Source organism: Haliotis rufescens, unplaced genomic scaffold (assembly GCF_023055435.1).
Source record: "Haliotis rufescens isolate VD_foot unplaced genomic scaffold, xgHalRufe1.0.p SCAF_17, whole genome shotgun sequence".
Taxonomy (NCBI): domain Eukaryota; kingdom Metazoa; phylum Mollusca; class Gastropoda; order Lepetellida; family Haliotidae; genus Haliotis; species Haliotis rufescens.
The window spans coordinates 29,047,146-29,099,585 of NW_025963857.1; the positions used below are offsets into that span (position 1 = coordinate 29,047,146).

The 52,440-nt window shown below is 38.1% G+C and overlaps 3 protein-coding genes across 6 annotated transcripts in view; all 3 read right to left on the minus strand.

Annotated features, from left to right (window-relative positions):
• Positions 1-439: 439 nt before the first annotated feature.
• Positions 440-30,159, minus strand: LOC124119667 (protein wech-like). 3 transcript variants are annotated; one of them, XM_048397831.1, is made up of 3 exons: positions 29,988-30,159; positions 2,661-2,951; positions 440-2,431 (listed from the first exon to the last, which is right to left on the minus strand). In XM_048397831.1, exons 2-3 carry the CDS (start codon positions 2,947-2,949, stop codon positions 765-767), a joined length of 1,956 nt encoding a protein of 651 aa, XP_048253788.1. In that variant the 5' UTR covers positions 2,950-2,951; positions 29,988-30,159; the 3' UTR covers positions 440-764. The 3 variants fall into 3 exon arrangements, with proteins under 3 accessions (XP_048253788.1, XP_048253790.1, XP_046338214.2); XM_048397833.1 differs by lacking the exon at positions 29,988-30,159 and adding an exon at positions 7,742-7,869; XM_046482258.2 differs by lacking the exon at positions 29,988-30,159 and adding an exon at positions 3,761-3,887.
• LOC124119675 (transcription intermediary factor 1-beta-like) lies at positions 13,425-40,825 on the minus strand. Of its 2 annotated transcripts, none has more exons than XM_048397845.1 (3): positions 40,758-40,825; positions 17,757-18,050; positions 13,425-17,584 (listed from the first exon to the last, which is right to left on the minus strand). In XM_048397845.1, the coding sequence occupies exons 2-3, from the start codon at positions 18,046-18,048 to the stop codon at positions 16,737-16,739; spliced, it is 1,140 nt and encodes a 379-aa protein (XP_048253802.1). In that variant the 5' UTR covers positions 18,049-18,050; positions 40,758-40,825; the 3' UTR covers positions 13,425-16,736. The 2 variants fall into 2 exon arrangements, with proteins under 2 accessions (XP_048253802.1, XP_046338222.2); XM_046482266.2 differs by lacking the exon at positions 40,758-40,825 and adding an exon at positions 22,209-22,266.
• An 8,905-nt stretch (positions 40,826-49,730) lies between these two features.
• LOC124119654 (E3 ubiquitin-protein ligase TRIM56-like) overlaps positions 49,731-52,440 on the minus strand; it is a 4,428-nt gene continuing 1,718 nt past the window's right edge. Inside the window, exons 2-3 of the mRNA XM_048397847.1 lie at positions 50,784-51,077; positions 49,731-50,611 (exon numbers count right to left, since the gene is read on the minus strand). Coding sequence (XP_048253804.1) covers positions 49,764-50,611; positions 50,784-51,075 — 1,140 coding nt within the window. The 5' untranslated portion in view covers positions 51,076-51,077 and the 3' untranslated portion in view covers positions 49,731-49,763. The remainder of the gene's footprint in view (positions 50,612-50,783; positions 51,078-52,440) is intronic.

The following is a 52,440-nucleotide window of genomic DNA, read 5'->3' on the forward strand; positions in this document are numbered from 1 at the left end:
TTCAATTACAAAAAAAAACGATCGGTTTACCTTCTTTTGTCCCTCTGATTATTATTCATCCCAGCTAAGCGTACACCAAAGTATACAGCGTTGACGCTTTTTACTCTCAATTCTTCAAAATAACATATCATTAAAACCATTTCATCACTTTCAAGTGTGATTTTGTCTTCCAAATGCGAACCTCTGGACAGATTGAATAACTATCGCAGGCAATATGGCAACTTACATGCACGTATGTGTGTGTCTGCTTGTACTAGTCCGGACTGATGCCGATTTATAGTGATAGCTCACTGAGATACCATTCCGCAGTTAAACATGAATACTCCACTCAGACACAGTATACTGACTCAGAGCCGATCAGTCCTTGTTGTATATTTCGCCCCTTAATGTCGAGCGCCAGACAGGGTAACAAGAAGTACTATCTTATGACGTCCTTTGGTATAACGCGGCCGGGGATCAAATCCCGGACCTTCCGCTCTCCGGGCGGTCATTCTACCACTAGACCACGGATGCGGTCCTATCACAGGAGTCATATGTGGGAATCGGGTGAAGCGATGTTGAAACAATCAGATGCAAGTGTACCTGTCCACCACTCCCTGTGTGTTCTCAACCCATCTAAAAACACACGTCAAACACAACAGTCGTTGTCCCCAAAAGTATGTCACTCCCATGTCCGGTTCATTCAGCACAGTTTTACAAGCAGTTTGGCGATTTGCAATCAGTTAGGTCTTGTATACAGCGTATGTGTGGCTCACAGCTAGCTACTACGTGACAGAGTAATGTCTATCTATTTCAGTCAATCCTTCGCAAAAGGTGAATACTTTCACATCATTATAGTTGGTAACGTAAAGCAAGCCATCATCATCCAGACAGATACCACGAGGACACTCAAGGCCATCATGTTGTGTGAGAACATCTCTGACAAACTGCCCCGACTCTGTCAACTGAATCACCCTGTGGGAGTAACTGTCTACAAGCAGGATGTCTCCTGTGCTGGTTGTTGTGACACCCCGAGGATATTTCAGAGCTTTTTCTCCTGTAGGGGTGTAGGTGAAAACAACTTCGCCATCGCAGGTCGCAGATACCAGGGATTTTACTGCAGCATTACTGAATATCAAGTTGTTATTTCTCGTGACATGAATATAGGATGGGTTCTTTATCACACCTGTGTTGATAGATTTAAGTACATTTCCTTTCATATCCAGCACATCAACAGAGGCACGACTGTCCTTACCACCTGCTACCAGTTGTGAAGAGTTCAGACAGGCTAAACCATTATACTGCCTCTTTGTCTTCACAGTTGAGAGTAATGTAGGCTCAGGGTCAAAGTTGATGAAAGCTATTTGTTGTGTGTCTGGCAGAGTAACAGCTACCCGAGCTCCACCCACCTTAGCTACTTGACTTGGACCAGTGGGAAGATCGAGACATTTCTGGATGTGTCTTTTGTTTGAAGTATAACATGCATGAAGTCTACTATTAAAACTATCTATCACAACCATTACCTTGATACCATCAACAACTAATACTGCAACATCAAATAAACTACCGAGAAAGGCCAAGATGTCTCCCTGTCTGCGACAGTCTATTGTTTGCAGGAGAACAGGAGAAGACGTCCGGTCACTCACATCCTGAACAACCTTGACCTCCCCCAGCTGCACCTCATCCACATATCTCCTCAGTTTATCTGTGTCATGTGTGAAGACGATGGTGGATGGTATTGGTCTCTTGTCCTCACTTGTGTCCTCATCTCTGGATGCTACAGACACAGTCTCATATATATCATACATGTCTCCTACACAGTTTGACGTCACGGCTTTGTCTATGAACTCATACCGCTGCTGATGCATCTGGAGGTCAATCTCCTGGGACTTTCTGTGGGCTTTCCATTCTTCAATACGTATCTTAGTGAGTTGGTCGATACGCTCCAGCAGTTTCTTTTCTTTTTTCAGAAGAACGTCTACAGCTGCCATGCATACTTTCTGAACTTGGTCTTTCATCTCCTGTGCATTCGTCGATAGCTTTTCAATTTTCGAATTTGTTGAAGAAATATTATCAGTGTAAATTTTTTTTTTTTTCTCTTGGTTTCTAGTTTCAGTTATCAGACTTTCTTTTACAAGAGGCGTCATCGTATCTATGGTTTCAACATCATCACACTTCCTGTGTTTGATACTGCAGCATACAGTACAAATTGCCATCCTGCAATCTTTACAAAACAATTTTATCTTCTCATCCTTGTGAATTCTGCACATAAAGCGTTGTGCCTTTGGTTTCTCGTTACTATGGATACGTAAGTCAATCACTTCATGGTCACGTAACCGTGGCATCTTCTTGTGTAACTGGAGACACCCATCACAGAAGACATCGTCACAAATGGTGCACCACATTGTACCTGGAGTTGTCTCCCCATCTTCTTTGCACACGCTACAAGTATCTAAACATAAAGCACAGCGTGTTACAAAAACTACAATTTCTAGAACACACAACCACATACCACAACTTTTAATACATACTGTATGTTTACGAGCCATAGTTGTTAGGTGTATAAATGTCAATATAAACCAGCTCACTTCAAACTCAATCCTTCTCACTTTAATAAATATAAAAACTGCATTTCCAATACCTTTGTGTGCAAGACATGAAAACGTTTCAAATTTCCCTACCTGACGATTCCCCCAAATCGTCCATCAGCCCCTGTATCACGTGACTTGGTTTCAGTTGACTGCCCCACTTCTCTACTGGACTGTCAGGGTTGGTCACCCTCGTCAGCTGTCTACAGGAGGGACATGGGATGGTCTTGTCTTGTATAGCTTCAGGCTGTGTTTTGGTGTATTTCAGCAGACACGACTTACAGAAAGTGTGATTGCACTGAAGTGTGGCAGGGTCTGTGAACACCTCTGTACAGATGACACAGGTCAGATGGTTGTCCGTCAATTTCTTTGCGGTGGCCATTTCTGATGGAAAGAAATAGTCGGAATTAGCTTTAGAGTTTATGAAAATATATTTCATGGTGCTAAGGATCTCCAATGATCTATTCTTGCGGTGATCATAATAAAACACACACACACACACACATACATGCATAATTACACACACACACACGTACATACTCTCATACACACACACGTACATACATACATACATACATACATACATACATACATACATACATACATACATACATACATACATACATACATGCATACATACACAGATACAATCTTATTCATGCGCACACACGCACGCACACACACATACATACATACATATAGATATAGATATATATACAGATATGCGCACACATACATACATATATACACACACATATATAAACACACATACATACATACACACACACACACGCGCCATTTTGATTCCATGTTCAGCTACGGGTTCTGAGTCCAGTACAATGGTATACTGATAAAGGGGCATAACTCTAATATTCATATACAAATTTGCTACGCTAGTATAAACAGTCACCACTGCATAACTGTGTTCACACTAAGATTCTAGAAACAAACACGTGCGACATATGGTTACGTCGTTTTGAAGCGACCTAGCAGTACATTCATTATCTGTTAACATATTTCAACCTGCAAGTCAGGACTCGAGGAATGTTCAAGCTACTTTCGTTATTGAACTTCAATTTACCTTGATGTCGACTATATTTCAAATATATGGGTGGTTTTAACACGAGTCTGTGTGCAATGAATCCGAAAACAACATATTCCAGTTGTATTTCAACAGACATCTATTGTGTTACCTTTACAGATACCGCAACCTGGACGAGCACCCGCAGTAGACTGTTTTTCACTTCCTGGTCGTTGCCTCAGCTTGCACTGATGATCACGTGACATGTTCAAGCCATCGGGGAGAATGTATGTGATCACGTGACACGCGAATCTCGTACACAGTGACACAGTTTCTCAGATCTATTGTGAGCAGTCAGCAGATATATCATGTTGTGAGAGTTTATTGTGACGAAACACTATTGGAATAACAAATACAATGCTCCCAACACAACGTCATATGTGAAGTACTGTGCGCCGTGTTCAAATACTATAATATATGAAATACACAGAACACAGTACAGTAAATCATGAATCATTCAAATTATATTTGAAATGAATCATTTTATAAATATATTCGTTTTCTGTTGAAATAAACAGAATAAATAAGCTGTTGTGTTGTTCTTAGCAGAGAAAATGTCAATTCTAACAACAAGAAAACTGTAGAAATTATATCTTGCCATCATGCCCCAAGTCAGAAGACATTTGTCATTATGCACATGAGATCAAAGTTCGGTTCAGAGTCTATGTTACAGTTGTAAGAGGCATACGTGTTAAAGATTGACTGCAGTAAAAAAGAAAGTTAGTGAATATAGAGCACGGTATAAGGATATTTTACAATGTAATCACAATATTAATATATTAAACTTCAACAATAAAGAATTTTGACAAAGCCTTCATTGTTTTAATACAACCGAGGTAAAAAATGTTAGTCAACTCACATAACTAAGATTTCGATTAAATAACCTTTAATTGTTAAGTAAATAAGTTTGAAAAGCCCTCACAAAGAACGTGTTGCGACATCTGCTGTTAGACCTCGAGTTTTGAATGCAGCAAACAGCTGAGAAAGCTATGTATAAATACAGACTAAGTACTAAAATACAGATTGAATAACGTGACTGAATATTGCAGAAAGTGCTGATGATAAGTTAATTATTATATACACATAATACTCCTCAGCAAATAACATAACTCATATCGTGTGTAGACCATCTGCTCCTTCAAATCAACCACCCACATGGCAGATAGACAGGCGACATACTTCATAATCAAACCGTACCACATCTTCCCGAGGCAAGGGGTTAACTGACTATTGCTTTTACAGTCAGTTAATTCCCTTGCCTCGGGAAGATGACCCTACCACAGCCCAGCAGCACTGTGTAACCACTATGAATGCAACGCGCTAAAAACTTGATAACTTGCACCGATGTTAATCTATCAATTCTCGGACAAACCTACAAGTAAAAATAAATACCCAAATAAAAAAATCATTTGGCCGTAACACTTTAGATAGGACTTGTGTCCATACATCAGGAATTTAAACATGTGTCAAATTAAAAAATAATTTACAAACAAACCCTGATCTTTATTTCATATTTAGGAACATAGACGTTTTATATTATCAAACCGACAATGAAGGCCCAGATTATGAAACTTTGAATTATTAAGACTGTCCAGTGCGCTGGAGCTGGAATATTGCGGCATTAAACAACTAACACATACAGACACACAACACATACGCACAAACGCACAAACGCACACACACAACATACACACGCACATACATACACACTCTCACACACGCACGCACAAAACTCACTCGAACGCACGCACATACACATACACACTCACACAGACACATAGACACACAAACACACATCCACACACAGAGACGCACACGCACGCACGCGCACGCACACACACACACACACCACACCCGCGCGCGCGCGCGTTTACCTGAAAATTACCTAATATAGTGACCATTAACAATTTGAAAAACGACTCACGACAGACGATGCACGACAGACGACTGACGTTTAGGGAAAGAGCAATGACATAAGCTCACTTGATTTATAGTTAGGAGGTTAGCTAAACTTGCCGCTCAAAACATATTTACCAAGTTGTTGTCTTGGCCTATTTCTGATGGAAATGAATGATATGATTAAGTCATGTTTTCAACACGATTTTGTCAAGTTAGTTGATGGGGCATGGTATGCGGAAACTTCCCATGATGTATTCTCTATTTCCCATGATGTATTCTCTATTTCCCATGATGTAATCTCTATGTTCATGATGTATTCTCTATTTCCCATGACGTATCCTCTAGTTCCATGATATAATCTCTATTTCCATGATGTATTCTCTATTTCCCATGATGTATTCTCTATTTCCCATGATGTATTCTCTATTTCCCATGATGTATTCTCTATGTTCATGATGTATTCTGTATTTCCCATGACTTATTCTCTAGTTTGCTGATATAATCTCTATTTCCATGATGTATTCTCTATTTCCCATGATGTATTCTCTATTTCCTATGATGTATTCTCTATTTCCCATGATGTATTCTCTATTTCCCATGACATATTCTCTATTTACATAATATACATTCTCTATTTCCCATGAAATATTCTCTATTTCCCACGATGTATTCTCTATTTCCCATGGCGTATTCCCTATTTCCAATAATTTAACTCTATTTCCCATGGCGTATTCCCTATTTCCAATAATTTAACTCTATTTCTCATGCTCTAGGTTCTATTTTCCCTGATGTATTCTCTATCATGTGATACTCATGAAACCCCATGACATAAGTTGTAAGTTTTATGCTTGCTGTGATCATGCTAAAAAAATCAATACATCATGTTGTCAACAATTACATTACCATTTTAGTCAACTATATTCAAGTGGGTTTTTCAAGGCAAATTATAAGACGACTTGAACCCGGATCGGGTGGTTCAGCATGTGAACATGCATTAGTGTATCTCTGTATCTGCAAGCCAAGACATATTTTGCATATAAATATACATAATATGTCTGTAAATTGTCGACATGAAAGTAGTTTGCACTTAATAAGCCGTGACTTGAATTTTGAACATATGTGTGTGTGTGTGTGTTTGCGTGCGTGTGTGTGTGTGTGTGTGTGTGTGTGTGTGTGCGTGTGTTTGCGTGCGTGCGTGCGTGTGTGTGCGTGTGTGTGTGTGTGTGTGTGTGTGTGTGTGTGTGTGTGTGTGTGTGTGTGTGTGTGTGTGTGTGTGTGTGTGTGTGTGTGTGTGTGTGTGTGTGTGTGTGTGTGTGTGTGTGTGTGTGTGTGTGTGTGTGTGTGTGTGTGTGTGATACTAATAGAATACATAAAATACCCACTGTTTTAATCTTGTCTCTTGTCGAACACAATATGTCAGTTACAATATATAGGTGTAATTGATTGTGTGCAATATATCATTTCTCTTGCTGTCATTGGTACAACATTATTGTGTAGCTGAATTGCTGGATATAATATATCATCATTGTTTGTCATTGCAAATGAACGATAGCACCTGATTACATTTTCATAAAACATTTTCAGTCATGCTTACACATAGAGCATTTTGCATTTAAATACATATACGAGTTGTGACGCACTAATAAAGGGACATAACTCTAATATTCATATGCCAAGTCCGTGACCCGAGTAATAACACGACATGAACCATCACTGAATAACTCGTGGTTTTTAGGTATCACAATAATGCCACATAAACAACAATGTGATAAAGTTGTTTTCAACATACCTAATAAACTGTTTGGCAAAAGAAAATATGCACATGAAAATTGGATTTTGCCCCAAATTTACAAACATTATCAAAACGTTTATATGCTGAAAACAGGTGACGAAACACTGCAAACGTAAGGTCCAATATACAAATGCGATACCTGTGTCAAATACATCACCATCGCATAACCATTTCTTGTTTTTTCCATTTTAGCCGCCAGAATTCGTGTTTACTTGCCCTGCAGTTTAGAACATTTCAGATGGCACACTTACTTCAACTTTCAAGTCACGGCTTATGACGTGCAACTTGCCTTGATGTCGACTGTTTTCTAATCTGGAGGTTTTGACACGATTCATTGTTGGTTAGATTGAATGAGAAAACAAAAGATTTAAGATATATTTCAACAGTGATCTCGTGTTTTACCTTTTCAGATACTGCAACATGGACGAGCACCCGGGGTAGAGAGGGATTCACTTCCTGGTTGAGTCCACCCAACACTGATGATCTAGGATACGAAGTTGCTATGAGGGAAGGAGGTACGTGATCACGTGACACTCTGTAGCCGAGGTTATCAGTTGTGACCTGTCAATAGTGTTGTCACCCTGCGATAGAGTAGTTATATTGCAATTACACAGAGAAGATTTGCGGCCAACCTGTTATTGAAACCTATGTCAAATCTAAAACAATTTACAAATAAATCCAATCTTTAATGAACGTCGTGGCGTCAGGAGTGAGTGAGTATGGTTTTACGCCGTTGTAAGCAATATTCCAGTAATATCACGGCGGGGGACACCAGAAATGGGCTTCACACCCATGTCGGGAATCGAACCCGAGTCTTCAGCGTAATAAGCGAACGCTTTAACCACTAGGCTACCCGACCGCCCCCGTGGCGTAAGGAACAACTACGCGATCGTTAATGCACAAAGTGCTTAAACCTTGAGTTAACTGTAAGTGACTTTAAACTCATTATCTACAATCAGCTTTTAAGTGGTATCTAAGCGACAGGAGAAATAAGAGAAACTGCAAAAGCTGACATAAATGATGTGCTGTGAACATAGGTATAAATTAAAGCAATGATATAAAAAAAATAGATACTTAAGTAGTTGACGTTAGAGATTGATATATCCGTGTCATGTCTGGTGCTAGACTAACATCTAGTCTCTGAAATGAACATATTTTACAGAAAAAACACTTGTTAAATTATAGCTATGAAATATAATAAAAAGGAGCCCCAGAGACTTTCTTCATTATCCTGATACTGCAGTGATCTAGACTTGCCATACATTATAATGTTGCATGAGCTGTATATATTTGTTTCAGGGTCTGTATGACAGACTAGTCTGGTGCAAGTGAAGCTGGACACTGTAAACAGTCAACAGTCGACGACTGCTATGATATATATCACCTGTTGTAATTTCAAAACAGACAGACATACAGTTTTATTCAATATAATGGGCCATTGACCAAAAGTACAATTGATACTACAACAGGATAGTTTCCAACGTGAATATACAGACGGTATCACAAACATATGAGAGAAACAAAATTATAGTTACATTGTATTTCAAAGACCTGATAGTACATTTCACATGATACACTTCTTTAATACAAATTCAAGTCAGGACTTGTGATATTGAATTTTCAAGCTTCTTTCCTTTACTTTGATGCCGACTATATCTAAAATCTATGAACTTTTGTTTATGATCTAATGTTTCACCTTTACAGATACGGCAACATGGACGAGAACACGGGACAGACAGCATCTCACTTCCTGAGTTAGGCCACCCAACACTGATAATCAAGTCACACGATGTTACTTGGCGTGAATGTATGCGGTCACGTGACATACTACCCCAATCAACTGTGAGCTGTCAGCAGATTATCATGTTGTGAGAGTTTATTTTGAAGAAACAAAATTGGAATGAGAAGTACATTGCTTCCTCCGCACCTCATTTGTGAAATTGATTTTGTGCCATGTTTATAAGATACTTTGTTTGGAATACGCATTAAAACATTTGCAATGTTCTATTATATAACACATGCAAAATATTCGTTTCTTGTTGCAATACATAGACTACAAACTTTACATAACACAGTTAAGACAGGACCTGTCACCTTACATCTGTATATGTTTAACCTATGTTGAAATAAATACATACTTGACATGTCAAATAGACACTGACCTTTAATTACCTTCTTATATTTAGCAACATCACCGTTTTAAGAATAACTAAACACATGCTTCAACTTGGAATTAATTATAAATGAACTAAAAACATAATCTGTCATCTGCGTTTAAGTGGTATCTTTACGACAGTTAAACATAGAAAAATAAAGGCAAAAGCTGACACTACTGATGTGATGTAAGTATTGATATACATTGAAGCAATAAGCTAAAATAATAGAGATACTTTAATAAGGTTCTTTAACGTGAGATCGACGGTAGGTGTTGATATATCTTTGTGTTACGTCGTGCACGAGTGAAGCTTGAAACTAAATCGTTATTGATACTGTATGACCGTGTCCGATAAATGGAATACTAGTATATATAGAGTAGACAAACTATCCTCGTGTCGTTTGGAATTTGTAAACAGTAGAAGTCATTGTCTTGGGTTAAAAAGTACATCTGACCAGTTTCAGTGGCAAAGTGATGAGTGTGTCATTTGATTTTTATGTCACTGTAACCAATGACGTCAGAATAGTTTCAAGAAATTCAATGATGCAATTTCATTGTAGCCATATTTCCTGGGAGATATCTCTTGATCTTCTCAGTGCTTAGCTATGCGATAATGTGACTGCCGCGATCTCCATCGCATACATTTCTCAAGTGATACACTGTATGAAAATGCAACTGTCACGATCTTCATGGCATATGTTTATTAAGTGATTCACTGTATCTAATGCAACTGTCGATATTGTATACATTATCCCTGGGGTTCAGTTTTACTGTAGCTGACACTATCACCATCATTTATTATTTCCCCCAGTGATTCACAATGAACATTAGCCATGCTGTCATGACATCCATGGAAAGCCGTTTACAGACAATCACCGACACATCCGGTATAGCACGTTTACTGACCCTACCTCCTGTTTTCATCGGTGCTTGGAGTATGCGATCTGTTGTTATTGGGACGCATGAGTGTGCATTTTGTCACAATATTCTGTTATTGTTTGCACCAAGTTGTTGTGATCTGCCATATGAGTGAATGTTCATACCGATTGTGATCCACTCGTCATGCTGAGCTGCAAAGGGTTAGTCCAGATTTTGAGAATACATGATGTTGGTGCACACGACGTTCACGGTCATCTCACAGATCAATCAGTAGGGTAGATGTTCGAGTTGGTAAAGGCAGCACCTTGATGTTCCCAGTTCCCATCAGGAACCACTGATACACTAGTTGTACGTGGGCAGCTTCATCCCATTAGGATTCAAACTGGCGTCAAATCCTGCACATAAAGGATACCACGACTGAGCGCAAACTCACGGTAACGAGCATCTGTGAGACCGTCATCAAGGCGAATGAGGTCTGTTCTAGAGCTGTAGGTGATGCCAACAACCACCATACCAGTTTCACTGTCTATGTGACGCAGCTGGTATGGCTCATCCATATGAATAGTCGAGAAGGAACCTCTATTTGTCAATGGACACGGTGTGACGCCAATGATGCAACTGCCTAACACTATGACGCCGTGCCAAGAACGTTCGTAAACGTTGGGATTCCGGGTTAGAATTGGTCCCCAGCAACCCATGCGTACCACGTACAGGACTAGGTGGTCAGGCTCGCTGACTTGGGTGATGGATGTCAGCATATTCCAATTGCGTGGGCCGATGCTCATGTTATCAATCACTCGATTGTCTGGTCCAGACTTATTTACAGACCGCCGTCTTATTGCTTTTAATATTGCCAAGTGAGGCGTTAAAAAACACCAAAAAAATAGACATGTGTCCTCAGCAGTCATCTTGAAACTGGCTGGCCACCTTTTAATTCTGTAAATTGCAAACACGATGACGTACTATTCGATAACTCAAACGCCTGTGCGATGATGAGCGTAATGTAGCCTTTAACGCTAAGAGTGTTATGAGGCGGTTGTAAATTTACATTTACCACGATTGTGACGCATTTACATATGGACAGTTTGCCTAAGCAAATTCCATTACAATTAACGCTTACTAATTGATTTATTGAGATCATCAGCAACTTATCGATGTGATTTCCATGACCTCCCTCGTATCACGCCATTTTTGCACTTCCGTAAAGTACAGTTTCATGTACACTACTGTTTTCGAAACAACACTTTTCCTTAATTCTTTTATGCTACACGGCAATGCGTGAGTAAGAAATCATGGAAGTAAACATTTGCATGCATTTTCCATGCATTCGTTGCGTTTGAGTAGATTCAACATGGACTGTTCCAAATCACTCCTAATGCGAACCCTTATTGGATTCGAGGTGATGTACTGGATTCGATGGTCCGAGTTGGTGCTTTGGCTTTGGGTCGTTGGTCATAATACTGGATTGGCTGGGCCGTTAAACAATAAACGAACGAATATCCAGTTTAGTTTTGAAATTGAAAATATCAACCTCCTCCCGCTAATTCATATCCCTCTCATTAATATTTCCTGTTCCTGAAACGCAACACTGGAGATCGAGTATCCATATCTTAGTCTTAGACGAGTAGCTTAATCAAATAATTAAAAATAGACAAAGGATAGTGTATTTCTGCCGCTTGTGTGATATGATAGAATTAGAGATATTTAAGCAACGGCCTGTGCTCACATCATCTCTGGGCCACAATATATCGGTTTAAACAGTTGTGGTTTACTGCTAGCTCTGCCCAAGCATGGCTCGGACATTTGCAAAGTTGACAATGAACCTCCATTCATTATTTAACACGGTGTGACGCCAATGACGCCAAAGACGCATGCCTAACGCCATGACGACGTACCCAATACGTTGTTAAATGTTCGTCATGTTTGTGATTCCAATCACTGGACAACATATGAAGACAACATGCAGAATTATGAATATTACATGTTTCAGATGTATACCACGTACAAACGGTGTAAGGTATGGCGTTAATGGTAATATTGAGATTGTCATCTGACATAAACAGGGTTATCAATATGTGTATTTATATTTATATATATACTTATTTTATATTATATTCATTTTTATAACAAAAGACTTATTATTTTTTTAATACAAAGTGACATACATAGAATGATAGAAAGCGAAATCAGTCATACAATGACATATGTTGTTATTAGGTTACCCCTTAAACTGCTTCATCTGCTGCTTTATATTGCGACCACATATATTGTTCTGGTACCAACTGTCCACGAGGCATAGGTGGTATCGGTGGACATTTCATTTCAAACTATGCACCGAGGTTCAAGAGATATATGGACATAAAGAAGAGGTAATAAACGTTATGAACTATATAATAACCTTTAAAGGTTTATGTTTGGTCTAGGCTGATTATAATACCTAGAATTTGTTGTCAGGGAATTAGCGAGGGACTGCACACCTTAAAACAACCAACAGAAGCATCTTTTAGTGGCCAGTCTTTATTCGGTGTATATCATCAATCATTTACATATCACAATAAAACATAAGCAAAGTACAACCTAAAACAATTAAAATATTAAAATTATGAATGAAACAGTTACAGTATAAATCTTACTGACAATGTATCGTACAATAAACAATTGCATTTTTAAACAAATGAAACGAAGACAATTTACATTTGGTTGAAAATAAAAAACATGTCATCTAGCGCAATTAAGGATTCTGTATTGTAAGTAAATAAGATAACTCTTCGGAAAGACATGTACTACATGTGTAACCAATTACTAAAATAATCTCACATTATCTTAGATATTTATGAATAACGTAATGATAAGCTTCACTTTAATACATCCAGCAGAAGATAACTTAAACCGAATAATAAGAATACACATATATTAATAAATATCTTACCAATTACTAACATAATCATACATGATCTTTGATATTTATGAAGAACGTAATGATAAGCTTTACTTTAATCCAACCTTACAGAATATAACTTAAACCGAATAATAAAAATACACAAATATTAATATAAAATTTCAATCTTCTTGTTACATAATATGACCACATGTTTTTATATCAAACTACCGTTAAAAACCAAAAGTCATATGCCGAACGGCATGTCATTGAATGTGTACAATGTATACATATAAAGACCTTAAGAATAATGAAAATATAGCAATACATGAGCAAATGAATAAAAGAACAAGTGTTATGTGCGCTCACGGGTTTTGCGTGTACAGTATGGTTACATCGCTGCATAAGTAGGCTGTTTAAACATTAATTACATCCATGGTAGTTTGAATCATATGATTTGAACACACACAGTAATTTTTTAAAGGATACATTCATTTACATTTGATTGCAAAAATTCAAAAATATATAAGATTGACAACAGGTGCACAAGAATTACTTTGCTTTCACGAGCCCGATTATGTGTAACTTTAATTTGCTGAACCAATGTATGAACGTTATTATATTATATTTTACACTATTTTAATATACACCATATTGTTTTATTGTCTAGTGCTACATGATCTAACCTAACTATAATAATAACTTCACTTGTTACCTTAATCAATAATGCCTAATTTAAAATGTTGATTATATTCAAAGGACCTAAGCACATAGAAGGCAATAGAAAACAGATAAAAAGGAATATAGTGAAAGAACATACAATATATATGAAGTGAACATGTCTTATCTTAAAACAACCAAGAGGAGCATCTATTAGTGGCCAGTCTTTCTTCGGTGTAACTGATCAATGAGGTACCACGAATAAAGGCCGTTATTTATACCATCGTACTGATGTTTTTAGAGGTCATGATATGGTCGCATGTTCAATTATAACTAAGTTAAACAATACCTACACAATACCTATCTGAATTTAGAGATTACCTCGCAATTTTGAAAGACATGAGTATGCAGAAATGACTAAAATCACATAAATAAGGTTTTCTCGGAGAGCTTGTTATCATGGAGTAATGTTTATTTCTCTCGCCAGACATTTAGTCTTAACGATTAGCACATAACGCTTAAAAAATGGATCTTGGGAATAAAGGCAACACCGACTGATTATAGACTTCGGGTGGAACACGAACGTAGTCTTAGCGCTTAATACATAATGTTTATCAACTAAAACTTGTGAATGAAAGCCGGCGTATATCAACGTCATATATCATATGACGCATTTTTGAACTATGATATGTGTATACAGCTGAAATATTGCTGAATGCAGCGTTAAAAATAACAAAACAAACAACTCCTTCGTCATTGATCTGTCCCGATAATATTTTCGGTTGTTTTTTTAAATAAAAAACAAACTCGAGATAGATCTTTCACATCCTAGTTTTAGACTGACAGTTTAGTCTAATAATAAAACAAATATAGACAATGTGAAGTACTGGCATCATTTATGTATTCGTTAGATAACAAAATCGAAGTCTGAGGGGAATACCTCTTCAAAATCCTTTTAAGGATATGTGTAAATGACTTGGGTTTAATGGTTCTTTGATCGTGAACAGTATAGTAGTTCTATCAACGCCAATGAGCCATGTCGCTCAAAACAACAATTAAATAATGCAAAAGAGAAAGGGGTTCGTACCATTCGTAATTTATTTATTCATAAGCTTATGCGATTATGTCCATTAGGCGTGCCACAACCCCGTGTTAAGTCAGATCAAATCCCCGATTAGTACTAGTTATGATTTTTGTTTCGTCAGCGCTGAACACGTTCATGGGCAACAAACTGCCAAACGACCTGTATCGCTTAGGGCGTTCCTCCTATATGAAGCTGATATGCTGTGACATTGCGGTAATACTACTCAAAGAAGCGTTATACCAAACTCACTCCTCCACTCGCGTACATGGAACTGCGTATACATCGATGACAGCCAAATTGCAACAATTACATAAATATATCGATATCAGGTTGCGAGCGTGCTTCGACCGCGTCAATCATTACTGTTACGATCAACCTTATATTACAATCCCTTATTGATACGCTATAGATCTGCAACTATTTTCGTAATTTTTATTTTTACACAATTGTATACCTCCTGTGATTTCTCATAGATACTTGCGCTTAATCTGTCACAAAGTCTTGTATACAATCTGTATGGTTCACAAGCAGGTTTTGCATACAGTAGTTTTCATCTTCCACCAGTCAATTATATGATTCATTAATCTACTATTCAACTCTAAATACCTTCAGACACTGATTGCTGCTGGCATACAGCAGATCTTGTTCATCTAGGGAGATACCGCGAGGATTCTCTGTGCCATCATTTGTGAAAACATCTCTGACAAACTGCCCCGATTCTTGAATCACCTTGTGGGCGCTGCTGTCAACATACATGATTTCTCCTGAGCTGAGTTTTGTCTCCTGTGGGAGCGTAGGAGTTTTGTCTTAACTGGTCACATGAACAATGTTACTGCCCTTCCCTGACTATCACATTGGTACTTCTCGTAACATGAATGTAAAATTGCTTCCTTGCCACACCTGTGTAAGTAGTGTCACTTTTATCTCCATTATGTCAACAGGAGTCAAACATGGTCTGTCACAGTCTATCTTGCAACATCACACACGTGACTTAATAACTCTGACACAGTAAACTTTTTGCAAGGGAGGAGACCTCCTATAACTTAGCTCTTCAATTTGTCTGTCACGTGTCAAGAGAGCGCTGGATGATACTGGTCTCTTGTCCTCACTGTCTTCATCTGTGGACGCCACATCCATAAACTCATTACATACCTAACATGTAACACAGTGCCCGAACATTAATACACAACATATACACAGTAAACGACAAATACACAATGAGGATAATACCTGTACCACGACACTGTACCAGAACATTAAGTACACAACATATATACAATGAAACGATAAATACACGACGGGAAGCTATGGAAAGGGAATTAATGGTTGGGTAACATTTGGCTGATTGACAAAGAAGCACAGCCACAAAACAAACTACAGTTGACACGTCTTCCGGTTTTCAACACAAATAACTTAAACGTATAGAACATTTAAGAAAAAGGTCGAAGTATCACAATGTGACATTAAGTCTGCTATGACGCGTCATGGTGTCAATGGTTAGCACGTTTTGATACTACGACACACAGTGTAAATTCCCATCTTGCAATCTTTACAAAATAGTTTGATCTTCTCATCTTCATGAAATCTGATGTGCACAGAAAGTGACTCAATTAAATATTTAACGTCTTATTCGTTATACTCCAGAGAAGTAAAATGTAGAATAGTAAAAGGCACCAGTTTAGCAGATGCCTAACGTAGTGAAGTTGTGATGTAGATTCTAACAGCTCTGTCAAGCAGGTGATCACCTTTTAAACAAAAAGGAAAAATTAAATATGCCCGAACGATTCTTAACATCACCAAGGTTTAGGTTATTCAGTGTCAAAAATATTTCCTCATTCTGTCTGAATGAGATCCTGTGTCGGGTCGGTCTCTTTACATCCTTTTTCAATATTTTAATTTGATCTGTAGATGTAATATCTGCTTGCTTATATAGGGCATACATATCTTCATCGCAGTCTGATGTAACAGCATTGGTTGTGATCTTTATCTGTTGTTGGTACATCTGAAGGTCAATCTCCTCTGATTGGATGAACCTGTTCCAGTTTTTAACATTGTCCTCCTCGAATCTGTCAACCTGGTCGAGTAGGAGTTGTTCTTTCCTCATAAGATAATGCACAGCTTCCCTGCGAACTTTTTGTATTTCACATCTCACAGAACTGGCATTTTCCGTTATCTTTTTTATTGAAGATTCTGCAGATGAAATATTGTCAGTTTTGAGTTTCATTTTGTCCTTCAGCTTCATTGTTTCTTTGGTCATGTGTTCTTTCACTAGTGTGGCCATACTATCTATGGTAACAACATCATCACATTTCCTGTGGTTTATGCTGCAGCATAAAGTACAAATTGGAATAGTACAGTCTTTACAAAAGAGCTCTATCTGTTTGTCTCTGTGGATTTTACACATGAAATGTCGTTTGCATTTTCCTTGGCCCTTCTTAGATAAATCTACCACTTCGTGATCACTAGACAATGACATATTCCTGTGTACCTTGAGGCATCTATCACAGAAGCTGTCAGAACAAGTGGCACACCAGGACGTAGCAGGAGTAATCTCCCCTTCTCTTTTGCAAACCATGCAGCAATCAATACCTATATAGCACAAAATGAATATCTGAAAGTACTGTAATAACGTCTACGAGAGAAAGAGGAATATATACCAATGCTTTTCAAACCCTTTCCTTCATTAGGTCAAACGTTACAATGTAGGTATATTAGAGATAATTGCAATGAAAAGGATATAAAGAATCCTACGGTAGTATACCTCGGGCCTCTTCTCCAAAGTCGTCCATTAGCCCCTGTATGACGTGGCTTGGTTTCAGCTGACTGATCCATTCCTCTACTGGACTATCAGGGATGGCAACCTTCGTCATTTGTCTACAGGAGGGACATCGGATGGACTTAGCTTGCGTTGCTTCAGTCTGTGTTTTGGTGTATTTCAGAAGACAGCACTTACAGAATGTATGATTACACTGAAGTGTGGCAGGGTCTCTGAACACCTCCGTGCAAATGCCACAGGTGAGGTGGTTGTCTGTCAGCTTCTTAGCTGTGGCCATTTCTGATGGAAAGAAATTAACTGATTAGGCTATAACTTCAATACAAGTTTGTTCAAAAAATATTTTTGTTGTGGCATAAGCCCTAGTTCTGTTATTTTAAATATTGTCTCCATCATTTATTAATTTAATAGTCACCCCTTCCAAAAGGTAATGCTTGCTGACATCATAATTACCTTAAACAATACAGCAAATAAATCAAATCAATTTTATTCCTATTTTAATCTTGATCGATGAACTTAATGTGTTATTACAATGGCATCTCACAGATTTGTGTTGTATGCAATGGTTTACTTTGTCTTGGCCATTGTATCAGCTTTGTTCTTTTTGCAAAAGAAAGCTAGCAGCCGGTTACAGTTACACTGACATATTTGGACGGTATGACTATGTTACTTTTCTCCTTGAATATCACTGTCTAATAATATAACATGTTACATATCATTATTAACGCTCATCTACACATTTCACAGAATCATAATAAACGTTTCGTGAAGTGATCCTATGATCTTGGCTGTACATTAAATATCAATTTCGTTGCCCAAGGATCCTTCGAGGCCAGTGATGAAAACTGGTATTCAATGCATAATGCTTCTTTATACTCAAGGAACGGGTAGGTCTACCATAGTTGTAATTTTCAAACACAGCAACAAAAGAGTAGGTTCCGTTTTCCGGATACCTTCCGGAAACCTTCCCCCAAAATTGTCAAAATTTGTGGGGTGCATCTTGTTCAAATAAGTATGAAACATATTAAAAAATATTTGAATCCCGAAAGGTTTCCGGAATGTACCTGGGAGCAAATTGTCTTCCTGTTTTGTTTCTGGTAAATAATGTTAACCTGGGCATATCAGATAGCTGTTGTAATATTCTGTGACATTTTAGTTTTAAGTATCCTCTGAGTGTACCACTAGGCTACAGACGCGCCGATAAATCACAATGCTTTTAAAGAATGTCTTTTTCATGTAAATGGATTATAAATATCAAAATATCATTTGCTTGGTAGTAGTAACATATTTTAAGGGGATTTATTTGCTATAAATACATATTTTGGTGATTATCTGGTTCTCTTACATACCCCTATACACACCTCCGTGTCATTTCAGTTCCGTACCACATACCTTTATTACATTAACAATTGATAACTGAACAAGAAAACATAGGTTGCTAGAAAAAAAATCGATTCCTCAAAATGTATTCACAACATTGAGATGATGACGGTATACCACAAATCATCAACGAAAATATTTATAAGATTCGAACGAATAACATTGTATGTGGAAATTTGTAAAGGAAATCTCTCGATGAAAGCTATCGTTTACTGATTGGAAATTGTAATGTAATAAATATTTTGGGTGGTAAATTACCCTAATGAGGTATATATATTCAGGTTTATAGGAATGTCACTCCCACACAATTACATTTATGTTATTCCAGCGCATACTTTGTACTCAGCAACATCTTTTTACAGTAGTTGATGAGATTGTATATCTTCTTTTTTTTCTGAACGAGCTTTGAATATTAAAGCTTGTTAGTTGTATAACGCGACACTAAGCAATATTCCACCTCGATGACGCGGGTAGAGTTATCCTTCTTGTTTGAAACAGTTCTCGTGTTCATACGCCAATATGAACCTTCGAGAGGGGCACGATTCTATATTCGGCATAACTCTAATATGCATATGCATAACTCACAAATACGTGATATATACAAACTTATTGATACGTTGTTTTCGGAAGTCAATTCACATATCACACATAGTTCAGCCAGAGACCATAAAACAGAGGGACATCCCTCCAGCCGCGAAACCGTCAGCGCTACGGCTTGTACTGCGCATCACAGCGGAAACGCGTTCACTGCGGTCATCGTTATCGTCATTTTTTTCTATGCTAAAGGATATATTTTAAAATATATATATATACGCTCATGTATTTCTAAACATTGTCAACATTACAACTGATACTTGTTGGTGCTCTGAAGCATATCGTTGTCATTGTATTCGATGAATGTGTTCACGCTTTGTCTTAGTCTGAGTGAGCAATAATGGCGCACATGTAAAATCGTCAAAAGTGCAGACTGTGCTTTTCTATAACTGCCACTAATTCTCAGTGAACGTCCTTGGTTACCGAGGTGTATAAAAAGAAGATGTGTTAATGATTAGTTTAGTGCCATTAACAAATGGGGCGGTCGCGAAATTTCTGATTTTGACTCCAGAAATGCAACTAAATCTGAATGTTTCTGAAATTATTTCTATTATCGGTCCTGAAATAAATATTTTTACATTCAGTCAGATTTACCCTTTTGCTTGGTACCAAAAATATTTAGGTGTTATTATTTATGATTTCAGTCATATATCTATAGTTAAATTACCATATCGAAGACGACATAACATGCATTTTGTCTGTGATTGTGATCAAAATATATCTTTTGAAACATTCTACAAAGTTTCTAATTTTTAGTGATATCGGAATTACAGTTTTGAAGATCTGTTTTTATTTTATTTTTACCATTGTATTCATCATCTCTTTGTAAGTTTAACATACCTATCAACTTTGTTTCAGTTAGGTTTCTATCACATGGCGCACTGAAGAAAACTGTACATATTTAGACGATCACTATTTATGTTATTTTCTGTAGATTTTTTCTTTATTAATCATGGCTACAATTAATTTATCTTTTTATACCGTGTTAATATAAATTATAAGCTATATGATGTGGGTCTAAACACAATCATGATCAAAGTACTACTGACTTTGTGTATTAAGACAACAATGAAATCATCATACAGATAAAAAAAATCCATTGAAATATTTGTATAATGAACTTATCTGGTGCCATGCTTGTTGAAGCTATACTGTTATACCCGAAAGACCTAATTATTCGTATTGCTGAACTATTCAAACTATTCGGCTATTATTAAATAACGATGATTACAACCGTCGTCTGCAATCGAATTTATGAGTAGCCTCCCTTTAAAAGATTATCTCCTCCGGGAAATCACATGAAAAGCGCAAGCCCCAAACTGGCATTAACTGAAAACATTTGATTACTTGCGAAGGGCATTCTCGGTCACATCAGAAGTTCATTTAACAACGCTTTTAGTAAATGTTAGATTTTGATTCATTGCAACTATTAGAATTATTTACTAGTACAGAATTTACATGATATAAAGGCAAATGTTTTTTTCTGGCTAACAGTAAAGCATGTTCACCAGCCAGTGGACATGCATATCAGCAAGTAAATCTAGCCTGGATTTATTATATGATATGAAACTTATCTGGAGATATTTTTTGTGAACATCGGGAATATGGTTAACTGTAACATCTGTCTTGCTTCAGTTTTATGTACAATTCCTGAGTTTACCGAATCGTATTTTTATGTGGAGTTCATTGCAGATTTTGTAACTTTGTTTATTTATAATAGTTATACAATTGTATCATAAAATAATACATATTTCTGATATTCTTTAAAATAGAATAAATTGTTTAATTCTTTTGATATTGGATCGGTTATGCTTTTTTCTAAACATGTCCTCGAAAACCGTTACTGGTAGACAGTCGTCGTGTTTTCTTTTCCGATCTTTTCCTTTGATTGAAACTTTTTTGGAGATATTACCGACGACTTGTTAGCGGTAACATCGCTGTTATTCTCTTCAGACCAAGAGTCATCCGAAACCAACCCCTGGTAGTAGTGTGCGAATGAGAGATGAGACAAAAATCATTGTAATCTGCTAGGAGTCGTCATTTTTTTGGATTTCGCTGGTGGTGATTGAAGCAATATCGGCTAAGGGAATGAACTCTAGCCCCGGATATGATGTTATATTGTTTACTTGGCTACCAGAATGGTTAGTTGCGAAAGTCTGTGCTTCTATTGCGCATCTGCAGCGGTACAGGGGGGGGGGGGGGGGGGGGGGGAGGTGTAACAGTAGGGTGTCGGGGTGTTACATACCAGACCGTAGCTGATGGTTTATGATAAACTGCTTCTTTATGGTCTCTGCTTCAACCTGCTGGACGGGGTTTTTGCAGTTACTTTCGTTATCGAAGGGCAATTTACCTCAAGTCTAACATATCTCAAATCTATGAGTCGTGTCATCACCTTTACGTGTTGGGTAGACTGATTGCGAAAACAGAAGAATCAAGTTATTTTTCAACAGCGACCTAGTGTTTTACCTTTACAGATACTGCAACATGGACGAGCACCCGGGGTAGACAACGTCTTACTTCCCTGTTGTCGCCTCCCTGTATTGATGATCACGTGACATGATCAAGCCGTCGGGGAGAATGCATGTGATCACGTGATACGCGTACACTGTGACGCAGTTTCTCAGATCGATTGTAAGCTATCACATTGACAGAGGATATGTAGAGAAACAAGTTTTGAATTATAACTAGTACACTGCTCCCACTGCAGCTCATATGTGAAGTTCGTTCTGAGCCATGTTCAGATAGTATGTAGGAAATATACAGTACACAGTAGAACGAATCATGTAAAGTCAAATTTATTTTGCAGTGCCCCATTGTATCACACAATGAAATCGTTTCCTGCTGAAATACATAAACCGACAGACCGACATCAGGTGTTGATATATCTGTGTGTTTTGTATGGTCAGTGATACAGCATGGTCGTTTTTGCTTAAAAGAACCTCAAAATGCAATGTACATACAATACAGAATGTTATCCTCCAGTCTTTTGATATCAAATATTTCAACACTCGATGAGTGCTGTATTTTATATATATTACCCATTGTAATTTTAATACAGCAAAATGAAGGCAAATATATGAAATGTTAACCCCAAACAAAAATTAATTTCACTGAAGTCTGCCTGTTGTTCAAATGTCGTATGTCATGTCATATTGTATATTAAGTTGTTTTCAACACTGGATCAACAGGAACTTTTTTTCAACACTGGATTCACTGGAACCTTTGTTGCTGAGTATATATTTTGTATCTATACTAACCATAGTTGCTGAATGTATAAATGTTTCATAATTTTCCACCTGGCAATCCCCCCCCCCCCCCCAAATCGTCTGACTAAGATATGGCTTCAATACGAGTGTTTAAAATGAAAACAAATGTGATGGGACTTGGTATCTCCCATGCTCTATTCTCTATTTCACACGCTGTTTTCAAGTTAACTGTGACGTCAAAAGTCATGATACTCCATGACTTACGGTTTAGGCTTGCTGTGATCTTAATAGATGTTTTCAACGATCACTTTACTATTTTGGTCTACCATATCCAGTGGTTATCCCGAGACAGATCAACAATAAGTCCCCGGTTATCGTTATCGTAGTGCAATTTACATTGATGTCGACGATATCTTAAATCCATGAGTTGTTTCAACACGATTCGGTGTTGGGTAGAATATACGCGAAAAGAAAAGATTCAAGTTATATTTCATCAATGATCTGGTATTTTGCCTTTACAAATGGACGAGCACCGGGGGTAGACAGGCATTCACTTCCTGGTTGTTGCCTCCCTACACTGATGATCACGTGACACAAAGTTGCTCGATGTAAATGTAACCGATCACGTGACGCACGATTCTCACGTGTGCAGATATATAAAATTGTTAGGGTTTATTTTGAAGAAACAAAACTGGAATAAGACGTCCAATGCTTCCCCTGCACCTCACACGTAAAGTACATTATGCGCCATGTTCAGATGATATGTATGAACAACACAATGCACAGTACAATAAATCATGTCAAATTCAAATTCTATTTGCAATGCTCCATTTCATAACACATGCAAAGTACTCGCCACGAGAAGAAATCATAACATCAAGCTTTGGCTTCAGTGAGAGAGTGAGAGGCGTGGAGGGAAGAAAGATTCCGGGACATGTACGTGTTCAACTCTACTGTTCCCTTTACATAATGAAGTGAGTGAGTGAGTATGGTTTTACGCCGCTTTTTTAGCAATATTCCAGCAATATCACGGCGGGGGACACCAAAAATGGGCTTCACACATTGTACCCATGTCGGGAATCGAACCCGGGTCTTCGGCGTGAGGAGCGAACGCTTTAACCACTAGGCTACCCGACAGCCCTACATAATGAAGTAGTAAGAATGACAACACGGGAGATTTAATTGTATCTAATGGCCCGGTGTTGCCTGTCATTACTCGTGTACAATGTAAGTAGAAGACTGTCCTCACAGTGACTTGTAGTTTCAATGACATACAAACAGATAACATTTTGCAGATAGTATGGACCGATAAAGGTAAATAAACGTTACAGGTAATATTACTTGTGAGTGAGTGAGTGAGTGAGTGAGTGAGTGAGTATTTTTTACGCCGCTTTTAGCAATATTCCAGCAATATCACGGCGGGGGACACCAGAAATGGGCTTCACACATTGTACCCATGTCAGGAATCGAACCCGGGTCTTCGGCGTGACGAGCGAACGCTTTAACCACTAGGCTATCCGACTGCCCCTCATATCACTCAAATATATTAACACTAACCTGAATATGAAACAAACTTTTAACATTTGATACCCCTTTTCCTCACATTATACATATCACCATTTGAATGTGAGTCTCACAATCATCACGTAACCCGCGGACATTCTGAGTTAAAATGGGTCCGCAGCAGCCTAAAAGGTTGTTTGAAAGAGGTGGGTAATTAGATGCCATCGTATCCCAATTGCGTAGATCGATGCTCATGATGTCAATGGCTGTATTGTCTGGTCCAGACGCGACTATTTATAAACCGACGTAATATTACTTGGCGCTGGGCGCCACGTTAAACAACAACGACAAAAAACAAACAAAACAGCAGTGTAACTGCTTGGAGTTATGCAATATGACATGGCGAAATACCGATAAAGGGACATAACTCTGATAACACTATGCCAATGTTTGCAGCACTGTAAACAATACATTTCCCACTTCGTATGAACTACACATTACACAGTACAATAAATCATGTCAAATTCAAATTCTATTTGCAATGCTCCATTTTATAACACATGCAAAATACTCGTTTCCTGCTGAAATACATTGACTACAGGCAGACAGACAAATTTATTCGGTACTTTAGGCCACCGGCCCATAATACAATGGAAATATACTGTATATATATATTTGCATGCTGAGTAGATTTAATAATGATTTACCGTTCCACACTGTGTTTCCTTTCGATGTTCATGACTTGGGAGAGAAATTTACCTAAGCCTTTTATAGTGTGTTCGTTTTCAGCTGACATAAGTCTTATAAAATTCTCAATGGAGGGAGGGGTAACGAGACGCTTGGGAAAAGAGTTTCTTCTTGCTCTAGAATACTGGTCACAAATCATAAGAACATGGAATTCATCTTCTACATGGTTATGTCCCTTTGAAAAACAGAAAGTGCAGACACGTTCATTATATGGGATGTTGTTGTGAAGCCCCAGTTCGACAGCAAGTCTGAAATTATTACATCGGAACATGGCTATAAGTCTACCGTGGTAAGAAGACATATCACAAGTAATATATGATTCCACATTGAGTAATGATTGACTACAAACTTTACATAACACGGTTTAGACAGGACTTGTGACCATAGCTCTGTATAAGTTTAACCTATTTTGAACTAAATACATAACTGACAAATAAACACTGATCTTTAATTAAGGAACATCGCCTTTTTAAGAATAACTAAATACGTGCTTCAACTGTAGATGACAATGTCACAAATGATGATTATTTCCGCCAGTGACCCCTTGGGTAGACAGTGACCTCCTGGTTGTGGTCACCTGTCACTGATGATCACGTGATACAAAGTTGCTATGCGAGGAGGAGGTGGTGTGTGATCACCTGACGCATGAAATCTGACGTTAACAGCTGGGATCTGTCAACGGTGTTGTCACCCAGCGATACTGTATCTATATTGAATATATACATAGTTATACAACTAAACATATCTATATGAGGTTATTTGGTGTTGTTTGGGGTGTGTCTGTGTGCTCACGTAACGCATGAAATCTGACGTTAACAGCTGGGATCTGTCAACAGTGTTCTCACCCAGCATAACTGTATCTATATTGAAATTATACATAGTTGTACAACTAAACTGATCTACATGAGGTTATTTGAAATTATTTATGGGTGTGGGTGTGGGAGTGGGAGTGGGAGTGGGTGTGGGTGTGGGTGTGGGTGTGGGTGTGGGTGTGGGTGTGGGTGTGGGTGTGATCACTTGACGCATGGAATCTGATTGGGATTCATCATCATTATCCATGTTATTCACTGCTTGTTAGTTTATTTCAATAACAGAAAGCACACATTTGGGGAATGGAAGTCGGTCTTTTGTGTGACAAGCACTAGCTCTAAGTGAAGATAACATTGTACAATGATGACCATGTTTGATATGACTCATGATCGGTTTCTTCATTTCACAAGTTGTGGGGTACAAATAACCGCCTCTGTTGACAAGAGGATGGAGCGTCTGCCCGAGTAGGGTGGTTCGACCACCTGGCACTCGGCATTCAGGGGATAACACAAGGTCTGGTCTGATGTCAAACCCAGTTTCACCTCTTCAGTGTTCGCTCCAGCTGAGCTTATAGTATCCAGTGCTAATTAGCATCATACTTTATAAGAACGTTACTTTTTCGATACGATGTATTTGTGACAATACACCATGTAAGCAGAGGCAGTAGTGAGTGAGTGAGTGAGTTTGGATTTACGCCGCTTTTAGCAATATTCCAGCAATATCACGGCGGGGGACACCAGAAATGGGCTTCACACATTGTACCCATATCGGGATTCGAACCCGGGTCCTCGGCGTGACGAGCGAACGCTTTAACCACTAGGCTACCAGACCGCCCAGAGGCAGTAGTGATGTCGGACATTATCGATCGAATACCTAGTTTACGATTTCGCAGCTAGGCCTGATTCCTGTCACTTGAACCTGAATAGTGAGTGAGTGAGTTGGGTTTAACGCCGTTTTTAACAGTATTCCAGTTATATCGCGGCGTGTCAGCTAATGTGGGAGGAAAGCCCGAAGTGATGCAGGTCTCAGAGAAACCCACGAGCACGGATATGGTGCTGACAAACCTAGAAACATAATCGGTACGAACCGGGATTCGAACCCACAATCATATGTTTCTGGCACCCCAAAGGGACACAACTCGGTAGAGCGAATCGCGGCGCCTTAGACGACTGGGCCACCCGTGCCCCCAGAACCTGAATAAATGTGTCTGTATATACAGATGGTGCCATAACTTCATAATATGTTTGTGCTGCAAAGTTTAGAAAACCAAACCTGTCTGTATTGTCTTACGTGTCGACTGCAGATGGTCCGTTTCTTATTTGCTGGCTTCAGAGTGTCCCCTGTCGCCGTCGTTGAACTGCGGGTTCAAAGTGCTCTCTGATTTGTCGAGGAGATCTTACTTGTAACATTGTTGGAATGCGCAAAACCCAGTCCAACAAACGAACTCAAGACAAAACGGCCCCAAACACTTGCAAAAACGGCCCAATATCATAACTGTATAACAATATTAAAATAAATTATGAATGAGTGAGTGAGTTGGGTTTAACTCGCTGAAAACAACGAGCACGGGTACCTGGTGCTTACAAACCAAGAAACATAATCGAGACAAATCAGCTCGTACTTACGGAGAATAATAAGCCCATAAGATCACATGACCTAAGGACAAAATAATAGCAATGATTTATGTTCAACAGCTATGACTTTGTGACAAGGAAGTGACATGAGTGGTGTCACCAGACTTTGAGGCGCTATAGGACGTTGGTGCACACGAATGTTATCCCTTACGTGTTCCTGAGCACTGAGTTCCGGATTCTCGGCTGGCCAAGTCAGCACCAGCATGCTCCCATTCCTTAAAGCAACCACTGGTACACCAGCTGTGCGTGGGCCTGGTGGAATTCAAACCAACGACTAATCTTATGCATCTAGTATATGAGGTGCTGCGGGGTTGTGGTCGGCACGACGTTCAAATTCATCCTACATATGATCCATGAAGCTGAGATCATAACTTTTAGTTGGCTAAGGCAGTACCCAGGTACGATAAAGAACCCCTTGCCATACAACGGATGAGGTCTGTCCTGTGGCTGTAGATGGTGCCATCCATACTAATCCACCAGGTTTCACTGTCTATGCTACACTGCTGGTTTGACTCAGCAATTTGTAAAATCGAGAATCACCCCGATTCGCTAATGCACATGAAGCCGTACCCACTAAGTTCTTCAACGTAGGCATTTTGGGGTAAGAATTCATCCCCACCAACCTATGATTGTTGTGAGAAGCGACATATTGGATCGGGTGGTCAGGCTCGGTGACTTGGTGGACTGCTTCTCATGGTTCCAAACTCCATGGATCGATACACATGATCTTTATACCAAGGAGAGCCATCATATAGCTGGAATCACTTGCTGACCGCACATTAAATGTTTGTCATCTGCAGTTATCTTGATGCTCATCACTGTCCGATGACGTTTTTTTCCTGTAGCTTGCAAACACGATTGCCAACTTTTCACCACTTAATCACCTGCAAGCGATTGTCCTAAACTCAACATTCATTTAATTATGAACTGAATCTGTGTCTTAAAGCAACGAATATTATCTGACGGTCCTCAATTTACATTTACGTCTGTGACGCATTTGGTGGTGAATGAAGGCTGACAATGACTGCTTGTTTGGAGTTCTCTCCGGATGCGTTGTTAAACTATCCCTTTCATTTAACAAACTGTTACCAGTGGTTTCTTGGAGCTCTTCGGCTATTTCTCACGTCATTCATAAGGTCAGTATGGTTCAAAAGCAAGTTATACATTACAGTAATTTACACCTGCCATTAATCAATATTATACTAAAGTGCTTTATATATTTATACTTTATTCAAAGGTAAATACTTTCACGGATTCAGAGCAGCTGACATACTTAGCTATGTCTTCAGTACGAGTTTATGAAAATATATTTCATGGTGCTAAGTATCTCCAATGATCCATTCTTGCAGTGATCATAATAAAACACACACAAACATGCATAATCAAACATACACACACGTACATACTCTCATACACACACGTACATACATACATACATACATACATACATACATACATACATACATACATACATACATACATACATACATACATACATACATGTTGCGTCCCTTGGGCATGCCAGAAACCTATGATTGTGGGTTCGAATCCGGGTTCGCCCCGATTATGTTTCTAGGTTTGTCAGCACCATACCCGTGCTCGTGGGTTTCACCGAAGTGGTAAACGTCTGTGACCTGGATCACTTCGGGCTTTCCTCCCACATTAAGCTGACACGCCGTGATATAACTGGAATACTGTTAAAAACGGCGTTAAACTTAACTCACTCACTCACTCACTCAATTACATACATACATACATACATACATACATACATACATACATACATACATACATACATACATACATACATACATACATACATACATGTACATACATATATAGAGATATATATACAGACACACATACATACATACATGTATACACACACATTTATAAACACATATACATATACACACACACAGACACACACACACACCATTTTGATTCCATGTTCAGCTACGGGTCCTGTGTCCAGTACAATGGTCTACTGATAAAGGAACATAACTCTACTATTCATGTACAAATGTGCGACGTTAGTATAAACTATCACCACTGCATGACTCTGTTCACACTTGGATCCTAGATCTCACAAACACTTGCGATATATGGTTACGTCGTTTTGAAGACACCTAACTGTACATTCAACATATGTTAACATGTTACACTTATTTCAACCTGCAAGTCAGGACTCGAGGAATGTTCAAGCTACTTTCGTTATTGAACTTCAATTTACCTTGATGTCGACTATATTTCAAATATATGAGTGGTTTTAACACCAGTCTGTGTGCAATGAATCCGAAAACAACATATTCCAATTGTATTTCAACAGACATCTATTGTGTTACCTTTACAGATACGCAACTTGGACGAGCACCCGGGGTAGACTGTTTTTCACTTCCTGGTTGTTGCCTCAGCTACACTGATGATCACGTGACATGTTTAAGCCATCGGGGAGAATGTATGTGATCACGTGGCACGCGAATCTCGTACACTGTGACACAGTTTCTCAGATCTATTGTGAGCAGTCAGCAGATATATCACGTTGTGAGAGTTTATTGTGACGAAACACTATTGGAATAACAAATACAATGCTCCCAATACAACGTCATATGTGAAGTACTGTGCGCCGTGTTCAAATACTATAATATATGAAATACACAGTACACAGTACAGTAAATCATGAAACATTCAAATTATATTTGCAATGAATCACTTTATAAATTATTCGTTTTCTGTTGAAATAAACAGAATAAAGAAGCTGTTGTGTTGTTCTTAGCAGAGAAAATGTCAATTCTAACCACAAGAAAACTGTAGAAATTATACCTTCTCATAATGCTGCAAGTCAAAAGACATTTTTCATTATGCACATGGGATCACAAATACAAACCAGGTTTTCGCAATAATCTGGTATAATAGAGGTAAAAACTCCAACCTGCCACTTAGCTGCAAAGCTAAACTTAGTCTTGTTTGCAGATAGTGCACTTTCACGTGTTCTCGTCTTTTCTGAGAGCTTCTTGTCCAAACATGGGGTCATGCGCTTTTCTGGTCTCTTTCTTCACAAAGTCCACTAGACTGTCAAAATTTACAGCTGTCTCCCTCTCCCCGAAGGTCTGTATAAGACCCCTGAACTTCTGATATTGACTGGGAGGGTAGTTTTCTAACTATTCTGTTAATATTCTCAGAGAAGTACTCTTACATAAGGCACACTTTGTATAGCATTCCGACTTTCACACAGGAAAATTGAGAAATCATCAAGTGCCAACTCACACTGAAACATATTTCTTCATGGTCACCTTTCGATTGCATAAATACTACATTTGTGATTGGCCAGTCACTGTGATTCTTTTGTTCGTCATTTTATATATGTAGTGGTTCCCGGGTTCGATTCCCCACATTGGTACACTGTGTTTAGCCCATTTCTGTTGTCCCCAGCCGTGACATTGATGGAATATTGCTAAAAACGGCGTAAAACTACACTCACTCTTTGATAACAGAGATACATTAAATAGAAGGGAACAATGAACTTTTCTTGAAAACCACTAAATTCCCCCATATATACCGTTTTGTTAATTAAATCTGGCCAAGAATCGGCATTCAATATATTGAATATCATTTAACAAACATGTCTTTCTAATTTAGATTACTATCACCCAGTGGGCGTGCAATTTTTGTGTTCTGTAACCATGCCAACGGTTTCTACCTAGCATCACGCCTTACCTTGACATTATGTAAACGGATGCAAATTACAAATGCATAACTGTTACAAATAATAAAGATGCAGTGTTACACGAAATCAGTTTTATCGTGACCATGTGTATATTGGCCAGAGAGGTTATAACATTTTCTGTTACAATATGCAAACAAGTATTCAAGGTTAATACCCACATGATACCAAAAGAATCAAAGCTAATTATTTGTTTCCAGAATGACAAGGAACAAATAAATTCAGCGATCAAGGTAAACGTCCATTATACTCCTTCAGCACATAGTTTCTCCCCACACAATATACCTGTGTATGTATCCGACATGAATGAAGACGCTACACCTTAAGCAGCGACGTCTGATGTCAGCTGTTATATAGGTTAGAGAGGTAGGTTCGGGATACGACCTCTAAGTGGGATATTCATTTTAAACTATAAACTCGGCTTGAATTCAGACTAGTGCAAGCACAGAGAGAGAGATGGAGAGAGAGAGAGAGAGAGGGGGGGGGGGGGGGGGGGGGGGAGAGAGAGAGTTGCACGTACGTCGCAATATAAGTGCAATAATCTTGAACGCGACGTTGAACCCAATTTCACCTGACCTCAACTCGTAAACACTTTTACACTGAATGACACCGACACCGACATATCAGCTGTTAATGCACGGACGTTGAATCAATACTGACTAGACGAACACAGTGTCGTTATGGTTACATCATGAATGTGTGTGTGTCGCGTAAAATATGCTTAGAAAGAAGGAAGACAGCTTGTAATTATAGAACAAAGTAACTACGCTGTTATATGGAATAATCAGTTTTAAACTCCATCATATTTCTCATGTCAACACCAACACATTTACTAGTTCTTCCATAGTTACGTCCCTTATGCAGACCACATCCCGAATCCCGGTCTAGGCTAGTACAAGCAGTCTCTCTCTCTCTCTCTCTCTCTCTCTCTCTCTCTCTCTCTCTCTCTCTCTCTCTCTCTCTCTCTCTCTCTCTCACGCACACACGCACGCACGCACGCACGCACGCAGTCCTTGTTTTAGTCCCTTTATGCCGAGCGCCAGATAGGGTAACAACAAGTACCATCTTTTAACGTCTTTTGGTATGACGCGGCCGGGGATCGAACCCCGGACCTTCCGCTCTCCGGGCGGACGCTCTACCACTAGACCACGGAGGCGGTCCCACCATGATATTAACTGACATAATGTTCAAAGAGGCGTTAAAATCAATTCAGTCTCTAACTCTGTTCCTCAACAGGACAGTAATTTCTGCCACTACTGATGACAGATAATGTATACATTTGAAGGTGCTAATTGCATTTTTTAATGAATTGATTTTCATATTTCGTCCAATGACCACCACAAACGACGTCTTACTGTTTGCAGTGGTAGTTAGTAACCACACGGGAATCGATCAAGTGTTACCTGAGTAAACTAAACACATGAAAAGGACAAATACGTGGATGTTGTTAATCAAATGCAGAAATATATCTTTCTGAGTCCACCTAAATAAACACAGGCGTCGCAATAAACTGATAAACTTATATCTCAGACATTTTAAATAATAAGGAAAGACAGGATTGAAATAGCTCATTAAACATTTTAAATAACTTAAAAATGGTTTGTGTATTTACAAGTAGTTCAATCATACTCACATGTCTCTAAATTGATTGATTAATTGCCATTAATACCGAAAGTTACAAATACAAACAACATGTCATTCGAAATTCATGTAAATGTTGATAAATTTCTATTTGTACTAAGTACTGGCATAAAAGGAAATTTCTAACAACTTAAAGTGGGTGCGATAGATGCTGAGGAGCAATGGAAACCTAGTTTATACTTCCACATGTTGTTTTTTGTGAAAAATAATTTGATTTAAAACTTTTTAAAATTTGAAAAATGAAATCGCATAATACACGAGAGGTAATGAGTATCTCGGACATCTCATCTTTGAAAAACAATAAATTTGTTTACAACATTTCAAACATGGTAGGGGCCATGTTGCTGCAAATGCATTTCTTACAGCAGTCTTCACTGAATTTGTTTACAAAAATTGAGCCAGCCACAGTTGACGTTTTACACACTATTGCAGGAATGAGTGATGGTTTAATAGAAATGATCAAACTTAACAACAGTTCTTTACATTTTCAATTACAAAAAAAAAACCGATCGGTATATCTTGTTTTGTCCCTCTGATTATTATTCATCTCAGCTAAGCGTACACCAAAGTTATTTCACTTTATGTTTCGCAATGTCTTTTTACGTAAAGTGTTTCCGTTTATAATCAACAAGCTGGGCTTTTGACAGATAATCAATGCGAATAATGTTATACATCCTCAATTCAATCTTTAAAAAAAACCTTACGAACTAACATTTGGTGATAAATCGAGACATAATGTCACAGTGGATGAATATTTACCTCTTGGATTCTACGACGAGTGACGAAACGTTCAACTTGAAAGAATCAGGGTAGAGCTGTTCTTGACCGCGATCGAGACGGATTTTCTATTGGTAGTCAGACATTTTTGCCAATCTATCCCCTCTTATGTAATCTTTCCTGATAAACAAGGGAAAACGATACTGTCCCTTATTCACTTTTTAGTAATAAACGCAATAGTGTTTCCTGTGTAGTGCATGTAATGACTATATACTCACGCTCTTGGACATACATATATCTTTATCATACAAGTATAAAAGACAACCCACTTTTCCGAGGTCACTGTGTAAATATAACTATTCGTCTCTCTAATAAAGTATACTCCGTTGACGCTTTTTGCTCTCAATTCTTCAAAACAACATATTTGACGCCATCATTACAACCATTTCTTCACTTTCAAGTGTGATTTTGTCTTCCAAATGCGAACCTCTGGACAGATTGAATAACTATCGCAGGCAATATAGCAACGTACATGCACGTATGTGTGTGTCTGCTTGTACTAGTCCGAACTGATGCCGATTTATAGTGATAGCTCACTGAGATACCATGCCGGAGTTTAACATGAATACTCCGCTCAGACAAAGTATACTGACTCCGAGCCGATCAGTCCTTGTTTTATATTTAGCCTCTTAATGTCGAGCGCCAGACAGGGTAATAACAAGTACTATCTTTTGACGTCTTTTGGTATAACGCGACCGGGGATCGGGCGGACGCTCTACCACGGATGCGGTCCTATCGCAGGAGTCATATGAGGGGATCGGGTGAAGCGATGCTGAAACAATCAGATGCAAGTGTACCTGTCCACCACTCCCTGTGTGTTCTCAACCTTTCTAAACGCACGTCAAACACAACAGTCGTTGTCCCCACAAGTAATACATTACCATGTCCGGTTCATTCAGCACTGTTTTACAAGCAGTTTGGCGATTTGCAATCAATTAAGTCTTGTATAAAGCGTATGTGTGGCTCACAGCTAGCTTCTACATGACAGAGCCATGTCTATCTATTTCAGTCAATCCCATGCAAAGGTGAATACTTTGACATGTTCATCGCTGGTAACGTAAAGCAAACCATCATCATCCACACAGATACCACGAGGACGCATAAGGCCATCATGTTGTGTGAGAACATCTCTGACAAACTGCCACTGAATCACCTTGTGTGAGTCTTTGACTACAGGCAGGATGTCTCCTGTGCTGGCTGTTGTGACACCCCGAGGACATTTCAGAGCTTAGTCTACTGTAGGGGTGTAGGTGAAAACAACTTCGCCATCACTGGTCACAGATACCAGGGATTTTACTTCCTCATCACTGAATATCAAGTTGTTATTTCTCGTGACATGAATATAAAGTGGGTTCTTTATCACACCTGTGTTGATAGATTTAAGAACATTCCCTTTCATATCCAGCACGTCAACAGAGGCACGTCTGTCCTTACCACCTGCTACTAGTTGTGAAGACTTCAGACAGGCTAACCCATAATACTTCCTATTTGTCTTCACAGTTGAGAGTAAAGAAGGTTCAGGGTTAAAGTTGATGAAAGCTATTTGTTGTGTGTCTGGCAGAGTAACAGCTGCCCGAGCTCCACCCAACTTAGCCACTCGCCTTGGACCAGTAGGAAGCCGGAGACATTTCTAGATGAGTCTATTGTTTGAAGTATAACATGCATGAAGTCTACTATTAAAACTATCCGCCACAACAGTTACCTTGATACCATCTGCAGCCAATACTGCAACATCAAACAAGCCCGGGATATTGTATCCCTTTCTGCAATACTCAAATGTTTGCAGGAGAACAGGAGAAGACATTCGGTCACACAGACCTCAAACAACCTTGACCTCCCCTAGCTGCACCTCATCCACAGATCTCCTCAGTTTATCTGTGTCATGTGTGAAGACAATGGTGGATGGTATTGGTCTCTTGTCCTCACTTGTGTCCTCATCTCTGGATGCTACAGCCACAGTCTGATATATATCATATATGTCTGCTAAACAACGTGAAGTCACAGCTTTGCCTGTGAACTCATGCCGCTGCTGAAGCATCTGGAGATCAAACTCTTGGGACTTTTACGTATCTATACGTATCTCAGTGAGTTGGTCGATACGATCCAGCAGTTTCTTTTCTTTTCTCAGAAGAACGTCTATAGCTGCCATGCGTACTTTCTGAACTTGGTCTTTCATATCCTGTGCTTTTCAATTTTCGAATTTGTTGAAGAAATATTATCAGTGTAAGTTTCAATTTTTTTCTCTTGGTTTCTAGTTTCAGTTATCAGACTTTCTTTTACAAGAGGCGTCATTGTATCTATGGTTTCAACATCATCACACTTCCTGTGTTTGATACTGCAGCATACAGTACAAATTGCCATCCTGCAATCTTTACAAAACAGTTTTATCTTCTCATCCTTGTGAATTCTGCACATAAAGCGCTGTACCTTTGGTTTCTCGTTGCTATGGATACGTAAGTCAATCACTTCATGGTCACGTGACAGCGGCATCTTCTTGTGTAACTTGAGACATCCATCACAAAAGACATCGTCACAAATGGTGCACCACACAGTGCCTGGAGTTGTCTCCCAATCTTCTTTGCACACGCTACACGTATCTGAACATAAAGCACAGCGTGTCACAAATAATGCAATTTCTAGAAAACACAACCACATACCACAACTTTGAATACAAAATTCATGCACACGCGCCATAGTTGCCAGATGTTTAAATGTCAATATAAACCAGCTCACTTCGAACTCGGGACTTGTCTTGTATAGCTCCAGGCTGTGTTTTAATATATTTTAGCAGACCGGACCTACAGAATGTGTGATTACACTGAAGTGTGGCAGGGTCTGTGAACACTTCTGTACAGATGACACAGGTCAGATGGTTGTCTGTCAGCTTCTTAGCGGTAGCCAGTTCTGGAGGAAAGAAATCCTCCAACTTAGCCTTGGCTTCAATACGAGTAAAACCATATTTTATAAGACGTGGTATGTTGAGTATATCCAATGCTCTTTTCTCCATTTTCCAGGCTCTCGTAAAGTATTTGTTGACTGTGACTTTGATACACATGACACTCTATGGCTTTAGTTTTATTGCTTCCTGTGATCATATAGGAGGGTCAACCAGAATGTTATCAATAATTAACATTACTACTTTTAATCTATTATATTCTATTGGGTATTTCGAGGCAGATCTACAATAGGTACCCAATGCTCAATGCTTGTCAAAAGATACGTCTTAAACGAGGACATATGCCGACACACACATAGAGACACACTCAGACACACATGTACACACACACACACACACACACACACACACACACACACACACACACACACACACACACACACACACACACACACACACACACACATATATATATATATATATATATACATATACATACACACATGTTGATACACACACATTAAGGAAGTGTACATTACCTGATGCCGACCATTATGTCTACATCGCAAATCTATGAGTGGTTACATACATACATACATATACACACACATACATAAAATACATCGAATACATTTAAAAATTTTGTTCCCACTGTTTTCAAATTTTATCTCGATGTATTTAATATCAATCAGATTATATCAGGATAATTCATCCTGTGCAATAATTCATTGTCGCTTGGTGTCATTGGTACTAAATTATTGCGAAGTTCAAATGCTGGATTCACTTTATCACCACTGTTTATCACTGCAAACTTGATTACATTAGTAGAACCTGTTCAGCCATACTGAAACATACAGCAGTTTGACTCCATGTACAGCTACGAGTCCCTGTGTCCATTGCGATGTTCTGAACTACTGATAAGGGGACATGACTCTAATATCCATATGCACTCCGCGACCATAATATAAACACTGTCACCACTGCATAATTCAGGTGTCACAAACACGTGCGATATATGGTTATGCCGTTTAGAAACGACCTGATAGTACATTCAACATCGTTTAACATGTTGAACTTATTTCAACCTTCAAGTCAGGACTCGAGGAATTTTCAAGCTACTTTTGTTATCAAAGTTCAATTTACCTTATTGTCGACTATATCGCATACCTGTGAGTGCTTTTAGCACGAGTCAGTGTTGCATAGAATGAATGCGAAAACAACAGATTCCAACAGTTATGTTAGTGTTTTACCTTAACAGATACTGCAATGTTAAGATATAATGTATGAAAGACACAGTACACTAAATCATGTATAATTCAAATTCTATTTGCAACTTCTAATTTCATAATACAATATATTCGTTTCCTGCAGAAATAAATAGGCTACTATCTTTCTGTAATCTGTAAGTGAAACCTTTGACAAACTAAACAATAATTGGCAAAGAAACATTGATCTTTAAAGACCTTCATATAACTAAATTTTAGTTTTAACAATAACTACACGACCATAAAGGCACAAATGGCCAAAGCTTGAATAGTGAATGAGTTTATAAAATATCTGCGTTCTTCATTTAAGTAGTATCAGCACAACACTTGACGATAGGGCAACTAAGGTGACAGATGATACTGATGCCGTGGTTGTTTTAATGTTGTGATGTTTTCGTTTTATTGGATTCATGGAATATGAAACATTCTAATACGCATACTTGTGTTTCTAACTGTATGGTTTGTTCGTTTGTATCAATAGTATTCCACTTATACTACGGTGTGTAAGCTTAATTTGGGAGGGCAACACAAAGTGATTCATGCCTCAGACGTTTACCACATTACTGAAACACATGGTGCTGACAAAACTAGAAACATGATGTTGGCGAACCGGAATTGGAATCAACGGTCATAAGGTTGTGGAGTGTTCACGGGACGCAGGTCGGCACAGTGAATTGCAGAGCAATAGACGATTGGACCGACTGTCCAGTGCGCTGGAGCTGGAATATTGCTTAGTGCGGCATTAAACAACTAACACATACAGACACACAACACACACGCACACACGCACACACGCACACACACACAACATACACACGCACATACATACACACTCTCACACGCACGCGCGCGCGTTTACCTGAAAATTACCTAATAAAGTAACCGTTAACAATTTGAAAATCGACTCACGACAGACGATGCACGACAGACGACTGACGTTTGGCGAAAGAGCAATGACATAAGCTCACTTGGTTTGTAGTTAGGTTAGCTAAACTTGCCGCTCAAAACATATTTACAAAGTTGTTGTCTTGGCCTATTTCTGATGGAAATGAATGATATGATTAAGTCATGTTTTCAACACGATTTTGTCAAGTTAGTTGATAGGGCATAGTATGCGGAAACTTCCCATGATGTATTCTCTATTTCCCATGATGTATTCTCTATGTTCATGATGTTTTCTGTATTTCCCATGATTTATTCTCTAGTTCCATGATATAATCTCTATTTCCATGATGTATTCTCTATTTCCCATGATGTATTCTCTATTTCCTATGATGTATTCTCTATGTTCATGATGTATTCTGTATTTCCCATGACGTATTCTCTAGTTCCATGATATAATCTCTATTTCCATGATATAATCTCTATTTCCTATGATGTATTCTCTATGTTCATGATGTATTCTCTATTTCCCATAACTTATTCTCTATTTACATAATATACATTCTCTATTTCCCATGAAATATTCTCTATTTCCCACGATGTATTGTCTATTACCCATGATGTATTCTCTATTTCCCATGGCGTATTCCCTATTTCCGATAATTTAACTCTATTTCCCATGGCGTATTCCCTATTTCCAATAATTTAACTCTATTTCTCATGCTCTAGGTTCTATTTCCCCTGATGTATTCTCTATCACGTGATACTCATGAAACCCCATGACGTAAGTTGTAAGTTTTATGCTTGCTGTGATCATGCCAAAAAATCAATACATCATGTTGTCAACAATTACATTACCATTTTAGTCAACTATATTCAAGTGGGTTTTTCGAGGCAAATTATAAGACGACTTGAACCCGGATCGGGTGGTTCAGCATGTGAACATGCATTAGTGTACCTCTGTATCTACAAGCCAAGACATATTTTGCATATATATATATACATAATATGTCTGTAAATTGTCGACATGAAAGTAGTTTGCACTTAATAAGCCGTGACTTGAATTTTGAACATATGTGTGTGTGTGTGTTTGCGTGCGTGCGTGCGTGCGTGCGTGCGTGCGTGCGTGCGTGCGTGCGTGCGTGTGTGTGTGTGTGTGTGTGTGTGTGTGTGTGTGATACTAATAGAATACATAAAATACCCACTGTTTTAATCTTGTCTCTTGTCGAATACAATATGTCAGTTACAATATATAGGTGTAATTGATTGTGTGCAATATATCATTTCTCTTGCTCTCATTGTTACTACATTATTGTGTAGCTGAATTGCTGGATATAATATATCATCATTGTTTGTCATTGCAAATGAACGATAGCACCTGATTACATTTTCATAAAACATTTTCAGTCATGCTTACACATAGAGCATTTTGCATTTAAATACATATACGAGTTGTGACGCACTAATAAAGGGACATAACTCTAATATTCATATGCTAAGTCCGTGACCCGAGTAATAACACGACATGTACCATCACTGATTAACTCGTGGTTTTTAGGTATCACAATAATGCCACATAAACAACAATGTGATTAAGTTTTTTCAACATACCTAATAAACTGTTTGGCAAAAGAAAATATACACATGAAAATATACAAATGCGATACCTGTGTCAAATACATCACCATCGCATAACCATTTCTTGTTTTTTCCATTTTAGCCGCCAGAATTCGTGTTTACTTGCCCTGCAGTTTAGAACGTTTCAGATGGCACACTTACTTCAACTTTCAAGTCACGGCTTATGACGTGCAACTTGCCTTGATGTCGACTGTTTTCTAATCTGGAGGTTTTGACACGATTCATTGTTGGTTAGATTGAATGCGAAAACAAAAGATTTAAGATATTTTTCAACAGTGATCTCGTGTTTTACCTTTTCAGATACTGCAACATGGACGAGCACCCGGGGTAGACAGGGATTCACTTCCTGGTGGAGTCCACCCAACACTGATGACCTAGGATACGAAGTTGCTATGAGGGAAGGAGGTATGTGATCACGTGACACTCTGTAGCTGAGGTTATCACTTGTGACCTGTCAATAGTGTTGTCACCCTGCGATAGAGTATTTATATATTGCATTTACACAGAGAAGATTTGCGGCCAACCTGTAATTGAAACCTATGTCAAAACTAAAACAATTTACAAATAAATCCAATCTTTAATGAACGTCGTGTAAGCAAAATTCCAGTAATATCACGGCGGGGAACGCTTTAACTAGTAGGCTACCCGACCGCCCCCGTGGCGTAAGGAACAACTACGCGATCGTTAATGCACAAAGTGCTTAAACCTTGAGTTAACTGTAAGTGACTTTAATATCATTATCTACAATCAGCTTTTAAGTGGTATCTAAGCGACAGTTAAACATAGGAGAAACTGCAAAAGCTGACATAAATGATGTGCTGTGAACATAGGTATAAATTAAAGCAATAATAAAAAAAATAGATACTTAAGTAGTTGAACTGACGTTAGAGATTGATATATCCGTGTCATGTCTGATGCTAGACTAACATCTAGTCTCTGAAATGAACATATTTTATAGAAAAAACACTTGTTAAATTATAGCTATAAAATATAATAGGAGCCCCAGAGACTTTCTTCATTATCCTGATACTGCAGTGATCTAGACTTGCCATATATTATAGACTTGCATGAGCTAGCGCTGTATATATTTGTTTCAGGGTCTGTATGACAGACTAGTCTGGTGCAAGTGAAGCTGGACACTGTAAACAGTCAACAGTCGACGACGACTGCTATGTATTTCAAAACAGACAGACATACAGTTTTATTCAATATAATGGGCCATTGACCAAAAGTACAATTGATACTACAACAGGAAAGTTTCCAACGAGAATATACAGACGGTATCACAAACAGATGAGAGAAACAAAATTATAGTTACATTGTATTTCAAAGACCCGATAGTACATTTCACATGACACACTTATTTAATACAAATTCAAGTCAGGACTTGTGAAATTGAATTTTCAAGCTTCTTTCCTTTACTTTGATGCCGACTATATCTAAAATGTATGAACTTTTTAACACGATTCGGTGTTGGGTAGGCTGAATCCGGAAACAAAAGATTCAAGTAATCTTTTAAAAGGGATCTAATGTTTTACCTTTACAGATACGGCAACATGGACGAGAACACGGGACAGACAGCATCTCACTTCCTGAGTTAGACCACCCAACACTGATAATCAAGTCACACGATGTTACTTGGCGTGAATGTATGCGGTCACGTGACATACTACCTAAATCAACTGTGAGCTGTCAGCAGATTATCATGTTGTGAGAATTTATTTTGAAGAAACAAAATTGGAATGAGAAGTACATTGCTTCCTCCGCACCTCATATGTGAAAATGATTTTGTGCCATGTTTAGATACTTTGTTTGGAATACGCATTAAAACATTTGCAATGCTCTATTATATAACACATGCAAAATATTCGTTTCTTGTTGCAATACATAGACTACAAACTTTACATAACACAGTTAAGACAGGACCTGTCACCTTACATCTGTACATGTTTAACCTATATTGAAATAAATACATACTTGACATGTCAAAAAGACACTGACCTTTAATTACCTTCTTATATTTAGCAACATCACCGGTTTAAGAATAACTAAACACATGCTTCAATTAATTATAAATGAACTAAAAACATAATCTGTCATCTGCGTTTAAGTGGTATCTTTACGACAGTTAAACATAGAAAAATTAAGGCAAAAGCTGACACTACTGATGTGATGTAAGTATTGATATACATTGAAGCAATTAGCTAAAATAATAGAGATACTTTAATAAGGTTCTTTAACGTGAGATCGACGGTAGGTGTTGATATATCTTTGTGTTACGTCGTGTTCGAGTGAAGCTTGAAACTATATCGTTATTGATACTGTATGACCGTTTCCGATAAATGGAATACTAGTATATATAGAGTAGACAAACTATCCTCGTGCCGTTTGGAATTTGTAAACAGTAGAAGTCATTGTCTTGGGTTAAAAAGTACATCTGACCAGTTTCAGTGGCAAAGTGATGAGTGTGTCATTTGATTGTTATGTCACTGTAACCAATGACGTCAGAATAGTTTCAAGAAATTCAATGATGCAATTTCATTGTAGCCATATTTCCTGGGAGATATCTCTTGATCTTCTCAGTGCTTAGCTATGCGATAATGTGACTGCCGCGATCTCCATCGCATACATTTCTCAAGTGATACACTGTATGAAAATGCAACTGTCACGATCTTCATGGCATATGTTTATTAAGTGATTCACTGTATCTAATGCAACTGTCGATATCGTATACATTATCCCTGGGGTTCAGTTTTACTGTAGCTGACACTATCACCATCATTTATTATTTCCCCCAGTGATTCACAATGAACATTAGCCATGCTGTCATGACATCCATGGAAAGCCGTTTACAGACAATCACCGACACATCCGGTAAAGCACGTTTACTGACTCTACCTCCTGTTCTCATCGGTGCTTGGAGTATGCGATCTGTTGTTATTGGGACGCATGAGTGTGCATTTTGTCACAATATTCTTTTATTGTTCAATTCGTTTGCACCAAGTTGTTGTTATCTGCCATAGGAATGAATGTTCATACCGATTGTGCTCCACTCGTCATGCTGAGCTGCAAAGGGTTAGTCCAGATTTTGCGAATACATGATGTTGGTGCACACGACGTTCAAGGTCATCTCACAGATCAATCAGTAGGGTAGATGTTCGAGTTGGTAAAGGCAGCACCTTGATGTTCCCAGTTCCCATCAGGAACCACTGATACACTAGTTGTACGTGGGCAGCTTCATCCCATTGGGATTCAAACTGGCGTCCAATCCTGCACATAAAGGATACCACGACTGAGCGCAAACTCACGGTAACGAGCATCTGTGAGACCGTCATCAAGGCGAATGAGGTCTGTTCTAGAGCTGTAGGTGATGCCAACAACCACCATACCAGTTTCACTGTCTATGTGACGCAGCTGGTATGAATAGTCGAGGAAGAACCTCTATTTGTCAATGGACACGGTGTGACACCAATGATGCAACTGCCTAACACTATGACGCCGTGCCAAGAACGTTCGTAAACGTTGGAATTCCGGGTTAAAATGTGTCCCCAGCAACCCATGCGTACCACATACAGGACTAGGTGGTCAGGCTCGCTGACTTGGATGATGGATGTCAGCATATTCCAATTGCGTGGGCCGATGCTCATGATATCAATCACTCGATTGTCTGGTCCAGACGTATTTACAGACCTCCGTCTTATTGCTTTAATATTGCCAAGTGAGGCGTTAAAAACACAAACAAATAGACATGTGTCCTCAGCAGTCATCTTGAAACTGACTGGCGACCTTTTAATTCTGTAACTTGCAAACACGATGACGTACTATTTGATAACTCAAATGCCTGTGCGATGATGAGCGTAATGTAGCCTTTAACGCTAAGAGTGTTATCCGTCGGTTGTAAATTTACGTTTACCACGATTGTGACGCATTTACACATGGACAGTTTGCCTAAGCAAATTCCATTACAATTAACGTTCACTAATTGATTTATTGAGATCATCAGCAACTTATCGATGTAATTTCCATGACCTCGCTCGTATCACGCCATTTGTGCACTTCCGTAAAGTACAGTTTCATGTACACTACTGTTTTCGAAACAACACTTTTCCTTAATTCTTTTATGCTACACGGCAATGCGTGAGTAAGAAATCATGGAAGTAAACATTTGCATGCATTTTCCATGCATTCGTTGCGTTTGAGTAGATTCAACATGGACTATTCCAAATCACTCCTAATGCGAACCCTTATTGGATTCGAGGTGATGTAATGGATTCGATGGTCCGAGTTGGTGCTTTGGCTTTGGGTCGTTGGTCATAATACTGGATTGGCTGGGCCGTTAAACAATAAACGAACGAATATCCAGTTTAGTTTTGAAATTGAAAATATCAACCTCCTCCCGCTAATTCATATCCCTCTCATTAATATTTCCTGTTCCTGAAACGCAACACTGGAGATCGAGTATCCATATCTTAGTCTTAGACGAGTAGCTTAATCAAATAATTAAAAAAGACAAAGGATAGTGTATTTCTGCCGCTTGTGTGATATCATAGAATTAGATATATTTAAGCAACGGCCTGTGCTCACATCATCTCTGAGCCACAATATATCGGTTAAAATGGTTGTGGTTTACTGCTAGCTCTGCTCAAGCATGGCTCGGACATTTGCAAGTTGGCAATAAACCTCAATTCATTATTGAACACGGTGTGACGCCAATGACGCCAAAGACGCATGCCTAACGCCATGACGACGTACCCAATACGTTGTTAAATGTTTGTCATGTTTGTGATTCCAATCACTGGACAACATTTTAATCCTGCAGTTCTCAACCCCGATTGCACTCTGCCCATTCACTTAATCATCTGTGGATGATAGCCCTCTGTTATGTTAGATGACAATCTCAATCTATCCCGCAACGTCTTACCTACACCAATATATATATATATATATATATATATATATATATATATATATATATATATATATATATATATATATGCAGAATTATGACTATTACGTGTTTCAGATGTATACCACGTACAAACGGTGTAAGGTAAGGCGTTAAGGGTAATATTGATATTGTCATCTGACATAAACATGGTTATCAATATGTGTATTTATATACAGTATATACTTATTTTATATTATATTCATTTTTACAACAAAACAATTATTTTTTTAATACAAAGTGACATACATAGAATGATAGAAAACGAAATCAGTCATACAATGACATATGTTGTTATTAGGTTACCCCTTAAATTGCTTCATCTGCTGCTTTATATGCTTTTTATATGGCCCAGTACTTGCGAACACATATATTGTTCTGGTACCAACTGTCCACGAGGCATAGGTGGTATCGGTAGACATTTCATTTCAAACTATGCACCGAGGTTCCAAGAGATATATGGACATAAAGAAGAGGTAATAAACGTTATGAACTATATAATAACCTTTAAAGGTTTATGTTTGGTCTAGGCTGATTAGTATACCTAGAATTTGTTGTCAGGGAATTAGCGAGGGACTCCACACCTTAAAACAACCAACAAAAGCATCTTTTAGTGGCCAGTCTTTATTCGGTGTATATCATCAATCATTTACATATCACAATAAAACATAAGCAAAGTACAACCTAAAACAATTAAAATATTAAAATTATGAATGAAACAGTGACAGTATAAATCTTACTGACAATGTATCGTACAATAAACAATTGCATTTTTAAACAAATGAAACGAAGACAATTTACATTTGGTTGAAAAAAAAATACATGTGATCTAGCGCAGTTAAGGATTATGTATTGTAAGTAAATAAGATAACTCTTCGGAAAGACACGTACTACATGTGTAACCAATTACTAAAATAATCTCACATTATCTTTGATATTTATGAAGAACGTAAGGATAAGTATCACTTTAATACATCCAGCAGAAGATAACTTAAACCGAATAATAAGAATACACATATATTTATAAATATCTTACCAATTGCTAAAATAATCGTACATGATCTTTGATATTTATGAAGAACGTAATGATAAGCTTTACTTTAATCCAACCTTACAGAATATAACTTAAACCGAATAATAAGAATACACAAATATTAATATAAAATTTCAATCTTCTTGTTACATAATATGGCCACATGTTTTTATATCAAACTGCCGTTAAAAACCAAAAGTCATATGCCGAACGGCATGTCATTGAATGTGTACAATGTATACATATAAAGACCTTAAGAATACTGAAAATATAGCAATACATGAGCAAATGAATAAAAGAACAAGTGTTATGTGCGCTCACGGGTTTTGCGTGTACAGTATGGTTACCTCGCTGCATAAGTAGGCTGTTTAAACATTAATTACATCCATGGTAGTTTGAATCATATGATTTGAACACACACAGTAATTTTTTAAAGGATACATTCATTTACATTTCATTGCAAAAATTCAAAAATATATAAGATTGACCACAGGTGCACAAGAATTACTTTGCTTTCACGAGCCCGATTATGTGTAACTTTAATTTGCTGAACCAATGTATGAACGTTATTATATTATATTTTACACTATTTTAATATACACACTATTGTTTTATTATGTCTAGTGCTACATGATCTAACCTAACTATAATAATAACTTCACTGGTTACCTTAATCAATAATGCCTAATTTAAAATGTTGATTATATTCAAAGGACCTAAGCACATAGAATGCAATAGAAAACAGAAAAAAAGGAATATAGTGAAAGAACATACAATATATATGAAGTGAACATGTCTTATCCTAAAACAACCACGAGGAGCATCTATTAGTGGCCAGTCTTTCTTCGGTGTAACTGATCAGTGAGGTACCACGAATAAAGGCCGTTATTTATACCATCGTACTGATGTTTTTAGAGGTCATGATATGGTCGCATGTTCAATTATAACTAAGTTAAACAATACCTACACAATACCTATCTGAATTTAGAGATTACCTCGCAGTTTTGAAAGACATGAGTATGCAGAAATGACTAAAATCACATAAAGAAGGTTTTCTCGGAGAGCTTGTTATCATGGAGTAATGTTTATTTCTCCCGCCAGACATTTAGTCTTAACGATTAGCACATAACGCTTAAAAAATGGATCTTGGGAATAAAGGCAACACCGACTGATTATAGACTTTGGGTGGAACACACATGTAGTCTTAGCGCTTAATACATAATGTTTATCAACTAAAACTTGTGAATGAAAGCCGGCGTATATCAACGTCATATATCATATGACGCATTTTTGAACTATGACAAGTGTATACAGCTGAAATATTGCTGAATGCAGCGTTAAAAATAACAAAACAAACAACTCCCTCGTTAATTGATCTGTCCCGATAATATTTTCGGTTGTTTTTTTAAATACAAAACAAACTCGAGATAGATCTTTCACATCCTAGTTTTAGACTGACAGTTTAGTCTAATAATGAAACAAATATAGACAATGTGAGGTACTGGCATCATTTATGTATTCGTTAGATAACAAAATCGAAGTCTGAGGGGAATACCTCTTCAAAATCCTTTTAAGGATATGTGTAAATGACTTGGGTTTAATGGTTCTTTGATCGTGAACAGTATAGTAGTTCTATCAACGCCAGTGAGCCATGTCGCTCAAAAAAACAATTAAATAATGCAAAAGAGAAAGGGGTTCGTACCATTCGTAATTTATTTATTCATAAGCTTATGCGATTATGTCCATTAGGCGTGCCACAACCCCGTGTTAAATCAGATCAAATCCCCGATTAGTACTAGTTATGGTTTTTGTTTCGTCAGCGCTGAACACGTTCATGGGCAACAAACTGCCAAACGACCTGTATCGCTTAGGGCGTTCCTCCTATTTGAAGCTGATATGCTGTGACATTGCGGTAATACTACTCAAAGAAGCGTTATACCAAACTCACTCCTTCACTCGCGTACATGGAACTGCGTATACATCGATGACAGCCAAATTGCAACAATTACATAAATATATCGATATCAGGTTGCGAGCGTGCTTCGACCGCGTCAATCATTACTGTTACGATCAACTTTATATTACAATCCCTTATTGATAGGCAGGTTTTGCATACAGTTGTTTTCATCTTCCACCAGTCAATTATATGATTCATTAATCTACTATTCAACTCTAAATACCTTCAGACACTGATTGCTGATGGTATACAGCAGATCTTGTTCATCTAGGGAGATACCGCGAGGATTCTCTGTGCCATCATTTGTGAAAACATCTCTGACAAACTGCCCCGATTCTTGAATCACCTTGTGGGCGCTGCTGTCAACATACATGATTTCTCCTGAGCTGAGTTTTGTCTCCTGTGGGAGCGTAGGAGTTTTGTCTTAACTGGTCACATGAACAATGTTGCTGCCCTTCCCTGACTATCACATTGGTACTTCTCGTAACATGAATGTAAAATTGCTTCCTTGCCACACCTGTGTAAGTAGTGTCACTTTTATCTCCATTATGTCAACAGGAGTCAAACATGGTCTGTCACAGTCTATCTTGCAACATCACACACGTGACTTAATAACTCTGACACAGTAAACTTTTTGCAAGGGAGGAGACCTCCTATAACTTAGCTCTTCAATTTGTCTGTCACGTGTCAAGAGAGCGCTGGATGATACTGGTCTCTTGTCCTCACTGTCTTCATCTGTGGACGCCACATCAATAAACTTATTACATACCTAACATGTAACACAGTGCCCGAACATTAATACACAACATATACACAGTAAACGACAAATACACAATGAGGATAATACCTGTACCACGACACTGTACCAGATCATTTAGTACACAACATATATACAATGAAACGATAAATACACGGCGGGAAGTTAAATTATGGAAAGGGAATTAATGGTTGGGTAACATTTGGCTGATTGACAAAGAAGCACAGCCACAAAACAAACTACAGTTGACACGTCTTCCGGTTTTCAACACAAATAACTTAAACGTATAGAACATTTAAGAAAAAGGTCGAAGTATCACAATGTGACATTAAGTCTGCTATGACGCGTCATGGTGTCAATGGTTAGCACGTTTTGATACTACGACACACAGTGTAAATTCCCATCTTGTAATCTTTACAAAAAAGTTTTATCTTCTCATCTTCATGAAATCTGATGTGCACAGAAAGTGACTCAATTAAATATTTAACGTCTTATTCGTTATACTCCAGAGAAGTAAAATGTAGAATAGTAAAAGGCACCAGTTTAGCAGATGCCTAACGTAGTAAAGTTGTGATGTAGATTCTAACAGCTCTGTCAAGCAGGTGATCACCTTTTAAACAAAAAGGAAAAATTAAATATGCCCGAACGAGTCTTAACATCACCAAGGTTTAGGTTATTCAGTCTAAAAAATATTTCCTCATTCTGGCTGAATGAGATCCTGTGTCGGGTCGGTCTCTTTACATCCTTTTTCAATATTTTAATTTGATCTGTAGATGTAATATCTGCTTGCTTATATAGGGCATACATATCTTCATCGCAGTCTGATGTAACAGCATTGGTTGTGATCTTTATCTGTTGTTGGTACATCTGAAGGTCAATCTCCTCTGATTGGATGAACCTTTTCCAGTTTTGAACATTGTCCTCCTCGAATATGTCAACCTGGTCGAGTAGGAGTTGTTCTTTCCTCATAAGATAATCCACAGCTTCCCTGCGAACTTTTTGAATTTCACATCTAACAGAACTAGCATTTTCCGTTATCTTTTTAATTGAAGATTCTGCAGATGAAATATTGTCAGTTTTGTGTTTCATTTTGTCCTTCAGCTTCATTGTTTCTTTGGTCATGTGTTCTTTCACTAGTGTGGCCATACTATCTATGGTAACAACATCATCACATTTCCTGTGGTTTATGCTGCAGCATAAAGTACAAATTGGAATAGTACAGTCTTTACAAAAGAGCTCTATCTGTTTGTCTCTGTGGATTTTACACATGAAAAGTCGTTTGCATTTTCCTTGGACCTTCTTAGATAAATCTACCACTTCGTGATCACTAGACAATGACATATTCCTGTGTACCTTGAGGCATCTTTCACAGAAGCTGTCAGAACAAGTGGCACACCAGGACGTAGCAGGAGTAATCTCCCCTTCTCTTTTGCAAACCATGCAGCAATCAATACCTATATAGCACAAAATGAATATCTGAAAGTACTGTAATAACGTCTCCGAGAGAAAGAGTAATATATACCAATGCTTTTCAAACCCTTTCCTTCATTAGGTCAAACGTTACAATGTAGGTATATTAGAGATAATTGCAATGAAAAGGATATAAAGAATCCTACGGTAGCATACCTCGGGCCTCTTCTCCAAAGTCGTCCATTAGCCCCTGTATGACGTGGCTTGCTTTCAGCTGACTGATCCATTCCTCTACTGGACTATCAGGGATGGCAACCTTCGTCAGTTGTCTACAGGAGGGACATCGGATGGACTTAGCTTGCGTTGCTTCAGCCTGTGTTTTGGTGTATTTCAGAAGACAGCACTTACAGAATGTATGATTACACTGAAGTGTGGCAGGGTCTCTGAACACCTCCGTGCAAATGCCACAGGTGAGGTGGTTGTCTGTCAGCTTCTTAGCTGTGGCCATTTCTGATGGAAATAAATTAACTGATTAAGCTATAACTTCAATACAAGTTTGTTCAAAAAACATTTTTGTTGGGGCATAAGCCCTAGTTCTGTTATTTTTAATATTGTCTCCATCATTTATTACTTTAATAGTCACCCCTTCCAAAAGGTAATGCTTGCTGACATCATAATTACCTTAAACAATACAGCAAATAAATCAAATCAATTTAATTCCTATTTCAATCTTGATCGATGAACTTAATGTGATATTAACATGGCATCTCACAGATTTGTGTTGTATGCAATGGTTTACTTTGTCTTGGCCATTGTATCAGCTTTGTTCTCATTTCAAAAGAAAGCTAGCAGCCGGTTACAGTTACACTGACATATTTGGAAGGTATGACTTTCCATATGTTACTTTTCTCCCTGAATATCACTGTCTTATAATATAACATGTTACATATCATTATTAACGCTCATCTACACATTTCACAGAATCATTAATGAACGTTTCGTGAAGTGATCCTATGATCTTGGCTGTACATTAAATATCAATTTCGTTGCCCAAGGATCCTTCGAGGCCAGTGATGAAAACTGGTATTCAATGCATAATGCTACTTTATACTCAAGGAACGGGTAGGTCTACCATAGTTGTAATTTTCAAACACAGCAACAAAAGAGAAGGTTCCGTTTTCCGGATACCTTCCCCCAAAATTGTCAAAATATGTGGGGTGCATCTTGTTCAAATAAGTATTATAAGAATTATTTGAATCCGAAAGGTTTCCGGAATGTATCTGGGAGCAAATTGTCTTCCTGTTTTGTTTCTAGTTAATAATGTTAACCTGGGCATATCAGATAGCTGTTGTAATATTCTGTGACATTTTAGTTTTAAGTGTACCACTAGGCTACAGACGCGCCGATAAATCACAATGCTTTTAAAGAATGTCTTTTTCAGGTAAATGGATTATAAATATCAAAACCTTTTGCTTGGTAGTAGTAACATATTTTAAGGGGATTTATTTGCTATAAATACATATTTTGATGATTATCTGGTTCTCTTAGATACCCCTATACACACCTCCGTGTCATTTCAGTTCCGTGCCACATACCTTTATTACATTAACAATTGATAACTGAACAAGAAAACATAGGTTGCTAGAAAAAAATTGATTCCTCAAAATTTATTCACAACATTGAGATGACGGTATACCACAAATCATCAACGAAAATATTTATAAGATTCGAACGAATAACATTGTATTTCGAAATTTGTAAAGGAAATCTCTCGATGAAAGCTATCGTTTACTGATTGGAAATTGTAATGTAATAAATATTTTGGGTGGTAAATTACCCTAATGACGTACATATATTCAGGTTTATAGGAATG

What these genes read in the sequence shown, in the direction of transcription:
- LOC124119675 (XM_048397845.1), bottom strand. Translation starts at nt 18,048, where the DNA reads ATGGCCACAGCTAAGAAGCTGACAGACAACCACCTCACCTGTGGCATT. An exon ending in CTTTGGAGAAGAGGCCCGAG is followed by an intron (nt 17,585 to 17,756) that starts GTATACTACCGT and finishes TGTGCTATATAG; the next exon opens with GTATTGATTGCTGCATGGTT.
- LOC124119667 (XM_046482258.2), bottom strand. Translation starts at nt 3,854, where the DNA reads ATGTCACGTGATCATCAGTGCAAGCTGAGGCAACGACCAGGAAGTGAA. An exon ending in AGGTTGCGGTATCTGTAAAG is followed by an intron (nt 2,952 to 3,760) that starts GTAACACAATAG and finishes TCTTTCCATCAG; the next exon opens with AAATGGCCACCGCAAAGAAA. An exon ending in CGATTTGGGGGAATCGTCAG is followed by an intron (nt 2,432 to 2,660) that starts GTAGGGAAATTT and finishes CTTTATGTTTAG; the next exon opens with ATACTTGTAGCGTGTGCAAA.